The sequence below is a fragment of the Coregonus clupeaformis genome, chromosome 35 (assembly GCF_020615455.1).
Source record: "Coregonus clupeaformis isolate EN_2021a chromosome 35, ASM2061545v1, whole genome shotgun sequence".
NCBI classification, from domain to species: Eukaryota; Metazoa; Chordata; class Actinopteri; order Salmoniformes; family Salmonidae; genus Coregonus; species Coregonus clupeaformis.
In genome coordinates, this window is record NC_059226.1 from 25,300,800 (window position 1) to 25,371,110 (window position 70,311).

General features: G+C 43.7%; 6 protein-coding genes across 7 annotated transcripts in view; 2 read left to right on the forward strand and 4 right to left on the reverse strand.

Moving 5' to 3' along the window:
• The window catches only part of LOC121550386 (shiftless antiviral inhibitor of ribosomal frameshifting protein homolog), a 4,274-nt gene extending 620 nt beyond the window's left edge, over positions 1–3,654 (forward strand). The window contains exons 2-9 of the mRNA XM_041862615.2: positions 99–234; positions 902–951; positions 1,283–1,342; positions 1,658–1,699; positions 1,836–1,991; positions 2,114–2,217; positions 2,330–2,490; positions 2,664–3,654. Of these exons, the coding sequence (XP_041718549.1) occupies positions 99–234; positions 902–951; positions 1,283–1,342; positions 1,658–1,699; positions 1,836–1,991; positions 2,114–2,217; positions 2,330–2,490; positions 2,664–2,890 (936 nt within the window). The 3' untranslated portion in view covers positions 2,891–3,654. The remainder of the gene's footprint in view (positions 1–98; positions 235–901; positions 952–1,282; positions 1,343–1,657; positions 1,700–1,835; positions 1,992–2,113; positions 2,218–2,329; positions 2,491–2,663) is intronic.
• A 19,420-nt stretch (positions 3,655–23,074) lies between these two features.
• On the reverse strand, positions 23,075–32,310 carry LOC121550870 (histone acetyltransferase KAT7-like). Its single transcript, XM_041863266.2, has 14 exons — positions 32,167–32,310; positions 29,752–29,899; positions 28,871–29,032; positions 27,874–28,113; positions 27,613–27,695; positions 27,359–27,445; positions 27,085–27,183; positions 26,683–26,793; positions 26,019–26,204; positions 25,783–25,872; positions 25,536–25,676; positions 25,356–25,449; positions 24,975–25,228; positions 23,075–24,328 (listed from the first exon to the last, which is right to left on the reverse strand). Exons 1-14 carry the CDS (start codon positions 32,179–32,181, stop codon positions 24,230–24,232), a joined length of 1,809 nt encoding a protein of 602 aa, XP_041719200.1. The 5' UTR covers positions 32,182–32,310; the 3' UTR covers positions 23,075–24,229.
• Positions 32,311–33,857: 1,547 nt separating this feature from the next.
• On the reverse strand, positions 33,858–36,336 carry LOC121551141 (glucose-6-phosphatase catalytic subunit 1-like). The gene is made up of 5 exons (XM_041863694.1): positions 36,109–36,336; positions 35,776–35,885; positions 35,505–35,610; positions 35,275–35,390; positions 33,858–34,642 (listed from the first exon to the last, which is right to left on the reverse strand). Exons 1-5 carry the CDS (start codon positions 36,324–36,326, stop codon positions 34,125–34,127), a joined length of 1,068 nt encoding a protein of 355 aa, XP_041719628.1. The 5' UTR covers positions 36,327–36,336; the 3' UTR covers positions 33,858–34,124.
• Positions 36,337–48,004: 11,668 nt separating this feature from the next.
• On the reverse strand, positions 48,005–51,004 carry LOC121550305 (membrane primary amine oxidase). The gene is made up of 4 exons (XM_041862519.1): positions 49,381–51,004; positions 48,877–49,162; positions 48,633–48,765; positions 48,005–48,506 (listed from the first exon to the last, which is right to left on the reverse strand). The coding sequence occupies exons 1-4, from the start codon at positions 50,951–50,953 to the stop codon at positions 48,222–48,224; spliced, it is 2,277 nt and encodes a 758-aa protein (XP_041718453.1). The 5' UTR covers positions 50,954–51,004; the 3' UTR covers positions 48,005–48,221.
• Positions 51,005–59,626: 8,622 nt separating this feature from the next.
• Positions 59,627–64,445, reverse strand: LOC121550896 (proteasome activator complex subunit 3-like). Its single transcript, XM_041863315.2, has 11 exons — positions 64,282–64,445; positions 63,671–63,703; positions 63,426–63,488; positions 62,606–62,710; positions 62,082–62,136; positions 61,730–61,845; positions 61,521–61,589; positions 61,285–61,352; positions 60,927–60,981; positions 60,756–60,842; positions 59,627–60,630 (listed from the first exon to the last, which is right to left on the reverse strand). The coding sequence occupies exons 1-11, from the start codon at positions 64,324–64,326 to the stop codon at positions 60,550–60,552; spliced, it is 777 nt and encodes a 258-aa protein (XP_041719249.1). The 5' UTR covers positions 64,327–64,445; the 3' UTR covers positions 59,627–60,549.
• Positions 64,446–67,633: 3,188 nt separating this feature from the next.
• LOC121550873 (next to BRCA1 gene 1 protein-like) overlaps positions 67,634–70,311 on the forward strand; it is a 12,997-nt gene continuing 10,319 nt past the window's right edge. For both annotated transcript variants that reach the window (XR_005996994.1, XM_041863268.1), the window contains exons 1-5: positions 67,634–67,865; positions 69,525–69,587; positions 69,671–69,689; positions 69,784–69,806; positions 69,965–70,150. Coding sequence is in view for 1 of the 2 variants with exons in the window: in XM_041863268.1 (XP_041719202.1) it covers positions 67,764–67,865; positions 69,525–69,587; positions 69,671–69,689; positions 69,784–69,806; positions 69,965–70,150 (393 nt within the window). In the remaining variant the exon portion in view is untranslated. The remainder of the gene's footprint in view (positions 67,866–69,524; positions 69,588–69,670; positions 69,690–69,783; positions 69,807–69,964; positions 70,151–70,311) is intronic.

Here is a 70,311-nt window from a genome sequence, read left to right on the forward strand (position 1 = left end):
ATCTTCCCGTTGAATGTGCCTGATCTTCTATTATATTTGAGACCAGTCTGTTTATTTTAGATCCTTATTGTCATTTTCTTATTTGTCTGTTAACTCAGCTGGAGAAAAGTGTCAGGCGGTTCAGGGAGACATTCCATGGAAAGATAGCAGTGGAAAAGGCAACCTTACTGATGAGACGCTATGCCAACAACCATCACATGGTCACCTGGGCAGTTATACTGAAGAAAGGCAACGGTAAAGAAATGGTTTACAGTAAATGCAAACCCCAGTCATACCACTATAGGAAACCCTATGGAGTGGTTTCCAAGACACAGGGTCCTGTACTAAAAAGCTTGTTCAATGGGGATTCTCCATTAAACGTGCTTCTTAGTCCAGGAACAGAACTATGATTAATCTGTCCTGGAAACTATCCCTTAAAGGGGTAATCTGCAGTTGATACATCCATTTGTTGGATTTATACATTTATGATATGTACCCATTGATTCTTGAAGAATATAATTTATGAGCTTAGTTCAACTGTCGTACCCCATTAGAACCCAAAATATAAGCTTGTTTTACTCCATTGTTTGTAAACAAAGTAAATGTAAACAAACACTATATAGCCTCAAAACATGGTTAAAACTATCATTTTTATATAATGAATGGTCAGTCCTTGCATCCGTAGCTCTGTGTATAAATTTAAAAGTGGCTACATTTCTCCAGCCCCATCCCTCCATTTTTGACAGAAACGGGCAGGGAAGAGACTTTGTTATTGTTTCAACTGCTGATTGGCTCTTTAACCTCTATTCAGACATGGTCTCTGGTGGTTTAACAACCATACCTATTTTATTTGCGTTAAAGGGTTGGCCATGTTGACAATCTAATCTCTGATTCTTCCTCTTTCTCAACTCTTGCCATGTAGAGCTGGATGATGAGGACAGAAAATGCTTACAGACGGATCAGGCTGTCAAGGTTACATTAATAAATTCCATACTATTCTCTGTCGCTTTGTGTGTGTTTATTTGGCTTAGGGGTGTATCCAGGCGGGTCTGTATGTCTTTGAACGTGTTTTTTTGTGGTCATAAACATGATAGTTCAGTTGTACCCTTGACCCATCTCTCTCTCTCTCTCTCTCTCTCTCTCTCTCTCTCTCTCTCTCTCTCTCTCTCTCTCTCTCTCTCTCTCTCTCTCTCTCTCTCTCTCTCTCTCTCTCTCTCTCTCTCTCTCTCTCTCTCTCTCTCTCTCTCTCTCTCTCTCTCTCTCTCTCTCTCTCTCTCTCTCTCTCTCTCTCTCTCTCTCTCAGAACGTGGTGCAGAGACTCACAGCTGAGGAGAGGGAACGTCAGGTCCCTCCTGCACAACAGGTACAAAACAGTCACAGTCTTAGTTAGTCCCTTTTTCATTAGGTTAAAGAGTCAATGTTCATCAGAAGACACCTGGATTTCAGGCAAGTCTCTGTTGATTTTGAAGTTCCATATTCTATAACCATATTGGTAATGGGTAATAACTCATTGGGAATAGATTTGTGAGCTATTATAACAACACTGTTCAAGGGCTGAAAGAGGGAATAAAACTCCTATCATATTATCCTGGTCCTATATCCAATCTGATAATCAGGTTGGTAAATTGGTTGCCTTGACTATTTCTAATTCTATGATGTACATTTGTCATCCCTACAGCCCCGAGGTAGCAGACACCCTGAAGACGATAATGATATTAAGGTCAGTTATCCACAGGCTATTTACCGACTTAACTGGTGGGGAAAAGGATGAAGGTTAAGTGGATGGCGAACTGAACAGTGTGTGTGTGTGTGTGTGTGCATGCGTGCATCCCTGCGCATGTGTGTTGTGTCTTCAGGAGCTGGGAGAGCTTCTGCGGGTCCTGCCTCTCACTGAGAAGAACAAGCGAATGTTTGATAATGCCCAGCGCCACCTCACCCCCTCTGTCCTGCACCAGTTTGCCTGCCAGACCTGTGACAAGGACTGGTGGCGTCGGGTACCCCAGAGGAAAAGGGTAATACTCTTCCATACATACCCACCTGGTATCCTGTTACCTTGTTACTTTGTCTTATCATGTGTATTTCACATGGCCAGTTCATCTACTAACTAGGGTCTCCACTGGCTGTCATCTCCTAGGTATCTCGCTGTCACCTGTGCAAGAAAAAATATGACCCTGTCCCTTATGACAAAATGTGGGGTATTGGAGAGTTCTGCTGCACCAAATGCACACGCTCCTTCAGGTAAAAGCTGGAGCTGTCCTGTACATGTGTGATTATGAGAACTAATGAGAAATTCTCAATGTGATTTCATCTCTATGCACTTGTTATTACCTTGGTTTGATTTGTCCATCAGGGGCTTTGGGAGGATGGATTTGGGCTCCCCCTGCTACTCCTGCCGAACTCTGGTGACCCCAACAGAGATTCTTCCTCCACGCAAGGGAGTGGTAGGAATAGTAGGACCCAGGAAACCTATCCCACACAGCTGCCTCGCTGAGGACTGTTACAACAGACAAGGTTAAACTACACACACACACACACACACACACACACAGGATTGCTGTACAGCTCAATGTACTGTAGTTTGTAGTGTGCGTTACTACAAACAAGTACCACCAGATGGTGTCCTTTTACATGTCTGTCTGGCTGCTTGCTCCAGCCAACTAACTGGACTTGTGCTTCCATTCCAGAGCCCCATGTTCCTGGGACAGAGTGTGTCCACCCCCGCAGTCGCCAGAGGAACAGGAAGCCTCGTGTGGTGAACCCCAGCTCCATCCACATCAGCTCCGGCTCCACCGTCAACACCTGCCTGAGCCAAGGAAGCCTGGAGAACCTGTACGACCTCATCATGGATGACATCAGAGAGGAGAGTGAGGAAGACAACAGTAGTGGCGGCGGCAGCAGCAGCAGCAGCTAGAGCACCACTGATGTGACCAGTGCCCAACACAGTCGTGAGCAGCTTCCCTGCTTCCCCAATGGTGCTTCCAACGATCAGGATTTTCTTAGGTTCACGTTCAGTGTAAGGATGGCATCTCATAAGCCTACTGATATAGTATTGGTTTTACTTTCCTTTTATTTTAAAAACCATGAAAAGACAGCTCAATATTCACAACAGGCAGATGGTATAAGTGAGATGATATATAACTAGTTTCATGTTTTGCTTTTGGCTTTGTTTATGCTTACTGAAGTGTTGCTGCTGTTGCTGCTTTGTTAATGTCTGAATGACAAGGGGAGATTGACCGCACTGGCTACTGCCCAAAACTCTGACTTTACTTTTGGTTACCTATTCAGGAGTTAGCTTTCTAGTAATGTGTGTGTTCAAACACATTTGTCATATCAACTTGAACAAGAATATATTATAAAACACAAATAATGCATTTTGGTTTCCCCCCCCAAAAAAAACAAATAATGCATTATGAAATCTTACTATTATTAATTTTCAATACGACTCAGGTTCAAATCAAATTGTATTTGTCACATGCGCCGAATACAACAGGTGTAGACCTTACGTGAAATGCTTACTTACAAGCCCTTAACCAACAATGCAGAGTTAAACAAATTAAAAAAGTAAGAAAATATGTGCACAAAAAAACTACAGTTTATAAACGTAACACAATAAAATAACAATAACGAGCCTATATACAGGGGGTACCGGTACAGAGTCAATGTGCGGGGTACAGGTTAATTTAGGTAATATGTACATGTACAGTGAGGGAAAAAACGTATTTGCCCACTGACAAAGACATGATCAGTCTATAATTTTAATGGTAGGTTTATTTGAACAGTGAGAGACAGAATAACAACAACAAAATCCAGAAAAACGCATGTCAAAAATGTTATACAGTGGGGAAAAAAAGTATTTAGTCAGCCACCAATTGTGCAAGTTCTCCCACTTAAAAAGATGAGAGAGGCCTGTAATTTTCATCATAGGTACACGTCAACTATGACAGACAAAATGAGATTTTTTTCCCTCCAGAAAATCACATTGTAGGATTTTAATGAATTTATTTGCAAATTATGGTGGAAAATAAGTATTTGGTCACCTACAAACAAGCAAGATTTCTGGCTCTCACAGACCTGTAACTCCTTCTTTAAGAGGCTCCTCTGTCCTCCACTCGTTACCTGTATTAATGGCACCTGTTTGAACTTGTTATCAGTATAAAAGACACCTGTCCACAACCTCAAACAGTCACACTCCAAACTCCACTATGGCCAAGACCAAAGAGCTGTCAAAGGACACCAGAAACAAAATTGTAGACCTGCACCAGGCTGGGAAGACTGAATCTGCAATAGGTAAGCAGCTTGGTTTGAAGAAATCAACTGTGGGAGCAATTATTAGGAAATGGAAGACATACAAGACCACTGATAATCTCCCTCGATCTGGGGCTCCACGCAAGATCTCACCCCGTGCGGTCAAAATGATCACAAGAACGGTGAGCAAAACTCCCAGAACCACACGGGGGGGACCTAGTGAATGACCTGCAGAGAGCTGGGACCAAAGTAACAAAGCCTACCATCAGTAACACACTACGCCGCCAGGGACTCAAATCCTGCAGTGCCAGACGTGTCCCCCTGCTTAAGCCAGTACGTGTCCAGGCCCGTCTGAAGTTTGCTAGAGTGCATTTGGATGATCCAGAAGAGGATTGGGAGAATGTCATATGGTCAGATGAAACCAAAATAGAACTTTTTGGTAAAAACTCAACTCGTCGTGTTTGGAGGACAAAGAATGCTGAGTTGCATCCAAAGAACACCATACCTACTGTGAAGCATGGGGGGTCGAAACATCATGCTTTGGGGCTGTTTTTCTGCAAAGGGACCAGGACGACTGATCCGTGTAACGGAAAGAATGAATGGGGCCATGTATCGTGAGATTTTGAGTGAAAACCTCCTTCCATCAGCAAGGACATTGAAGATGAAACGTGGCTGGGTCTTTCAGCATGACAATGATCCCAAACACACCGCCCGGGCAACGAAGGAGTGGTTTCGTAAGAAGCATTTCAAGGTCCTGGAGTGGCCTAGCCAGTCTCCAGATCTCAACCCCATAGAAAATCTTTGGAGGGAGTTGAAAGTCCGTGTTGCCCAGCGACAGCCCCAAAACATCACTGCTCTAGAGGAGATCTGCATGGAGGAATGGGCCAAAATACCAGCAACAGTGTGTGAAAACCTTGTGAAGACTAACAGAAAATGATTGACCTGTGTCATTGCCAACAAAGGGTATATAACAAAGTATTGAGAAACTTTTGTTATTGACCAAATACTTATTTTCCATCATAATATGCAAATAAATTCATTAAAAATCCTACAATGTGATTTTCTAGATTTTTTTTTCTCATTTTGTCTGTCAGAGTTGACGTGTACCTATGATGAAAATTACAGGCCTCTCTCATCTTTTTAAGTGGGAGAACTTGCACAATTGGTGGCTGACTAAATACTTTTTTTCCCCACTGTAAATTCATTTGCATTTTAATGAGGGAAATAAGTATTTGACCCCTCTGCAAAACGTGACTTAGTACTTGGTGGCAAAACCCTTGTTGGCAATCACAGAGGTCAGACGTTTCTTGTAGTTGGCCACCAGGTTTGCACACATCTCAGGAGGGATTTTGTCCCACTCCTCTTTGCAGATCTTCTCCAATTCATTAAGGTTTCGAGGCTGACGTTTGGCAACTCGAACCTTCAGCTCCCTCCACAGATTTTCTATGGGATTAAGGTCTGGAGACTGGCTAGGTCACTCCAGGACCTTAATGTGCTTCTTCTTGAGCCACTCCTTTGTTGCCTTGGCCGTGTGTTTTGGGTAATGCTGGAATACCCATCCACGACCCATTTTCAATGCCCTGGCTGAGGGAAGGAGGTTCTCACCCAAGATTTGACGGTACATGGCCCCGTTCATCGTCCCTTTGATGCGGTGAAGTTGTCCTGTCCCCTTAGCAGAAAAACACCCCCAAAGCATAATGTTTCCACCTCCATGTTTGACGGTGGGGATGGTGTTCTTGGGGTCCTGGCAGCATTCCTCCTCCTCCAACACGGCGAGTTGAGTTGATGCCAAAGAGCTCAATTTTGGTCTCATCTGACCACAACACTTTCACCCTGTTCTCCGCTGAATCATTCAGATGTTCATTGGCAAACTTCAGGTGGGCCTGTATATGTGCTTTCTTGAGCAGGGGGACCTTGCGGGCGCTGCAGGATTTCAGACCTTCACGGCGTAGTGTGTTACCAATTGTTTTCTTGGTGACTATGGTCCCAGCTTTCTGATTGAGAGGGGGTCAAATACTTATTTCCCTCATTAAAATGCAACTCAATTTATAACATTTTGGACATGCGTTTTTCTGTATTTTTTTGTTGTTATTCTGTCTCACTGTTCAAATAAACCTACCATTAAAATTATAGACTGATCATTTCTTTGTCAGTGGGCAAACGTACAAAATCAGCAGGGGATCAAATACTTTTTCCCTCACTGTAGATAGGGGTAAAGTGACAATGCATAGATAATAAACAGCGAACAGCAGCAGCGTAAAAAAGGGGGTCATTGCAAATAGTCCAGGTAGCCATTTGATTAACTGTTCAGCAGTCTTATGGCTTGGGGATATAAACTGTTAAGGAGCCTTTTGGACCTAGACTTGGTGCTCCGGTACCGCTTGCCGTGCAGTAGCAGAGAGAACAGTCTATGACATGGGTGGCTGTCAATAATTTCGGACCCCACTGTACACACTCTTTGCCCCTGGGAAATCATATTTGTTTGCCAAATTGAAGCATAGGGAAAGCAGTTAGGAGCTTGGAAATGTCTCAGGGATTAACCTATTTACAAGGTTATCTTTCCCCTGAATATGCAGAAAATGTTTATTGCTGATTTATAAATGATCTATAAAATAATGTAGTTATATAGTTATTACTTTAATATAAAATGACACCACTGTATGCGTTACCCTGATATCTTCATATAATATACAGAAGGTCGGACTAAATGGCAAGATCCTGCTGAGTATTGAATACACAACTCATTCATTGACTCTGTACAGTGGCTTGCCATCCCATGTGTGATTTAACACTGCTTATCTTCTGATGTGACAGTTATAGTTTAGTGAAAAGGGGTTGACTTGATTATAAAGCCAGGGTACGTCAGTAGTTTACCACACAGTGGCTAGTGGTGTGGAGAGGAGATGAAGGCGGATGCCTCTCAGTGACTCGCTCTTTAAAAGACAATTTCCCCACAGAGTGTGGGTGTACCTCACAGCTCAGTCTGGCAGGTAGTGAGATCTAGCCCATATGTGACACACACACGTTGCAGTGGAGAGCGAGTGTGTGCCATACTGCAACACACCAACTAACAGACTGATGTTTGTTTTGAGTTTAACTGCTTTCCAATCAGTCGAGGACTTTAGAGGAAACATGCCTCAAAGACACATGTTGGTCTCTCAGGCAAATGATTGAGTCAATCCATCATTGAGGGAAATGCCCAGTCATATTAATGACGTGTTCATTGGAGTAAGCTCTCTTAATGGGCCTATAAAATATGTTGCCTTCTATTGTAATCTTGTGCAATAGACAGGTTAGTGACGCTGAAGCTACTTTTTGTGTAGGTATTGTATGTACACTGTCTCTTCATATTCCCCTAGGAACAAACAATCTTGATTTATAAAGGGGAAGAAAGATATGTGAAAAAGAAATTGCAATAATTGATCATTTTGATGTGGCATGTAAGGACACTAAGGATTCCTTAAGGATATTTGACATATTGCACTTTGTGTTCAATGTAGGAAATAAGAACTACTTATTTTAGTAGGTGTGCCAGCTCAGGATACATTTATATGTAACATATATGTGCATAAATATGATATAGCACCAGTACTATACCCTGATGAAGACAGCTTGGCTGTCAAAACGTTGGTTATAAAATTATTGCATCTGAGCTCCTAGAGTGTGCAGCTATCCTTTTCTTTTTCAAGTGTTCTACTCCGCTAGCCAGTACCTAAACAGGTGTGCGTTTCTTTCGCCTCCAGATAGCACCAGTATTACCCTTGTAGACAAGGAATTACAGAATATTTGGAGCCACATTACTGTAGAGATGGTTATGTGCAGTGATATGATGGTATTGTCGTTCCTTTTTGTCAAGAATTCATATGGACAGCAGCAGCCTAATTTATTCCCTGTCAGTTTGGAGAGCGGTGACAGTGTTTCTCATCAGGACACTCAGATCATCTGACGACCCTCCTTAGATCACCGCCTCAATCAGCCTTCGCCTGGTCTAACTCATCTCATCTCTCTGCATCCTCTGACCCTTCCCTCATCACTCCACACCTAAACATGGCCAGAGATGTCTGACTACTTTCAATCACCAGAAACTGTCAGAGAGAAATGTCTTACCTCACCTAAAGGTTCCTTTCATTAGATGTGTGCCTTCACAAAATGTTGGCATCTGTGAGAATTATGCGTGCTAAAAGCACAAACAAAGATGATTACCAATCAAATTGAAAGTTCTTGTCTACAATTCAATAAGATTGATATCTTACATTTGTTAACCTAAAATTAATCCCTTGATAGTTGATGGTGGACTGGTTAACTTTATTAATGCCAGTGTCCAGGAGAGTTATGTGAAAGCCATTGGTCCAGTTCTAAATTGGTTTAGGACCTATTTAACCAGTCAAGAGTTTTTTGTCACCCTTGGGGAACATAACTCAGAGAAAATACATATCACATGTGGCGTGCCACAAGATAAAATTTTGGTCCGGTACTGTTCAGTTTATATATGTTACCTCTTGGCAGCGTTATCAGAAATCACAGCATTGGTTTTCACTGCTACGCAGACGATACACAACTTTACATTTCTGTGTCACCAGAGGATTTTAGCTCCACGGATAAGTTATTAGACTGTATTAGTGATTTAAATACTTGGATAGCTCACAACATCCTCCAGCTAAATCAAGACAAGACTGAGGTACTTATTGTTGGAGCCAAAGCACAGAGAGAGAATCTGGCCGCACATTTTAATTCACGGGCAATAAAAATGAAACACCACTTTTGACCAATCCCAAAGACTAGGACCAAGAGGCATGGAGAGGCAGCCTTTAGTTATTACGCCCCCAGCCTCTGGAATAGCCTGCCATAGAAACTGTGGACATATTTAAAAGAGATCTTAAAACATATTTTTATCTTTGCTTTTCCTCGGGTTGCTTTTTACTTGTTCAGTTTGTGTCATTCTTTTGTTTTTGATCTTATGTTTGTTGAGTAGTAAATATTTCAGCTTTTATTTTCATAGTTTTTTATTTGTTTTTTCCTGTAAAGCACATTGCGTTGTATTCCATGTCTGAAATGTGCTGTATAAATAAAGCTTGATTTGATCTGATTTGATTGGTGGAACAGGAGAGATAACACGAGGGACTAATCATGCTCTCCCTCAGGAGGGTTTTAGTTGGCAGTGTGACATCCCAGACTGAAGGCAGAAGTGATGAGAAGGAACTGACATAAATTCTCATCCTAATTGGCTTGAAGTCAATCTAACCTATGCATTCCTCGATACCTGTAATAGAAATGACTGACATGTATCGGCCAGGAGGGATTACTTTTCAATGAGATCAAATTCTAGGAACACTTTTTTACTCATGAATACCCTTAGAGTTATAAGATGTAGCATATGTTAGGTAGGGTTACGTAACAATCCAAATTAGTAGGCTAATTTCCTAATTAATTACGATAACTAATGAAGAAGCTTTCAAGTTGTCGTCAGATGTTGAAAACTTGAAGACTGACATTCTTTATTGCTCTTTATTGCTATTTGTAGATGGGTTGCCTGACAACGTCACAAAAATGATGTGCGCGCATCGATGTGCAGAATGCCGTGTGTTTTTATGATTCTGAAAGGTCAGATAGCTGGGAGAAAACTACTAAACAACATGGCTGCTATGTCTCCATCTAATTTGGCTGATCTCTTGAGCTGTGCTAGATATGATAAACACAACACAGCTATGTTACCAAAATGTTGTTTCAGTTATACGGTATTACCATGTCTTACTAAATACCAAATACCAGCTGAAACAGGACTGTAAAACAAAAAATAAAGATGACTAAACATTTATTTCTGGTTTTTATCTTACAGAAAAATGTAATTATCTCCACAATGGCCATTGATACTGACCCTTATGACTTCAATGGTGTATTATTTTCAATTGGGTCTGATTTTCAATGCAGCTTGATTACAGACATTTGAGCTTCTATCATGTCATTCTGGTAGGTTCTATATAACCTCTCACCTGTATCAATCATTCTACTTCAATGATACAATAATTTTATTACATACACTTTTTTAGCATTTTAGCAATCAAATTTTAAAAGCTAATCCTGTCAAAGACGTTAAGTTAAGTTAACTTCCCAGCCAGCCTGATCTTCCTGGCACATATTCAAACCTCTAGACATGAGACAGGCAGCAACATGCCTGAGATTGACTGCCTACTCAATGAGACCTGCCATTTCACTGAAACTACCGGTGTGGCCTGGGTGGGATTGAGCTGGATAGAGTGGCAATCTCATTTTACAGATTCATCCCTAGAGTTGACCCCAATGTACCATAAGACAATGAGGAAATTAGGAACCCTTTGGACTGGCTGGGATACTGAATGCAGAGCACATGGCTATGTGCTGATTGGACTGCTCTTGTCACGCACATCCAATAGCACCTGTACTTCAGCCTGGAATTGGTACATCTATCATTAGAGGGATGATATAACTAACATCTGTTTAACATGTTATTTTGTTCATTCTTGTGGTGTATATCCAAGCCTGTATTTTAATGTATACTACCAGTCAAAAGTTTTAGAACACCTACTCATTCAAGGGTTTTTCTTTATTTTTACTATTTTCTACATTGTAGAATAATAGTGAAGACATCAAAACTATGACATAACACATATGGAATCATGTAGTAACGACAAAAGTGTTAATGAGATTGCGTCATCTGTGGATCTGTTGGGGCAGTATGCGAATTGGAGTGGGTCTAGGGTTTCCAGGATGATGGTGTTGATGTGAGCCATGACCAGCCTTTCAAAGTACTTCATGGCTACTGACGTGAGTGCTACGGGGCGGTAGTCATTTAGGCAGGTTACCTTCGCTTTCTTGGGCACAGGGACTATGGTGGTCTGCTTGAAACATGTAGGTATTACAGACTCGGTCAGGGAGAGGTTGAAAATGTTAGTGAAGACACTTGCCAGTTGGTCCACGGATGCTCTGAGTACACGTCCTGGTAATCCGTCTGGCCCCGCGGCCTTGTGAATGTTGACCTGTTTAAAGGTCTTGCTCACATCAGCTACGGAGAGTGGGATCAAACAGTCGTCCTGAACAGCTGATGCTCTCATGCATGCTTCAGTGTTGCTTGCCTCGAAGCGAGCATAAAAGGCATTTAGCCGGTGTAGTAGGATTCAATCTTAGTCCTATATTGACGCTTTGCCTGTTTGATGGCATAGCGGGATTTCTTATAAGCGTCCGGATTAGTGTCCCGCTCCTTGAAAGCGGCAGCTCTAGCCTTTAGCTCGGTGCGGATGTTGCCTGTAATCCATGGCTTCTGGTTGGGATATGTATGTACGGTCACTGTGGGGATGATTTTGTCGATGCACTTATTGAAGAAGCCGGTGACTGAGGTGGTATACTCCTCAATGCCATTGGATGAATCCCGGAACATATTCCAGTCTGTGCTAGAAAAACAGTCCTGTAGTGTAGCATCTGCGTCATCTGACCACTTCCGTATTGAGCGAGTCACTGGTACTTCGTGCTTTAGTTCTTGCTTGTAAGCAGGCATCAGGAGGATAGAGTTATGGTCAGATTTGCCAAATAGAGGGCGAGGGAGAGCTTTGTATGTGTCTCTGTGTGTGGAGTAAAGGTGGTCTAGAGTTTTTTTTCCTCTGGTTGCACATGTGACATGCTGGTAGAAATGAGGTAAAATACGGATTTAAGTTTGCCTGCATTAAAGTCCCCGGCCACTAGGAGCGCTGCTTCTGGATGAGCATTTTCTTGTTTGCTTATGGCCTTATACAGCTCGTTGAGTGCGGTCTTAGTGCCAGCATCGGTTTATGGTGGTAAATAGACGGCTATGAAAAATATAGATGAAAAATCTCTTGGTAGATAGTGTGGTCTACAGCTTATCATGAGGTACTCTACCTCAGGCGAGCAATACCTTGAGACTTCCTTAATATTAGACATCGCGCACCAGCTGTTATTGACAAATAGAGACACACCACCACCACTCGTCTTACCGGACGCAGCTGTTCTGTCCTGCCGGTGCACAGAAAAACCCAGCCAACTGTATATTATCCGTGTCGTCATTCAGCCACAACTCAGTGAAACATAAGATATTACAGTTTTTAATGTCCCGTTGGTAGGATAGTCTCGAACGGAGCTCATCCAGTTTATTCTCCAGTGATTGCACGTTGGCCAATACAACAGATGGTAGAAGCGGGTTACCCACTTGCCGACGAATTCTCACAAGGCACCCCAATCTCCGCCCCCTGTATCTCCGTCTTTTCTTCACGCGAATGACGGGGATTTTATCCTGGTCTCGGAGAAACAGTATATCCTTCATTAATGAAAAAATCTTTGTCCAGTTTGAGGTGAGTAATCTCTGTTCTGATATCCAGAAGCTCTTTTCGGTCATAAGAGAAGGTAGCAGCAACATTATGTACAAAATAAGTTACAAACAATGCGAAAAAACACACAAAATAGCACAGTTGTTTAGGAGCCCGTAAAACAGCAGCCATCAACTCCGGCGCCATTCGAAATACACTACAAGTTTTACATTTCCTGCATTGCAGGAAAGTTATCCTGCAACAGGGTGATCAAATTAAGATCCTACATCTGTAGCAATTTTATGAAGTTGGCTTTAGCTAGCCCAGATATGTTCCCAATCTCCCAACCTCATAACTAGCTACCAAGAAGACATTTCAGGCTATCAAGTTAGAGTAGCTTGTCTAACTATCTTAGCTGGCATGCCTGCTGGCAAGGTTGGTAGACTAGAAAAGCAAGCAATTAGTAAATGTACTGAATAAGACTAATTCCTTTCAATGTTTTACTCAGATTTTAGCAGAGATGCAGAGTAGCATATTTAGTTTCTTAAATAAAATAAAACACAAGTCAGTAGGATACAGACAGCTCAAGAGGTATGATTAGATATGCAGAAATAATTAATCATAATGCTTATGGCTCTAGATTGCAGAAAATAAAAGCTGTTTCAGGTGTTTGAAAAATGCAAAATTCTCCAAATTCCATACGGGGGCCTAGCTCCCTCTGGCCCACCCACCAGCGATCCTCACATACTTTGTGCACCCTCAGGTTTTTGGGCTGCATGACGCCCCTCTCTGACACAGAAATAGAAAGAGTGAAATTACCAAATAAGAACTGTTAAGATCTAAGAAACCTTTTTCAATACATACAGTGCCTTCGGAAAGTATTCAGACCCCTTGACTTTTTCCACATTTTGGTAGGTTACAGCCTTATTCTAAAATTGATTAAATTGTCCCACCCCCCCTCATCAATCTACACACAATACCCCATAATGACAAAGAAAATGTATTAATGCTCTACCAACTGTAGTTCAGTTGGTAGAGCATGGCGCTTGCAATGCCAGGGTTGTGGGTTCGTTTCCCACGGGGGGCCAGTATGAAAATGTATGCACTCACTAACTGTAAGTCGCTCTGGATAAGAGCGTCTGCTAAATGACAAAAAAAAATATATATATATATATATGACATTTACATTAGTATTCAGACCCTTTACTCAGTACTTTGTTGAAGCACCTTTGGCAGCGATTACAGCCTCAAGTCTTCTTGGGTATGACGCTACAAGCTTGGCACAGCTGTATTTGGGGAGTTTCTCCTATTCTTCTCTGCAGATCCTCTCAAGCTCTGTCAGGTTGGATGGGGAGTGTTGCCGCACAGCTATTTTCAGGTCTCTCCAGAGATGTTCGATCAGGTTCAAGTCCGGGCTCTGGCTAGGCCACTCAAGGACATTCTGAGACTTGTCCCGAAGCCCCTCCTGCGTTGTCTTGGCTGTGTGCTTAGGGTCGTTGTCCTGTTAGAAGGTGAACCTTCGCCCCAGTCTGAGGTCCTGAGCGCTCTGGAGCAGGTTTTCATCAAGGATCTCTCTGTACTTTGCTCAGTTCATATTTGCCTCGATCCTGATTAGTCTCCCAGTCCCTGCCGCTGAAAAACATCCCCACAGCATGATGCTGCCACCACCATGCTTCACCGTAGGGAAGGTGCCAGGTTTCCTCCAGAAGTGACGCTTGGCATTCAGGCGAAAGAGTTCAATCTTGTTTCTCATGGTCTGAGAGTCTTTAGGTGCCTTTTGGCAAACTCCAAGTGGGCTGTCATGTGCCTTTTACTGAGGAGTGGCTTCCGTCTGGCCACTCTACCATAAAGGCCTGATTGGTGGAGTGCTGCAAAGTTGTCATCCTGGAAGGTTCTCCCATCTCCACAGAGGAACTCTAGAGCACTGTCAGAGCTACCATCGGGATCTTGGTCACCTCCCTGACCAAGGCCCTTCTCCCCTGATTGCTCAGTTTGGCAGGGCGGCCAGCTCTAGGAAGAGTCTTGGTGGTTCCAAACTTCTTCCATTTAAGAATGATGGAGGCCACTGTGTTCTTGGGGACCTTCAATGCTGCAGAATTTTTTTGGTACCCTTCCCCAGATTTGTGCCTCGATACAAACCTGTCCAAATCATATCCAATCAATTGAATTTACCACAGGTGGACTCCGATCAAGCTATAGAAACATCTCAAGGATGGTCAATGGAAACAGGATGCACCTGAACTCAATTTCGAGTCACATAGCAAAGGGTCTGAATACTTATGTAAATAAGGTATTTCTGTTTTTTATTTTTAATACATTTGCAAAGATCTCTAAAAACCCGTTTTTGCTTTGTCATTATGGGGTATTGTGTGTAGATTGCTGATGTTTTTTTATTTTTTATTAATCCATTGTAGAATAAGGCTGTAATGTAACAAAATATGGAAAAAGTCAAGGCGTCTGAATACTTTCCGAAGAGGGTTTGATTTGTCCAACATTGGTTCCATTAGCCTTTTTTCATCAAGTCAACTGCAACTGCAATGTATATTTCTTCAATAAGTAATTGCTTTGGATGCAACGATGTGCTCTCTCTATAGGCTAACTCAATAGTCCTCGCCTCTGGGTGTTCTGCCCTTATTGGATGATCATTTATCCAGAGGTGAACAATACGAACACACCATGTAAAACAAATTAGTTGAAAAAACAACACATGCATCATGAGAAAAAGGTCAGATGGCGTTAGACAATCGTGAGTTTGCTCACCAGTTGCGCACAAAGCTATGTCACACACATTATCTATTCTCATCAAAATTCACATTTGATGCTATATAGAGAGTGGGGCGGAGCAAAACATTGGAATATAAATTGACCACAGCGCTATCGATTGACAGGCACACGAGAGAGACAACACTATAAAGTCCGTTACAACTTTGGCTTTGCTTAATAGATATCTGTTTGTTTCAAACAGAAGAAACACCTGCAGCCTATCATCTATTCCCTCAAATTTACCGATATGGACGTTTTAAAGTTTGTGGTTTTGATAGTTGCAGTGTTTGCGCAGGTATACGGTGCCCTGGGAACTCCAACCAGCGACGATGGAGATATTTGGTCGATTGAAAACTGGCAGGTAAAACGCACGTCCATCTTCTGAAGCGCATAGCTAGTTAGTTAGCAGCATGGACAGCGCAAATCGGTCTCTCTCAAATGGAATGTTGTAGCGTCGTGCTGCGTCCAAGCTATTATTTTTAGGTTTCACGTTTAGGACATCTGATATGGCAATGGTTGATAGAAGGCTTCTGTTTTTTATTCTCTTTGACAATTATTGTTACAGCGGGATCCGTTGGAGAGTGGCTTGGCCATCCGCGTGGCTGACCTCATCAAGAGGTCAAAATCGCAGCAGTTTCACGGACTCATGGGGCGAAGCTCAGGTAAATTCAACTTTCATATCTTTTGATTTGGTCATGTTTTTTTGGGTCATAGTAAAATGATTTTGTAGGCTATAATTTATAGAAATGATTAAAATTCGAATAAATTAAACACATTTCATTTCCCGATTTAGGAGACTCTCAACAGATGCGTCTGGGTCAGAAAAGTAGGTGTTTCAAATTTGAAAGCATTTTAAATTAAATTATTAATTGGCCTGCTTTGTGCTATAGCCTATATTCTGTACTTATATATACTTACATTGTGTGTGTTTCATCAGGAAATAAAGGAGAAATGTTTGTTGGACTCATGGGTCGAAGGTCCTCAAATGGAGGTAGAGTCAAGCACTTTACCAGATTATAAATATGTTAGCTATCATTCTTCAGAACAAATTCAATCTAATGTATTTATTCCATATTTGTTTTTCAAGAGTCGCAAGAGGAATGGAACAAGCCCCAGTATTACTAGAGATGAAGATATAACTTGATTGTTCAAAGTTACTGTAATAATAAATCTGGCAAATTATTAATCTAGGTCAAAGCAATCCAATACATGCAACAAAGCTTAATTGATGTAGCAAAAGTAAGGAATGTGTAAGGGTCAATAATTATTTGTCCCATGTGTTTAAAAACTGGGTCAGGGATTTGCTGCAACTAATTGACATTTTATGCCTTCCTTTACTGTACCATTCTGTACTGTCCTTTGCAATACAAACTGCTTGTCATGTTGAATCAAGTAATTTTTTTTTGCATAATATTAAATTGATTGTTGTGCATACAAACAGGTACATTTGTAATTGTTAAAGATAATTCACACAAATGTCCCATCACTGAAAGCATTACTGAACTTCAAGATTAATTAATATTGAAAAACTTAATTTGCTTTTCTGTGCTTCATATCAAATGCTGATCATTGAACCCCTACACATCTATGTGGCATAAAGGCTCAATGCTGTTTGAATTTCCTTAATAAAAACATTGTTCAATCAAGTGCACTTTTTCTAGTGTTGATTTGCTTTCAACTGTCTAGATCTACCAGATTGGTGCAGGTCATGGAGCGGAGATGAAGCCACTTTAGACTGACACATGCACCCGAGACAGAAACATATTGCAGTGTGTAGTGGCAACTGGTTGGGGAAACAGAGGATGCTGCCCCAGTAAGTTCAGAAAGAACACCTAGCACACAGGATCAATACATTTTGGGGTTTAGATTTATTGGAGAGGAAGCAAGTACAAAAGCAGGTGCACACAACTTATCTACATATTCATGCTGTACAGAGGTACTGCTGACTGCTGTGTAGCTACAGTGGTCTACTGCTCTTTTGTTAGCTTATTGAAGAACAAATGCTTGTTTGAAGGTGAGCATTATGACCCCACACACTGGTTTCAGGTAAACCGGGCTGTTCTGGAGTTGCTTTCTATAGCTGCCATGACTGGCACAGGAGGAAGCATCTCGACAACAGACCACAGCAACATGTTGGGAGGCAAAATGGATGGCAGAGGTAAAGGAGGAAAATTGTTGAGCTGCATGTTGAGCTGCTATAATACCTCCTTTGTGTGATGTTAGGCCAAGTTAGCATCTATGCATGCAAAAGATGCTGATATTGCACAGACTCTTGATAAACCATAAAAACGTTGCAACTAAATCAAAATCATACCCCAAAATGTAATGGACAGTGTGCAATCTAGTTTTAGAGAGACAAAATAAGGACATAAACAATCTGATGCATAGGTATATTTCAAGGCCTTTTACTTCTCAACATTCAAAAGCAGAAGGAATGAATAAAGCCTGACTGGCCCAAAACTATTTTAACATGCAATTTTAAATTGGCAATCCAACACTTCAACTCGTGAGTGCTTATAATCATAACTCCATAATATTGGAATATTACTTTCTTAGTTTGAAAACAAGAAAATATACAACCTGGATCCATTGAAATACAGTTGAAGTCGGGAAGTTTACATACACTTAGGTTGGAGTCATTAAAACCCGTTTTTCAACCACTCCACAAATTTCTTGTTAACAAACTATAGTTTTGGCAAGTCGGTTAGGACATCTACTTTGTGCATGACACAAGTAATTTTTCCAACAATTGTTTACAGACAGATTATTTAACTTATAATTCACTGTATCACAATTCCAGTGGGTCAGAAGTTTACATACACTAAGTTGACTGTGCCTTTAAACAGCTTGGAAAATTCCAGAAAATTATGTCATGGCTTTAGAAGCTTCTGATAGGCTAATTGACATCATTTGAGTCAATTGGAGGTGTACCTGTGGATGTATTTCAAGGCCTACCTTCAAACTCAGTGCCTCTTTCCTTGACATCGTGGAAAAATCTAAAGAAATCAGCCAAGACCTCAGGAACAAAATTGTAGACCTCCACAAGTCTGATTCATCCTTGGGAGCAATTTCCAAACGCCTGAAGGTACCACGTTCATCTGTACAAATAATAGTACGCAAGTATAAACACCATGGGACCACGTAGCCATCATACCGCTCAGGAAGGAGACGTGTTCTGTCTCCTAGAGATGAACGTACTTTTGTGCGAAAAATGCAAATCAATCCCAGAACAACAGCAAAAGGACTTTGTGAAGATGCTGGAGGAAACAGATACAAAAGTATCTATATCCACAGTAAAACGAGTCCTATATCGACATAACCTGAAAGGCCGCTCAGCAAGGAAGAAGCCACTGCTCCAAAACCGCCATATAAAAGCCAGACTACGGTTTGCAACTGCACATGGAGACAAAGATTGCAATTTTTTGAGAAATGTCCTCTGGTCTGATGAAACAAAAATAGAACTGTTTGGCCATAATGACCATCCTTATGTTTGGAGGAAAAAGGGGGACGCTTGCAAGCCGAAGAACACCATCCCAACTGTGAAGCAAGGGGGTGGCAGCATCATGCTGTGGGGGTGCTTTGCTGCAGGAGGGACTGGTGCACTTCACCAAATAGATGGCATAATGAGGAAGGAAAATTATGTGGATATATTGAAGCAACATCTCAAGACATCAGTCAGGAAGTTAAAGCTTGGTCGCAAATGGGTCTTCCAAATGGACAATGACCCCAAGCATACTTCCAAAGTTGTGGCAAAATGGCTTAAGGACAACAAAGTCAAGGTATTGGAGTGGCCATAACAAAGCCCTGACCTCAATCCTATAGAACATTTGTGGGAAGAACTGAAAAAGCGTGTGCGAGCAAGGAGGCCTAAAAAACCTGACTCAGTTACACCAGCTCTGTCAGGAGGAATGTGCCAAAATTCACCCAACTTATTGTGGGAAGCTTGTGGAAGGCTATCCGAAACATTTGACCCAAGTTAAACAATTTAAAGGCAATGCTACCAAATACAAATTGAGTGTATGTAAACTTCTGACCCACTGGGTAAAAGCTGAAATAAATAATTATCTCTACTATTATTCTGACATTTCACATTCTTAAAATAAAGTGTTGATCCTAACTAACCTTAGACAGGGAATTTTTACTTGGATTAAATGTCAGGAATTGTGAAAAACTGAGTTTAAATATATTTGGCTAAGGTGTATGTAAACTTCCGACTTCAACTGTACATCTTGAAATATGACTGTGGTGAAATATACAGTATATTTTGGCAGCCTTGAGGAAATACAGTGGGGAGAACAAGTATTTGATACACTGCCGATTTTGCAGGTTTTCCTACTTACAAAGCATGTAGAGGTCTGTAATTGTTATCATAGGTACACTTCAACTGTGAGAGACGGAATCTAAAACAAAAATCCAGAAAATCACATTGTATGATTTTTAAGTAATTCATTTGCATTTTATTGCATGACATAAGTATTTGATCACCTACCAACCAGTAAGAATTCCGGCTCTCACAGACCTGTTAGTTTTTCTTTAAGAAGCCCTCCTGTTCTCCACTCATTACCTGTATTAACTGCACCTGTTTGAACTCGTTACCTGTATAAAAGACACCTGTCCACACACTCAATCAAACAGACTCCAACCTCTCCACAATGGCCAAGACCAGAGAGCTGTGTAATGACATCAGGGATAAAATTGTAGACCTGCACAAGGCTGGGATGGGCTACAGGACAATAGGCAAGCAGCTTGGTGAGAAGGCAACAACTGTTGGCACAATTATTAGAAAATGGAAGAAGTTCAAGATGACGGTCAATCACCCTCGGTCTGGGGCTCCATGCAAGATCTCACCTCGTGGGGCATCAATGATCATGAGGAAGGTGAGGGATCAGCCCAGAACTACACGGCAGGACCTGGTCAATGACCTGAAGAGAGCTGGGACCACAGTCTCAAAGAAAACCATTAGTAACACACTACGCCGTCATGGATTAAAATCCTGCAGCGCACGCAAGGTCCCCCCTGCTCAAGCCAGCGCATGTCCAGGCCCGTCTGAAGTTTGCCAATGACCATCTGGATGATCCAGAGGAGGAATGGGAGAAGGTAATGTGGTCTGATGAGACAAAAATATAGCTTTTTGGTCTAAACTCCACTCGCCGTGTTTGGAGGAAGAAGAAGGATGAGTACAACCCCAAGAACATCATCCCAACCGTGAAGCATGGAGGTGGAAACATCATTCTTTGGGGATGCTTTTCTGCAAAGGGGACAGGAAGACTGCACCGTATTGAGGGGAGGATGGATGGGGCCATGTATCGCGAGATCTTGGCCAACAACCTCCTTCCCTCAGTAAGAGCATTGAAGATGGGTCGTGGCTGGGTCTTCCAGCATGACAACGACCCGAAACACACAGCCAGGGCAACTAAGGAGTGGCTCCGTAAGAAGCATCTCAAGGTCCTGGAGTGGCCTAGCCAGTCTCCAGACCTGAACCCAATAGAAAATCTTTGGATGGAGCTGAAAGTCCGTATTGCCCAGCGACAGCCCCGAAACCTGAAGGATCTGGAGAAGGTCTGTATGGAGGAGTTGGCCAAAATCCCTGCTGCAGTGTGTGCAAACCTGGTCAAGACCTACAGGAAACGTATGATCTCTGTAATTGCAAACAAAGGTTTCTGTACCAAATATTAAGTTCTGCTTTTCTGATGTATCAAATACTTATGTCATGCAATAAAATGCAAATGAATTACTTAAAAATCATACAATGTGATTTTCTGGATTTTTGTTTTAGATTCCGTCTTTCACAGTTGAAGTGTACCTATGATAAAAATTAAAGACCTCTACATGCTTTGTAAGTAGGAAAACCTGCAAAATCGGCAGTGTATCAAATACTTGTTCTCCCCACTGTACCTCCTCTCAGATTCGGAGCTTGTTTTGTTTCTCCCCTATGACATACAAATGCACAGATCAAATAGCTTATTTTTAAAATACACACGAAAAACAAGAACAATACAGAAACACAACTGAATAAAAACTCTACACAATAATTAACACTATTTGAGAATGACAGTGAAGTTTGTCAAACCTTTACAATGATAGTAAAGAGTTAACTTTTGACATATGGTCAGTAAAGGCCATTTTTTCTGCAACTATAAAGATGTGCACTTTACATATTTATTGCCCTATAGTGGCTATAAATTATTGAGATGAGGGCCATACGTTGCTGTGGAACTCAGTATCTGTATATACAGTGGGGGAAAAAAGTATTTAGTCAGCCACCAATTGTGCAAGTTCTCCCACTTAAAAAGATGAGAGAGGCCTGTAATTTTCATCATAGGTACACATCAACTATGACAGACGAATTGAGAATTTTTTTCTCCAGAAAATCACATTGTAGGATTTTTTATGAATTTATTTGCAAATTATGGTGGAAAATAAGTATTTGGTCACCTACAAACAAGCAAGATTTCTGGCTCTCACAGACCTGTAACTTCTTCTTTAAGAGGCTCCTCTGTCCTCCACTCGTTACCTGTATTAATGGCACCTGTTTGAACTTGTTATCAGTATAAAAGACACCTGTCCACAACCTCAAACAGTCACACTCCAAACTCCACTATGGCCAAGACCAAAGAGCTGTCAAAGGACACCAGAAACAAAATTGTAGACCTGCACCAGGCTGGGAAGACTGAATCTGCAATAGGTAAGCAGTTTGGTTTGAAGAAATCAACTGTGGGAGCAATTATTAGGAAATGGAAGACATACAAGACCACTGATAATCTCCCTCGATCTGGGGCTCCACGCAAGATCTCACCCCGTGGGGTCAAAATGATCACAAGAACGGTGAACAAAAATCCCAGAACCACACTGGGGGACCTAGTGAATGACCTGCAGAGAGCTGGGACCAAAGTAACAAAGCCTACCATCAGTAACACACTACGCCGCCAGGGACTCAAATCCTGCAGTGCCAGATGTGTCCCCCTGCTTAAGCCAGTACATGTCCAGGCCCGTCTGAAGTTTGCTAGAGTGCATTTGGATGATCCAGAAGAGGATTGGGAGAATGTCATATGGTCAGATGAAACCAAAATAGAAATTTTTGGTAAAAACTCAACTCGTCGTGTTTGGAGGACAAAGAATGCCGAGTTGCATCCAAAGAACACCATACATACTGTGAAGCATGGGGGTGGAAACATCATGCTTTGGGGCTGTTTTTCTGCAAAGGGACCAGGACGACTGATCCGTGTAAAGGAAAGAATGAATGGGGCCATGTATCGTGAGATTTTGAGTGAAAACCTCCTTCCATCAGCAAGGGCATTGAAGATGAAACGTGGCTGGGTCTTTCAGCATGACAATGATCCCAAACACACCGCCCGGGCAACGAAGGAGTGGCTTCGTAAGAAGCATTTCAAGGTCCTGGAGTGGCCTAGCCAGTCTCCAGATCTCAACCCCATAGAAAATGTTTGGAGGGAGTTGAAAGTCTGTGTTGCCCAGCGACAGCCCCAAAACATCACTGCTCTAGAGGAGATCTGCATGGAGGAATGGGCCAAAATACCAGCAACAGTGTGTGAAAACCTTGTGAAGACTTACAGAAAATGTTTGACCTGTGTCATTGCCAACAATGGGTATATAACAAAGTATTGAGAAACTTTTGTTATTGACCAAATACTTATTTTACACCATAATTTGCAAATAAATTCATTAAAAATCCTACAATGTGATTTTCTGGATTTTCTTTTCTCATTTTGTCTGTCATAGTTGATTACAGGCCTCTCTCATCTTTTTAAGTGGGATAACTTGCACAATTGGTGGCTGACTAAATACTTTTTCCCCCCACTGTATACAGCAGATGGAGGTGATTTCTGGATTCATCCAATGTATATGCACAATCAGTCTCTCGAGTAATAAAACTAGCAGTCAGTAACATTTGCAGCAATTCAAAATGGTGATGGTGAAAAACATCCATTATTTGATCCTTATACACATAAACTGACATACATTGGGTTGACCACAACGCAAAATAAAGTTGTGTCTTTTGCTTGGTGCTACATGCATTTGCTTGTTCCTCTGTAACATGTTAGAGAAAATCTATTCTAATGACACGTTAAAATCTAGTTCTAAATACGGCTAGGAAACCAGTCCTGCACATTTTCAAAACTTTCTTCAAATATACTTTGTCTTGCCAAACCTGTACCATAAAATCTTCTATTGATCATTTAAATATATTGACAGCGTGAATTGAACTTGACATCAAATTCGTACTTCGGCCTCAGACAGAGCCTGACTGTGAATTCCAGTTCCTCCTCCTTCTCTCCCAGTGTTCACTTATGCACTCTCCCTCATGGATTTAAAAGGAAAGGACTGGGGTAAGGAACTTCCTCCAGCCAACGTTTTCACCAGTCCGATGCTTTTAAATCCTTGAATGAGTGCACACTTTGGAGAGAAGGGGAAGAAAGGGAATTGGGAATCTTTACACTTTCAGGAAGTCAATTTAAAATAGCTTAAAAAAGGACATTAGCCAAAACAGCTTAAAACAGTGGTAAAACCAAACAGAAGTAGAAAAAAGAGGTGCAAAGATGAGAAGAAAAAAAACCCAGAAACAAAACCAAACACTAAAGACAATCAAGACACATGGATACATTGTTGTGCTACCACGACCCCTCCCCAGAATGACAGCTATATTTCCACACGTACTAACTAACTGGTTTACTAGGTTAACACGGTTCTACTGAGAAGTTTTCTGTGAGGAAAGCTAGGGTCTGGATTCAAGCAACCGACCATCAGTATTCTTCTTGATATTATGATCTACTACTTAAACCTGATTAGGACTCTCAATAATAATAATACTCAATAATTCTGCACTAACAGTGTACTGATCAAAAAGTTGTTTGAAGTAAACTATTCTGATAGTGAGCTTTGAACCCAGGTCCTTGGGTTGGAGAGGTATGGTGTAGGGGGAGGGGAGGGGTGTCCTATGTTCCTTTAGGTGGGGTCCACTTTAAGGCAGTGGGTTCAATAGTCTTGCTGCTGCCGCGTTTGGTCTCCTTGGCTTTCCAGTCGTCGATTAGGTCCTGGAGGAGATAGTAGCATGTTAGCCTCAGAAATCCAGGTTTGTCACGCTCTGTTCCAAAACCTGTGGAAGTTCTCCTCAGGAAGACAATCAAAAGGACAGACAACAGTGGTATAGATGGAAACTAGATGTGTTGCCACTTTTTAAACCAATGAAATATTTAGCATGTTTTTGATTTTTTTAAATTCATACACAACTAACACAGCATAGGCAAACTGTCTGACACGGTAGGAAAAAGAGACACAGATAAAGCAACAAAGAAAAAAAATTCTAAAACAAGGAAATGCCTCTCCTGAGGGGAAACGTCACTTGTACTCATATCGAGCGTCAACAGCCTGCACTCCCATTCAAATGCAAAATCCAATACCAAAGTTCTCCAGACTTCCAATAGTAAAGTCAACGAGACGAGATTTGGAAAGATGGCTCCGCGAGACTAGTAGCATGTTAGCACTGCTAGGCTCAATGATAGGTGGATGTCCAAGACAACATCGAGACTGAACTGACATCTAATGGAATAACCCAAACCCCAACTAATTCCACAGTTAGTTGGAGAAATGTCCTGGCCGTCATTGTAAATAAGAATGTGTTCTTAACAGACTTGGCTGGTTAAATAACATAAATACATGAAGAAATAGTAGGTGACATACCTGTCTCTTCAAGACCAGATGCTTCCCTTTCCAGTACTTGAGCATCTGGAGGGACTGCAGGGTGCTGACGATGTCCACTGGGTTGACGGCTGTCTCCTGGCTGATCTCCTTGATGGAGATCTCCGTCCCCTGGAACTGGTTGAGGTAGCGCAGCAGCACCTCCTTCCAGTAGGACCTGTAGCTGATCAGGCCCAGGTCTGAGAGGGGCCGCTCTGGAGAGCCCACCTTCTCCTCCACCTTAGACAGTAGGTAACCTGGGAGAGGGCAGACCACACACAGGGTTACACAGAGACCAGGGTTAGAGAGAAACCAGGACCAGACACAGGGTGACAGAGAGATCAGGTAGAGTTACAGAGACCACAAGGTAGTGGCTGTACTCACTGAAGTCAATCAGCATCTTTCCGTAGCCCTGCCTCATGTACTGTGGCATGGTGAGGATACAGGAGACATTGTAGTTCAGAAACGAGTTCTTCTCCTAAATGGGAGGACATAGATGTTTTGAGTTTGAGAAAAGCACTTAATAAATCAAATGTAACATTATAACTACAACTGACTGGTTACCTTTGAGAAATAGCCAACCAGATGGCAGCCGGTGTTGTCAGCCTCTGTCATGACGTAGAAGAGGAAGGGCTCCACGTCGTAGTATAGGGTCTTGTGGTCCAGGAAGAGCTTAGCCAGAAGGCATAGGTTTTGGCAGTAGATCTGTGGAAGATAGGGTCATTTAGCAGGGCTATGGTCAGAGTAGGGTAGTCATTACATTCACAAGGCAGGATAACTTCACATTCCCGGGACCACAGAAATCTCTCACCTTGTTCTTTTTACCATCCACCTCAAAGACTGAGATGTTTCCCTTTCGATAGATCTCATCCCCTGGTGGGTGTTTCCAGACACACTTGGCCTGTACAGCAGGAGGGAAAGCACCGATCATAATACAAAAACCTATTCAGAATTGAGATCCACTCTGAAACGTCTGACTACGGCCCATCCATAGAGAACAATCAAAAAACACAGGAGAAACTACTCGACATGCACCAACGTTCTCACCATGTGCCGGCGAAGGATGGTCTGACTCTTCATGTACTTGAGGCAGAACTCACACATGTAGAGGCGTCCCAAGCGGGCGTACTCCTCGGGGTAGGGCGAGTGATACCAGGTGTCCAGCTCGTAGCGGCCAAACACGATGGTCTTGATCATGTTGCTGCCCTCCGCCACCTGGCCCTGCAGCTTCTCCTGCACCAGGCGGAGGACAGGAAGAGGGGAAAGAAAAGAGAGGAGGAAGAGAGGTTTGACCAACGCAGCGAGGGAGAGAGGCAGGCAAGACGCCACGGGAGGAGAACCCATTACCCTCCGTGGAAGCGACCACGGAGAATGCGCTTTAATTTGGAAAAAGGTTAGAAATGTGTGTGGAAAGGATAAGAGAGAGCTTTGATTTGGAAGACTGAAAGGGGAGCCTCTTAAAGATATCAGCTAGAGTAAATCTAGCTCAAAGAGAGCGAAGAAGTAGTTCTCCATAAACTATCCGGTCTTGTAACTGACAATACCAGACAGTGTGAGTAGCCAGATTACCCAGAATGCTCCCCGTCTGGCAATGCCCACCGTAAACGGTGAGAGCTGGGCGTGGACTGGGCCCAGTCCAGACAGTCACTAGTACAGGCTCAGGAAAAGAAAGAGGAAAATGGGAGGAAGGGCGATGAGTTCTCTCTCTTACAAGATCCTCCGAAGCACGTGCCTGGGCTTTTCGAAAGAGCTCTAGGTCGTAATCACTTGTGATGTTCTCCAGGAGGGGCTCTCGGTTGTTGCCGTGGGACTGCCGGTGCTCCTGGGACATCAGAGAGGGAGAAGAAGCCTTTAACCTCAGAACAATCAGCACATCTCTTCAACCGGACACATTATTTACCTTCAACATATCTGTTGTCTGAACAGTTGTCAAACTGTGCTTGCAAGACACTTTTTAATTTTGCAAGTATTATATTTGTTTACCTTGTGTATGGGATAAGAGTGTATTACAACGTGTAGGCTACAAGGAAACGCTTTTTCTTCTGGCACTAATGGAAAAGGGTTGTTTTTCCTTTCCTAGAGTTTGGATTAGAGGTCAGATCACCACACTCACCATGTACTGGTCTTTCTGCTCTTTTAGCAGACCCGAGTTCCTCTTCTTCCTCATTTCTGTCACCTTCTCCTTGTACCTCATCTGTCTCTCCGTTGGGGCCTAATCCATTATGCAATATTATGATACTGCCTTTAAATCCTAAATTCATTGGCACCCTATTGCCTTTCTTGAAACATTTACTGCAAGGAAGGACAAATCCAAAGCAAAAACAGTAGCGTAGTGATATAATGAGATGGTTGATCAAATGAAAGTCCCGGGATCAGGATCATTGTACCTGGTGACGGGTATCGTGTCTGTTCTCGTCCTGCCGGTGGGACAACGTCCGCTCCTCCACCTGTTTGTCACGAGAGGAGGCCCTCGTCTGTGAAGAGAAATCCTGTTTGGTAAATCACAAAAGCTCTCATCCCTACAGAAGATATGCCTACAGTATGTAGTTTTAGTAAGTAGCAGGCAAGACAGATTTCAGACACGGTCCAAGAATCCCACACCTCAACACTAAAGCCAGCTGCCAAGGTCTTGTAGATTTACCTTGCATTCGTCTACGGAGAGGTTGTGGAAGAGAGGGCAGCCAGATATTGAGAAGTGCCTCTCATGTTTCCCTGTCAAATGGCCTGAAAAACAACAAAACAGAGAACGTCAAGTGAAACAAATGCGGAAGATAAACATTAACAGCATGTGTTTTGAAGGTGTAGCGTTCTGAGGCCCACATTGCACAAAAAGTCAACTATGTAAATAAATGTCATGCCTTCATTCACGGTGGAGCTGATGGATAAGAATGAGATCATTTACCCTGGGAGTTGCAGCCTGGTGTGGGGCACTTCATGTTGAAGTTGTAGCTCTCGTGGAAGCGGCGGCGCTTGGGCCTGTGGGAGAGGTCGCTGCCAGAGTCTTTGAGTGACAGCTCCTTGGCCAGGCTCTCGTCGTGAGAGGCGTTGGGGCTGGAGACGTCGATGTCCGACTCCGAGGAGGGGGCGTTCCCTGTTGGGGTGCGGGGCAGAGACTCGTCCTGGTCTGCTGCTCGCTTCAGGTCTGGAAGAGCCAATGAGGAGAAGAACACATGTAAAGGAATAGTTATACTCACAAGCCAGTCAGACACCTCACATGATGGGGCTTAGTTCATATTTCAAGTGCCTGGCTTGTATCTAGAATTATGAATGAGGACATTCCAGCTATCTCACCACTCTCTCACAGTACCATGTTTATACAATTTCAGGACACAAGATTCAATTTTGTTGTGATGCTGTTATACACACACACTATACTATATATTTTTTGTCAATGTTGGTGATACATTTGTTTTTCACAAAATTCCCTTCAGGTTTTTCCAAGGCAGGTTTTTCCAAAGGCAAAAAGTGAGGGGTATGAAACAGGACAGGAGGTAATGATGACTCATCATGACACCAGACACCCAATACATGATCACATACAACGACCCCACCGCACCAGCAACAGCAACCCAGAGGAATGAATAGGGACAGTAGCTACAAGCACAGGCTGCAATTTTCTGCAGAACTGTCTGAGTAACCAGCAGAAACATAACAAATGAGTGGAATAACATGTGGAGGACAACACAAGCCCAAATAATCTATGTTATGAGGACACAAGCCCAAAACAAACTTAAAGAGTAGAAAAGCACTGGATGAGCATCACTGCCCCTTCGAAAACATAAAATGATACAATGAACAGATATCATAAGTAACGCAGCGGGTGGCCAGCTCTGGGGTGTGGACAATGGAGCGGTGGGGGGGCTGTGAGAGAACGTGACCATGCTGCCTCTTCCTCCTACCCTCCACATGCTGCTCCGTGTCCGACCCTGAAGAGCGACTCTGGCGCAGAGGGTATTTCTTGGGGGTGACCGGCGGCCCTTGCTGCAGACTACGGCTACGGGTCACCCGCCGGGCAGAGAAGGTCACCACCTCTGCTGGGCTGATCTGGACAGGGCTGGAATCTAAAAAGACATTTTTTTTAACAGAAGTCTTCGGGGGTCTCTGGCCCTCAGCAGTAATGTAGTCTTTTGTCTCGTCAACGGATAAATCCCTTTCAAGCAGAGACACTTACACTCCCTAAACAAACGGGTTCATTTCCAAAACGACCAGTAGAGTACAGGCAACAAAAACAAACAAAACAAGCAGCCCAAGCAGTAGGCTACTTGTTGTGCATAGCAACTTAATAACAATATCAGCTCAGTTCTCAAATTGAGGACCAAGGGACATGGCAAGCTTTTCAAAAACAACATAGAATGCATCCAGTATTTTTCAATAACAAAAGGAGTGGAAACTATATCATCCTCTATTCAAACCATGACCGCCAGATTGAATAGGGATCAGGGGGATGACTGCTGTCTAAACCTATTCACAGTTTATGACCTTGATTGCTGATATACAATGGCTATTGTTACAGCAAGAGATGACAACCCATGAGCACATCTACGGGTATATCTACAGACAGACCAAGGAGAACCCCAGCATTACATACAGTATCTTCAATTTGAATCTTCTGACTTAGATTATTGTCACAACATTTGGTTCAATGACCTAGACTGAAAACTCATATAGGGCTGGAATCCAAGGGATTCATAGTTATTCCGCAGATTCTTGAAGCAGAAACATAACAATATAAATATTTCGGCCATCTCATGACAGTTCCATATCAAAACAGCATATTTACCTTGTGAACTTTGGCTGAGTCGCAGCGATGCGCGGGTGAGGCGCGTGTTCCTCCGTGTTCTCCCGTAAGTCTGGATTCTGTCTGTGTGCTCGTGGTCAGCAGAGAAGTCTGAATCCTCAGTGCCGTCCGAGCTGCTCCCAGCATTCCTCTTTCATAGAACAAAAGGGAAGATCGAGCGTCAGTTATGCACATCAGTAACATAAACATTATGATTCTTTGGTTTGGTTTCTGTTAGCTTGTATGAACAAAAATGCTAACATTAAATCCATTTATGATTATCTGAAGCATCACTTGTGTGCCCCAATCTTCCTATTACTTTCGTTTTCGTCTTCCAACAACATGCGGGAGGAACCAGCGCAATAGCCGCTCTAACTGCGACGTGAATAGGCTATATTCAGTAGCCTACAGTGCATTCGAAAAGTATTCAAACCTCTTTACTTTTTCCACATTGTTACATTGCAGCCTTATTCTAAAATGAATTAAATTGTTTTTTTCCCCCCCTCATCAATCTACACACAATACCCCATAATGACAAAGTCCTGAATCGAAAGCGTTATGTTTTGGGCAAATCCAACACAACACATCACTGAGTACCACTCTTCATATTTTCAAGCATGGTGTTGGCTGCATCATGTTATGGGTATGCTTGTCATCGGCAAGGACAAGGGAGTTTTTTAGGATAAAAATAAATGGAATAGAGCTAAGCACAGGCAAAATCCTAGAGGAAAACCTAGACACTGGGAGACAAATTCACCTTTCAGCAGGACAATAACCTAAAACACAAGGACAAATATACACTGGAGTTGCTCATCAATACGACATTGAATGTTCCTGAGTGGCCTAGTTACAGTTTTTACTTAAATCGCTTGAAAATGGCTGTCTAGCAATGCTCAACAACCAACTTGACAGAGCTTGAAGAATTAAAAAAAGAATAATGTTCAAATATTGTACAATCCAGGTGTGCAAAGTTCTTAGAGACTTACCCAGACAGACTCACAGCTGTAATTGCTGAAAAATGTGATTCTAACATGCATTGACTCAGGGGTGTGAATACTTATGTAAATTACATATTTCTGATTTCATTTTCAGTAAAATTTCTAAACTACATGTTTTCACTTTGTCATTATGGGGTATTGTGGGTAAATGGGTGGGAAAAAACATATTTAATCAATTTTGAATTCAGGACGTCACACAACAACATATGGAATAAATCAAGGCTCCCGAATGGCGCAGTGGTCTAAGGCTGTATCAAAACCGGCCGTGATTGGGAGTCCCATAGGGCGGCGCACAATTGGCCCAGCGTCGTCCGTGTTTGGCCGGTGAAGGCCGTCATTGTAAATAAGAATTTGTTCTTAACTGACTTGCCTAGTTAAATAAAGGTAAAAAAAAGTATGAATACTTTCTGAAGGAACTGTATGTTTTGAAGCAAACTGGACTGGAGTAGTAACTAGTAGTCTACACAGAAAAAATCCAAATCTACCAGCACAAGCACATAAGATACAAGAATCACCGAAAAGATTATTGTTTACAAGCGTCAATGGTTTACATCTTGACTTAGGTGGAGGAGGAGCATGTGTACAAGCAACACCTTCCGTAGTACGTTTCCCACAATGCACCATGTCAAAACATAAACCAACTGCCAGAATTGAAATGCACTGGGGAAATGTTCCAAAACAAACATGAACATGCAAAAACGTACAACAGACCATGCATATGTATATTAACAACATTACCATACTGTTACCTTAACAACTAGCGTAGCGAAAATAATACATTCGAGATTAAAATGGCTCAACAACATGAAGCCACTATGTGTCTTTAACCAATTGCAAGTGAGGAGAGGCGGGACATGAAGAAGTTAAACCAATTGATACTATGCTATTCCTGAATCAATCCAATTAAATCGTTGTTTAGAGGAAGACAATTATTTCCCTCACCACCAGCAGGATTCAAGTAGCTACAGCCAGAGAGGTTTGAACCTAGATAACACTTTTTGGTACACCCTGCGGGCCTGTTCCACCAAGCTTTTGGTTCTATCAGTGCTAGCTGGTGGTTCATCTGTTAACTAGATAACTACGTTAGCTAGCTAAAGCGATTGTGAAATGTTTAAATGCGCCCCATCACTATAGCCATGAATGCACACACGTATAGCTAGCTAGCACATTAGTTAGACCAGTATCGCATCAGCTTGCAATGGCATTTGTGCTATTCTAAATGTTACACACAATTGATTGTACTGTGCTTTAACGCAAACTAGGGCTCAATTAGCTCCTATTTGTCACGTTATAGTGACATTGCTAAATGATAGCAAATTAGCTAGTTAGCTAAACAATTTCACATTACATATAGCTAGCATGAGTCAGTCACCTGTATTTTACCACTAACGTTACGTATCTAAATAAACCAAGTTCTTACCTTTCTCCGAGGCATTTCACTTTAACGGCTTCAGTTTTAAGACGTTAGCTATCCCTTAGCAGTAAAAATAAACAGCGTTTTAAAATGAAAATGCTCACGAATGAAACTGGTTGACTGGAGATACCGCTCAACGTTTGTCTCACACTTCCGTGGTATGTTCAAGCAAGTCGACACGTTTCGGAATGTTTTGAAACGGTTCTACTGTTATTAAATTGGCCACTAGATGGCAGTGTTGTAACGTGTACATGATGGGCCCTTGTATAAAGGGCCCTTGTTATTCGGAATCGTTGGGACGTCCCTACCCCCCACATTGAAGTTTAAATGTAAGGTTAGGGTTTAGGGGTAGGGACGTCCCAAGGACATTTACATTTTAGTCATTTATCAAACGCTCTTATCCAGAGCGACTTACAGTTAGTGAGTGCATACATACAAAAATATTTAAAAATCATAAAGATAGTGTACAGGGAAATACACTGCCAATACATACACTGACTCATACAGTTTACATAAAAATAAACAGTGTATTTTTTTTTTTTTCTTCAATGGCTGTGCGAAGTTCCTGGATATTGGCGGGAACTGGAACACGCTGTCTTACACGTTGATCCAGAGCATCCCAAACATGCTCAATGGGTGACATGTCTGGTGAGTATTTGCCCACTGAAGTCGGTTACACGGCGGACTGCAGTACACGTGGTTTGCGGTTGTGAGGCCAGTTGGACATTCTTCCAAATTCTCTAAAACAACGTTGGAGGCAGCTTATGGTAGGGAAATTAACATTCAATTTTCTGGCAACAGCTCTGGTGGACATTCCTGCAGTCATTCAATTGCACGCTCCCTCAAAACTTGAGACAACTGTGGCATTGTGTTGTGTGACACCTGTGTAATGATCATGCTGTTTAATCAGATTCTTGATATGCCACACTTGTCAGGTGGATGGATTATCTTGGCAAAGGAGAAATGCTCACTAAAAGGGATGTAAACAAATTTTAGCACAACATTTGAGAGAAACTAGCTTTTTGTGCGTATGGAACATTTCTGCAATCTTTTATTTCAGATCATGAAACATGGGACCAACACTTTACATGTTGCGTTTATATTTTTGTTCAGTATATATGTAATTCTATGCTCATCCTCCTTCTCTCCCTACAACAATATTTCATGAAGACAAGAAACCGATTGGGAGTGCTTCTTGATTTTACAATCTAAAGACTGAATCCTCCACAGGCCTTTCTGGCTGAGAGCGATAACAACATTCACTGTGGTCTATCTACAGTAAGTGATTATTAATTATGCTATTTGATAGTCAAATAAAATGTGCCATTGGGTATTACAAATCACAGGGCATTTATAGGAAAAGGGGCTGTTTCACAGAACATGATTAATCTGGATTGTACACAATAAAAATAATTTTAAAATAATAATGTAAAAATAATTGTCTCTCATATTATATAAAAAAGAAAACCAAGTAATGAGATAATAACATCGTTATATTGCTGTCTAATTTCTCAGGGCAAGCCCTGTCCATGACCACTGCACTGTGTGATGTTGCCACCCCCTCCATTGAAAAACGACAGCTGATCCCCCTATGGACATTTTATTCCCCCCCCCCAACGGACAATTACCCTGCCCCCACCCAATGAACATTTATATGTATCATTGTCACAGTTGTAAACATGTATATATTATTATTATTGTTGTATTTTTTTATTGTTTCATTCACACCTGTAGCTCGGAGCTTAAGAATTTCACTGTACACTGCAACTACATCTGTGCATGTGACAAAAAAATTTGAAAAAATATCTAATCTAAAACATCCACCTCATTCAGCAACAAGGGCCAACCATGTCTACTGAGCGACCTTCAAGCCCTTTCAACTGGGGTGAAGCTTCCTGCTTCTCCTATGACAGTCCGTCTCTGGCTGTCCCTTCAGGGCATTTCTCACAGAATTACAATAAGTTCTAATTAGTAAAAAAATGGTGTTTCTTCCTGTTCTGTCCCGCTACCCAGGCCACGCAGTAGGGCACTATGCCCACAGTGGCCAGGGGCACAGTGGCACTCTTACAGAAAGACAGCAGGTAGAACAGAGCCCTGGTGTGGGCTGGTGGCCTGAATGAGTCCAGTAGGTGGAGCAGCAGCAGTGTGGTGCCCACACATGCCAGCCTGTAGGTGGCGCCACTTCCTGCTCTCCGGGCCTCGGTGTAGAGGGGCGAATGCAAGCCCAAGCCCAGGCCTAACAGAGTGCCGGTGTTGCGTAGGAGGCTTGCGAAGGGTGTGGTGTCTATGTGGACCCATTGGGGCCGCTGGCACCAGCGCTGGGCCTTTTCCAGGGTCCAGAGCAGGTCCACCCCCAGGCCCCTGAGGACCAGGTAGAGGCCCACGGTGAAGGAGAGCAGGGAGAGGGTGGTGTAGGTGTAGCGTCTCAGACTAGCCCTGTAGATCCACTGGGCCCGGTCAAAGGCCTCCGCCACCAGGATGCCTGAGAAAACGGACAGGCATGTCAAAGAGGACTCCTTTCCCAGCTTTCACTTGCATGTTCTCAATTGGGAAAACACCTAACAAAGGCGCCAGGCACCTACTACCATACCCCGTTCAAAGACACTTAAATATTTTGTCTTGCCATTCACCCTCTGAATGGAATTCACCTGGTCAGTCTACGTCATGGAAAGAGCAGGTGTACCTAATGTTTTGTACCCTCAGTGTATATCTGAAAGGTTTGTATTTGTATTTATTATGGATCCACATTAGCTGCTGCCAAGGCAGCAGATACTCTTCCTGGGGTCCAGTAAAATGTAGGCAGTTATACCATTTTTCAAACATCACAATACATTTCACAACAGATTTCACAACACATTAAGTGTGTGCCCTCAGGCCACTACTCTACTACCACATATCTACAACACAAAATCCATGTGTACGTGTGTGTATAGTGCGTATGTTATCATGTGTGTATGCATAAACTACATCTATGGCAGAAGTTACACCAAGCCTATCAGTGTTCAAAGCAGGGCCATTACCATATTGCTTATCCAGAACTGAAAGAAGGGCCTACAGGGTAGGGTGTAGGGTTTGATTTAGAATTCGGTATAAGAGTCTGGGCTCTCCACTGACCTGTGACGACCCCAGCGATAACCTGGTGAGGGAAGTGGGCAGCGATGAAAACCCTAGAGAGGCAGACACACACCTGCACACACCAGAAGACAGCCCACAGGGTCCCGCGGACACACCTGACACACACACACACAATGGGAAGGACACACAGTCACCTACTTAGAGAGTTGGATCATTCAATCTAGGTAATTGTGTCTAGCGGATAAACAACATAGAATTTGATCTCTTACCAGTTCTTGATGTGACCCCCATGTTCCTTGAGGAGAATGGCGAGGAGTGATGAGATCATAGCGTAGTAAACCCCTGCAGCACTCATGGCATGACCCGATGGACTTCCTGTGAGAGGAGAGCTGCTGTCAAGTACAGTATTGCTTGAAAAAAATGAATCGAACTGAATGGAATTTAATTCATTTGAATTGAATATACTGTATGGATTCTCCAGAAGGGAAAGGTGTTTTGCCACCAGCAGCAGACAAACAGCACAGACAAACAGGCACTCACCTGGACCAGTCTCACAGGTCATAGGGAACTGTTCAATTTGTGGCGCTGATGAGTTGCCATAGTAAGGAGTCTCTTGAACCCACCAATAGGGACGCTCGCCAAACAGGATCCTGTGTAGATACGAGAGAGTAATATATCATATATCACATATTGAATCCTCCTCTGTCTGGCAACATACGCACTGGAGGGATCATCTGTTGGATCGTTCTCATAGCATAGTTAAAACATTCGGAACCTGCAGTATTTTCATCCTGGAAATATACATATTATATTGTTATTCTTTATCTTAGCATCTGAGCACTGTGATTAGCATTAGTATTAGTAGTCACCTACCATTTGAAGATGAGGTTGAGCCAGTCTCCCACCACAGCCACCCAGACCAGCTTGACCCCCACTGATTCTCGCAGGTGGAAACACACAGGGAAGAAGACAAAGAAGGTGTTCCGCAGGTCGGCTGCCATGGAAACAAACAGGAACCAGCTCTGAGTGTCCCTGTAGTGAGTCTGGAGGTATCGTGTGGCGCTAACCCCATAGGCGTGGACAGTATCCATGGCTGCTCTCTAGTTCACTGTATCTGACAGTCACACTGACGTTAAGTACAGTCTTCAACGACCAGTCTATAGCTGCTGCTGTGTCTGATATCCTATGTCAGAAGAGCAGAGGTGTCTGCTGAGATGCCCACTGGCAGTACCATAGTTCTGTGTGTATTGTCTGATAAAGTCAAGAGCTAGTGGCTTGAGGTCTCTGTGCAGCCCTTGTAGTGTGTGCTGCTTGTCTGTCCAGTGCCCGCCTGTCACCGCTGCCATCCCTTTTATACCCTGTGTGAACACCTGGTCACTCCACCACGCATGATCTTTGGACTGGAGAGAGTGAGGAGTGAAAAGAACTGGACAAACATTACATCATGACTGACTGCACTGCAGCCGGCTGGTCAGAGCATCACCATGGGGACTACCTGTGGTGTGGTATTGCTGGAAGACCCCTCTACATGCATGCACGTGCTTACACACACCAGTGGCGGCTGGTGGGAGGAGCTATAGGAGGACGGGCTCATTGTAATGGCTGGAATGGAATAAATAGAACGGCATCAAACACATCAAACATATGGAAACCACATTTGACTCTGTTCCATTAATTCCATTCCATTACAATGAGTCCATCCTCCTATTGCTCTTCCCACCAGCCTCCACTGACACACACATATCCATGCACACATACTCCTCACCACCATCATGTGTCATGCATGTGCAGCGGCTGCTCCTCCAGCAATCCCTCACTGCCCTGTTGAAAGTTCAGAGTGAGTAGATTCCAGATGAAATCAATGTGAGGTGTTCTTTTTCCCTCTTATCAACTCCATCACCTGGTTGCCGTCTTATGGGGCTAGTGGAGTTGAACAATAACAAGAGTATGGGTTCAATATAAGCGCCAATGGATCGCTGATGGATTTTTCCTGTCAAGAGTTCAATATTCCTCAATGTCTCATTCTTCCATCATTCTTATTTAATTCAATGAAATTAAAATACATGTACACTGTCACGAGTGCTGTAGGTGGGTGTAGTGGTGGAATCAACCGCAGGACACCGAAGTATAGTCCAACAGACTTTAGTCAATCTCCAACAAGGAAAATACGACACGACTTGCCCGAAGGCGAATAATTACGCACGAAGGCGAACAAACAAAAGCGCACAAAACAGGTGCGTAAACACTCCAACGCAGTGGAGGAAAGCTCAACCGAGCGAAATAGCGAAATAAGCCCAACACACGACAGACCAAAATCAATAACACACAACACTAGACAAACACAACGAGAAACTTATAGGACACTAATTACGCTAAACGAGAACAGGTGTCACAACAAACAGACAAAAGCAAACGAACATGAAACATACAACGGTGGCAGCTAGTATTCCGGAGACAACGAACGCCGAAGCCTGCCCGAACAAGGAAGAGAGGCAGCCTCGGCCGAAACCGTGACAGTACCCCCCCCTTGACGCGCGGCTCCAGACGTGCGCCGACTCCGGACTCGGGGACGACCCGGAGGACGCGGAGCAGGGTGCGTCGGGTGCCCACGATGGAATTCCGTCAGGAGAGACGGGTCCAAAATGTCTCTCCTCGGCACCCAGCACCGCTCCTCCGGACCGTACCCCTCCCACTCCACTAGATATTGGAGACCCCCCATCCGACGTCTCGAATCCAAGATGGACCTCACGGAGTACGCCGGTGCCCCCTCGATGTCCAATGGGGGCGGAGGAGTCTCCCTGATCTCACTTTCTTGGAGTGGGCCAGCTACCACCGGCCTGAGAAGGGACACATGGAACGAGGGGTTAATACTTTTATATTCAACAGGTAGTTGTAATTTGTAACACACCTCGTTCAACCTTCCCAGGACTTTAAATGGCCCTACAAACCGCCGACCCAGTTTCCGACAGGGCAGGCGGAGGGGCAGGTTTCTGGTAGAGAGCCAGACTCGATCACCAGGTGCGTACACCGGTCCCTCACTGCGGTGGAGATCGGCGCTCGCCTTATGACGTCGGAGGGCCCGCTGCAGGTGGACGTGTGCAGCGTTCCAAGTCTCCTCCGAGCGCCGCGCCCACTCATCCACCGCAGGAGCCTCGATCTGGCTCTGCTGCCAAGGTGCCAGAACCGGCTGGTAACCTAACACACATTGGAAAGGGGTTAGGTTAGTGGAGGAATGGCGTAGGGAATTCTGGGCCATTTCGGCCCAGGGAACGTACCTTGCCCACTCCTCCGGCCGGTCCTGGCAGTATGTTCTAAGAAACCTACCCACATCCTGGTTCACACGTTCCACCTGCCCATTACTCTCCGGGTGGTAACCCGAGGTGAGGCTCACCGAGACCCCCAACCGCTCCATAAAAGCTCTCCAGACTCTGGAGGTAAATTGGGGACCTCGATCAGACACAATATCCTCGGGTACCCCGTAGTGCCGGAACACATGGGTGAATAGGGCTTCGGCAGTTTGCAGGGCGGTAGGAAGGCCCGGCATGGGGAGCAAACGACAGGCCTTAGAAAACCGGTCCACAACGACCAGTATAGTGGTATTCCCCTGTGAAGGAGGAAGGTCAGTAAGGAAATCCACCGAGAGGTGGGACCATGGTCGTTGTGGAACGGGCAGGGGTAGTAACTTACCCCTAGGCAGATGTCTAGGCGCCTTACACTGGGCGCACACCGAGCAGGAGGAAACATAAACCCTAACATCCCTTGCCAACGTGGGCCACCAGTACTTGGCACTAAGACAGTGCACTGTCCGGCCGATACCCGGGTGTCCAGAGGAGGGTGACGTGTGAGCCCAATAGATCAATCGATCCCGAACCTCGAGCGGAACGTACTTCCGACCCTCCGGGCATTGCGGAGGACTAGGGTCGGTGCGTAACGCCCGCTCGAGCTCAGCATCGACCTCCCACACTACCGGTGCCACCAGACACGACTCCGGCAGTATGGGAGTGGGCTCCACGGACCTCTCCTCCGTGTCATACCGCCGAGACAGCGCATCTGCCTTACGTTCTGTGACCCAGGGATGTACGTGATCTTAAACGTAAACCGGGTCAAAAACATATTCCATCTAGCCTGCCGAGGGTTTAGCCTCCTCGCTGCCCGGATGTACTCCAGGTTACGGTGGTCCGTCAAAATGAGGAAAGGGTGTTGAGCCCCCTCGAGCCAGTGCCTCCACACCTTTAGGGCCTGTACCACGGCTAACAGCTCCCTGTCCCCTACGTCATAGTTTCGCTCCGCCGGACTGAGCTTCTTGGAATAAAAAGCACAGGGGCGGAGTTTAGGTGGCGCGCCTGACCGTTGTGAAAGCACGGCTCCTATACCGGCCTCAGACGCGTCCACCTCTACCTGAAATGGTAAAGAGGGATCCGGATGCGCCAGCACTGGAGCCGAGGTAAACAGGTCCTTCAGCCTCCCAAACGCCCTGTCCGCCTCGGCAGACCACTGCAGACGCACCGGACCCCCCCTTCAAAAGAGACGTGATGGGAGCTGCCACCTGTCCAAAACCCCCGGATAAACCTCCGGTAGTAATTCGCAAACCCCAAAAACTGCTGCACCTCCTTCACAGTGGTTGGTGTTTGCCAATTACGCACGGCTGACACCCGGTCTACCTCCATCTTCACCCCTGACGCAGACAACTGATACCCCAAAAAGGAGACCGACTCCTGGAAAAACAGACACTTCTCTGCCTTAACATACAGGTCGTGCTCCACCAGCCTCCGCAACACTCTGCGCACCAGGGCCACATGCTCGACACGGGTAGGCGAGTACACGAGAATGTCATCTATGTACACCACGACCCCCTGCCCCTGCATGTCCCTGAAGATCTCATCCACGAATGATTGGAAAACTGACGGAGCGTTCATCAACCCGTATGGCATGACAAGATACTCGTAATGGCCCGAGGTGGTACTAAAGGCTGTCTTCCATTCATCGCCCTCCCTGATGCGCACCAAGTTGTGCGCGCTCCTGAGATCTAATTTTGTGAAGAAACGCGGCCCATGCAAGGACTCAGTCATGGTCGCAATCAGCGGGAGTGGATAACTGTACTTCACCGTGATCTGATTGAGACCACGGTAATCGATGCACGGGCGTAAACCACCATCCTTCTTCTTCACAAAAAAGAAACTCGAGGACGCAGGGGAAGTGGAAGGCCGTATGTATCCTTGTCTCAGAGATTCGTCTATGTAAGTCTCCATAGCTTTCTTCTCCTCCTGAGACAGAGGATACACATGGCTCCGTGGGAGCGCAGCTCCTGCCTGGAGGTCTATCGCACAATCTCCCTGCCTATGGGGTGGCAACCGCGTCGCCCTCGACTTACTAAACGCGATAGCCAAATCCCCATACTCAGGGGGGAACGTGCAATGCGGGCACCTGGTTTGGACTCTCCACCGAGGTAGCCCCCTACGGAAACGCCCAAACATCGACCCACACACTGAGCAGACCACTCCATCAGAGCCCTCTCCTGCCACGAAATAGATGGGTTATGGGTACTCAACCAGGGCATGCCCAGCACCACCGGATACGCAGGCGAGTCAATCAGAAATAGCTGAATCATCTCCTGATGACCCCCCTGCGCACACATCCTAAGTGGCGCAGTGACTTCCCTGATCAAGCCCGCACCCAACGGACGGCTATCTAGGGCATGAACGGGGAAAGGGACATCAACAGGAAGAAGGGGAATCCCTAAGGCTAAACAAAACTTCTTATCAACAAAATTCCCAGCCGCGCCTGAATCTACCAGCGCCTTATGCTGGGAATGAGGTGCTACCTGTGGAAAACGCACAGGTATACAGAAATGTGCAACAGAGAGCTCTGGGTGAGTGGGGCGCCTACTCACCTGGAAGGAATCCCCAGTGCGGGACCTGTCGTCCTCTCCCCTAGGAGGCCATCCCCAGCACCTAGCCGCGGTGTGTCCTCCCCGACCACAGTTGGTGCAGGAGATGGACCCCCTAGTAAGCCGACCCCTCCTCTCTCTAGCGCCAGCGCCCCCGAGCTCCATGGGGCACGGCTCGGAGGCGCTGGAGGGTGAAATGGACGGACCCCCCTCGGGACGTCCTCGGGTAGCTAGCAGGTTATCCAGCCTGATGGACATGTCGACCAACTGGTCGAACGAGAGGCTGGTGTCCCTACAGGCCAGCTCCCGACGGACGTCCTCTCGTAGACTACATCTGTAGTGATCGACGAGAGCCCGATCATTCCACCCTGCATCTGCCGCTAGAGTACAGAATTCGAGGGCGAACTCCTGTGCACTCCTCCTCCCCTGCCGGAGGAAGACCAGACGCTCCCCCGCCGCTTTCCCCTCCGGGGGATGGTCAAACACCGCCCTGAAGCGGCGGGAGAACTCGTCGTAAGTGATGGTGTCCGCGTCGATCTTCCTCCACTCCGCGTTGGCCCATTCCAACGCCTTCCCGGAAAGGCAGGAGATCAGGGCGGACACGCTCTCATGTCCCGAGGGCGCCGGGTGCACGGTGGCCAGGTACAGCTCCACCTGGAGAAGGAATCCCTGACACCCGGCCGCGGTCCCATCGTAGGCCCTCGGGAGCGAGAGTCGGACTCCTCGGGGTTCCGGTGCGGGAATGGGCTGACTGGCCGATGGTGCTGGCAGGGAGGGTGGCGGTGGAGGCGTCCCCCAGCCTCAGATGGTGGTGATCACCTCCTGCAGTGCGGTCCCCATCTGCAGGATCTGGTCCTGTTGTTCCCGGACCTTGTCCTCCAGCGTCGCCTGGGCTGCTGCGGCTCCTGCTGATTCCATTCTACGAGGTGTGTTATTCTGTCACGAGTGCTGTAGGTGGGTGTAGTGGTGGAATCAACCGCAGGACACCGAAGTATAGTCCAACAGACTTTAGTCAATCTCCAACAAGGAAAATACGACACGACTTGCCCGAAGGCGAATAATTACGCACGAAGGCGAACAAACAAAAGCGCACAAAACAGGTGCGTAAACACTCCAACGCAGTGGAGGAAAGCTCAACCGAGCGAAATAGCGAAATAAGCCCAACACACGACAGACCAAAATCAATAACACACAACACTAGACAAACACAACGAGAAACTTATAGGACACTAATTACGCTAAACGAGAACAGGTGTCACAACAAACAGACAAAAGCAAACGAACATGAAACATACAACGGTGGCAGCTAGTATTCCGGAGACAACGAACGCCGAAGCCTGCCCGAACAAGGAAGAGAGGCAGCCTCGGCCGAAACCGTGACATACACTAAGGGTTCCAAAAGGGTTCTTTGGCTGTCCCCATTGGAGAACCCTTTTTGGTTCCACGTAGAACACTTTTGGGTTCCATGTAGAACCCTCTGTGGAAAGGGTCCTACTTGGAACCCAAAAGGGTTCTACCTGGAACCAAAACGGTTCTACCTGGAACCAAAAAGGGTTAATCAAAGAGTTCTCATATGGGGACAGCCGAAGAACCCTTTTAGATTCTAGATAGCTTGTTTTTTTCTAAGTGTATGGTTAACCATGTTGAGACAGAGGAACTTTCCAGGACATACTATTCAGCATGTGTTGCTGAAGACCAAAGGAGGAGAGAAAAAGAGGAGAATGTGGAAAAACCCACAGTGGACTGGCACGCCGAGCTGTTGATGGAAAAGTGGGTAGCCTGGTTTAGTGGGGGTTGGCATGGAGGGGAGGAGGAGAGGGTCTGTGTGTTACTAAGAGGTCCCTGTTTACTTCTAGCTGAGTGTTCCCAGCCACCCCCCTCCAACCAGCACAAGTTTCCAAGGTGATATGTTATCTGGCCGTGGCCGGCTGACAGACATTAGGCCTGTTCCTTGCCTGCTGGTGCTGTTGTTTGCTCCACAAACCATCATCTTCCCCAGGGAGCTAAAAATAACACTAGCATGGTCGCACTGTGCAGCCCACCACACACGTACACACACATCCTACAATTGTAATTTCATGTCCGTTCCCCCAACTGCACTAATGGAGCGGATGGCTTTCCCTTGAGAAGCAAGGTCAGGGAGGGGGGACACAAGTGAACATGTGTGTGGGGTGTGGAGGGGAGGGGGGGACCCAGGTGAGAGATGCATGATCCAAGTGTGTTTTGTTGAACTCTTCCCTGCTGGTAGAATAGGATACATTTTTGCTATATTTAATCATGCAAACTTTGTAAATCCATTACAAACCTATTGATATTTTCTAGCCAGCTAAGGGACTGCTACTGGTGTGAGAGGGGAGAAAGTTGTTATTTACAACTCAAGGAGGACACTAACTGTGGCTGATCTCTGCTATGCAGCATGTCACTGTGAAGTTGTTTACTCAGTCAAGAGCCTCTTGTTTATGTCTACACAAATACTTGTGTGATTAACAAGGCAATTGTCTTAATTGTGTCACATTGATTACCAAAGTGCTATAACCAGGCTTAATAAACAGGGTTAAAACAGAGGTTAAACCGGGCACGCCATCACCCCATAATACCCTTGCCATAGACCACATCACCAACATCACCGCCCTGCACACCAAGGTACCATCTGTCCCAGTGCACTGTACTGATAAACTGGAGAAAAACACACAGTTGTCCAAATATTGAATGTTCAGCCGGTGGTTGTCTGCTTTGTATGGAGATCAGGCTTCTGAGCTGTGGCTGTTTGGGACTGTGAGTTATGATCAAACCAGGTCTATTAGTAAATGATTACAGACATCCCCAACACATTCATCACAAGTGTGATGATGCATTATGCACTAGAGACTAAACCTTCCGTTCATTACATTGTCTGGTGTTGCTGTTGTTCACCACGTTATAAAAGGAGGATAATGGTCTACTGGAGACGAGCTGGACCAATGTGGACGTTGACTTTTAGCACCAGGGATTCACAAGGCTCTTGCGTAAATAATGCATTGATGTCAATGGGAGATTTTGTGAAAGTTATCCTTGCAGATCACATGCTAGGATTCCTCCCTGATTTTCTGGACTCTGTCAGCATCCTCTTTCATTAGTTGGAGAGGCTTTCCTTTAAGGAAGTTCCAAAGGGTAGTCAAACACTGGGGTCTCACACCATATATAGGCCTATATTTAATTTAATTTATGGTTTATTTTAATAGGGACAGGTACAAGCACATTGACATATTGAATAAACAATCATCCGATGTGTTGCATTATAGATAGATTAGCATATTAAAATAGCATCACTGTGTTTACACAATAAAATGTAGCCATAAAGTTGAGGTCCTCTGGTCTGTTCAGCATTTATACATCTGTTATAGAAGTTGTTGTCGAAAGAGAAACTAGACTAATTAAGGACTACAGGCTCAAATGAAGTGTTGTACTATACTATTATGAACCTCAACTTATAGGCAACTTCCCCTCTATTGCCCTTGAGAATAGACAGATGAAGCCATAGCGTGTGACATGTGTATGTAAGTTGCTCTCGATGTCTCGCCAGGCAGTCTGCCAAGAGAAACCAAATGATAAACAGTCTTGTTATGACAGTAGGGTTATTTCTAGAAACTTCCAACATACATTCCCAAGTCAGTTCACACTCCTCACAGTATGCACTGAACCAAGAGACCCTGACATTAAGTATTTTTTGCTACACCTTCTTGTTGCCATAATGAAAAACATTTCTCACAGTTGAAGTTACCTAATAGTTATGCATTGGTCTTTCATTATGAAATGTAAATCATAAACTCAAGTGAACTCAGGTAAATAACTAAAGATGTGTGGTTTTATCTGGCCAGCACCTGATCTAATGTTTTATAGAAATATGTTATCTTTCTATGTAGGCTATAGGCTATCCTGTGTATATTATTCTGTTCAAGTCTTCTTACTGCTTAGTCTAAGTCTAGTAATCCTTGTGCGGACTTTTCAACACCAAGGGCCAATGGATCTTCTCAGAATGTGAAGGGTGACTTTTCAGAATTAAGGAAGTGCCTCTGGAGAGTCATTGGCATACATCTGAGATCAGTGTGTGAGGGTTCTTACCAGTAACTGGAGCAGTCTACAGGTCATGACTCATAACTGTTATATGGTTTGTGGAGCAGGATGGTCATAGGGTGAGAGTTTGAATCCAGTGGAAAATGGCCCTGACATAAACACAGATGCAGTTATCTCCTCTTTATTTAGGGGGGATGTAGTTTCTGGGTCAGGTGTCAAGTTAGGAAAATGAAGTTCCTTTGCTTTCTCCTGCTTTTTTTTTGTTTTTTACTCAACTTTCTTCTGTTTTAACCAAGCTAGCCTGCAGGCTGCAGCCATTAATTAGAAAGGAGGGCAAACCAAAGTTTCCTTAGTGTCTGATTGAAATCATGGGAACCCAGATGTGGTAATCTCTATAGGAAAGTATTCTCTAAAACCACTAACTCCAGTGTTGATTCAACGTATGCATTCCCCTCACAGTTGTAACACTAACATCTGGTCTGTAACTGAATGTCTACACAGTCTGAGTGTAATTTATTGAAAGAGGAAGGTCAAATTAAACAGACATTTTGCAACATAAGTGGGAGTAGACATTGTATGTATGTGTGTATGTGTGTGTGTGTGTGTGATGAGTAGCCTACACAGGTCTAAGTCACTTAGCAGCGGAGCAGAAATCCATCTTTCCTAAATGTGAACAAGGTTCTGCGTAAGAGGCCTCTTAGTTGCATGGACATTCCTTTAAATATTTATGATGGCCAGGGAGAGGAGGCCATTTTCAGGTCACCTTTTTTAAGGATTGGAGGCTGTGCCAAGATATGTTACAAAATCTGTGGGTTGTCTAATGGCGGAAAGTACAGACTCGCAATGCCTTAAAAATGCAGAAATCTTGTGCAGCAAACCCCCAAAAAATTCATGTTTACAGGAAATAAATTGCAGTGCTGTTTTAATTTGTTACCCTATTGTACTGTGAAACAAAATGCTAAGTTAATTCTTATTAAAAGGTCTGGATAAGAGCGTCTGCTAAATGACTAAAATGTAAATGTATTACAACAAGAACTTCAGTTCCCATGAAGTGAGTGGAGGGGTGGAGGTGAGGAGTTCATTCTCCCACTTTGATCTGGTTTCTATTTTCCATTTCCTATAGACACCATGGGGAGTAGAAAGACTCTTACGCTTTTCAAAGACTGTAAAAAACAGAAACAGCTGAGGTCCAGCCCATTTTAAACAAATATTTTCATTTTTATTTGAAAACTAGACAGATTCTTTCCTATGTGGAAGGTAAAAAAAAATATAAGCAAAACAATCAAACGATAGTTCCAGCTTCCTCCTCACACAGATAGTGGTCAGACAAATGTGAATTGAAAAGCCTCAGTGCAGTGATAAAGTATGCAAATTAGCACACACAGATATAAACCTACACTACCTTTCAAAAGTTTGGGGTCACTTAGAAATGTCCTTGTTTTCGAAAGAAAAGCAATTTTTTTGTCCATTAAAATAACATCAAATTGAAACAGGCACCTCACAGGTCCTCAACTGGCAGCTTCATTATATAGTACCCGCAAAACACAAGTCTCAACGTCAACAGTGAAGAGGTGACTCCGGAATGCTGACCTTCTAGGCAGAGTTGCAAAGAAAATGCCATATCTCAGACTGGCCAATAAAAAGAAAAGATTCAGATGGGCAGTCTGAGATATGGCTTTTTCTTTGCAACTCTGCCTAGAAGCTGCCAGTTGAGGACCTGTGAGGCGCCTGTTTCTCAAATTAGACACTCTAATGTATTTGTCCTCTTGCTCAGTTGTGCACCGGGGCCTCCCACTCCTCTTTCTATTCTGGTTAGAGACAGTTTGCGCTGTTCTGTGAAGGGAGTAGTACACAGCGTTGTACGAGATCTTCAGTTTCTTGGCAATTTCTCGCATAGAATAGCCTTCATTTCTCAGAACAAGAATAGACTGACGAGTTTCAGAAGAAAGTTATTTGTTTCTGGCCATTTTGAGCCTGTAATCTAACCCACAATTGCTGATGCTCCAGATACTCAACTAGTCTCAAGAAGGACAGTTTTATTGCTTCTTTAATCAGCACAACGGTTTTCAGCTGTGCTAACATAATTGCAAAAGGGTTTTCTAATGATCAAATAGCCTTTTAAGATGATAAACATTGGAACACAGGACTGATGGTTGCTTATAATGGGCCTCTGTACGCCTATGTAAATATTCCATTAAAAATCAGCCATTTCCAGCTACAACAGCCATTTAAAACATTAACAATGTCTACACTGTATTTCTTTTCAATTTGATGTTATTTTAATGGACCCATTTTTTTTATTTTATTTCGAAAACAAGGACATTTCTAAGTGACCCCAAACTTTTGACCGGTAGTGTATACTGTATTGAGTTTAATTTATACACTGAGTGTATAAAACATTAGGAACACCTGCTCTTTCCATGACATAGACTGACCAGGTGAATCTAGGTGAAAGCTATGATCCCTTATTGATGTGACTTGTTAAATCAACTTCAATCAGTGTAGCTGAAGGGGAGGAGACAGCTTAAATAATTATTTTTAAGTGTTGAGACAATTGAGACATGGTTTGTGTACATGTGGCATTCAGAGGGTGAATGGCAAGACAAAATATTTAAGTGCCTTTGAACAGGGTATGATAGTAGGTGCCAGGCACACTGGTTTTAGTGTGTCAAGAACGGCAACGCTGCTGGGTTTTTCACTCTCAACAGTTTCCCGTGTGTATCAAGAATGGTCCACCACCCAAAGGACATCCAGACAACTTGACACAACTGTGGGAAGCATTGGAGTCAATTTGAGCCAGCATCCCTATGGAACGCTTTTGACACCTTGTAGAGTCCATGCCCTGACAAATTGAGGCTGTTCTGAGGGCAAAGGAAGGTGTTCCAATATTAGGAAGGTGTTCCTTATGTTTTGTAAATGTAACTGATGCCACCCAAAGTTGTTAACTATTTCAAAGGTTGTCTTGGGCAAGATTCCCATTTTCATAAGTGTTTTAGTGTTTAGCGCAGAGCACACTCAGGATTGGGACTGGGGACTTGTTATTTTTTCACTCTTCAAACTTCATGGTCCCTTCAAACCCATTGTAGGTGAAGGGTTCAACGACTGGGCTGCATGCATCTTCAGCAAAGCAGGCCATCTTGTTATATTCACAGTTTCCCTCTGACCCTGGGCTGATGTACACCCCGTCTGGGGAGTGAATAGACGGGTCCTCATCAAAGTAGTTATGTGGTCTCAGGATCACTCCGCCTCCATTTCCAACGGTAACCGTGTTGGGGATGTCCTCAGCGTGAGGAATGTGGAGGAAGCCGGTGGTTACCCAGGCAACCAGGTCCTAGACAAAAAAGCACTAATTTGGTGACTACCAAACCTTCATTTATCAATGAACTGAAAATTTGCAAATCTCAAGAGAGGGGTAAAATATATGTAAAGACAACGGCACTTAAGACCAAAAACACACCTGGTTCTCAATGCTCTCGTCATCCTCAATGTACTTGCTGAAGTCCACTGCTGGTGTCCACATGTTGTTCTGACTGTACAGGCTACTGCTGGTCTGCTCTGAGTCTTTGTGCTTAGTAATGGCCACTTTATACCTGGCAAATAAAATAACAAATGTTGGTCAAACTGCTTTACCTTTGGTCTACCTGTAACCTGTGTTTTAGGAATTAGGGCCTTCCTTAGGAGGAGAGAGGAGGGAGACTCACCTAGCCCAAGACATGGACTTCTCCTCTGGCTCCGTCTCTGGAAGGCTGTCACCGGTGAAGCTGACCACCTGGAGGCGGTAGGAGCGTTGGTGGCCCCAGCGGTTGGTGCGGTTGCTGGCGATGTGAAGGTAGCGTGGCGTCTTGGTGTCGTAGCGGAGAGCAGCCTCCTTCTCAGTCTTTAGCTGGGCCTCCACCAGCTGAGGAACCATGGCATAGCGCTCCGGCATCCAGGGTAAAGACACGTTCATAAACTTCATGTCCTTGGTCTGGAATACATTCTCAACCCCTGTGGCACAGAAACCCAATTCAACATTATAATTATTGGATCATGTTATAATCATATAATTGAAATGAAAGATAACTAGCAGAGACACTTCCAGCACCAATGTGACCAAGTGGGGTTAAAACCAGGTCTTCAGTGGCCACAAGTCATTTAAACATTTATAACTGTGCTTGACCTTTCATCGGTTCATATTAGGCCAAATGCATTGTTCACACACTTACCCAACACGTCCAGGTCAACTTTGAAGTTGATGAAATGGGTGTGGATGTTCCCAATAGTATTTTCTGCCACCTGGTGTCCGTATTTGAGATTGCCATCAACATTGAAAGACGATGATATGTATCCAGTGGCATGCACTTTGGTCTCAACAGAGCCGCTCTGGTAAAAAATGAAGTCCCACAAGTAGTCATAGTTACCTATGGCCGTAATGGTCCTAAAAACTAAGGCACTGTTAACCATGCCTCCATAACTATTGCTGAAAAAGTCCGAGAAGTGTCTTCTGAGAGGACGGCCTGTATTGTGCTCAAAAAGGCAAATTGAATTCCTGAATCTATGAGGTGCACTGACGTCAATGTATCGGTAAGTGTCGATGTAGGTTGCCGCGTACGGACAATCCACGCCTCGAACGAGCTCGTGCGCAAAGCGCCCTATTCCGATACTAGAGTCCAAAAACTTAGTCAGAATCATGCCGGGTGTGATGGAACCATAAACTGACATTGCCTCTTGAACACTAAGCTCATAAGCTATCCTCTCCCCCTTGAAACGAATGTCAAAAACTCTCATACCGGTGAGGGAACTCAGACCAAACGCAAAACTCCATTCGAGATACATTACATGATTATTCTTGACACTGAAGCGTTTACCTTGCGCGTAAAACTGCTGAGGGCTTAAACCGGTGGTTTTACTTTTAGGTTTGAGTGATGCATAGTTCTGGACAGGTTTATATACAATTTTCGTCACAGTCCCGGCGTCATATTGTTTTATAAGATCCTCCACACTGTCGAAGTACTGTCCGTTATAAAGTAATCTCTTCACACTCCAAAGAGATGCGTTGGTGCTTTCGTGGTTGATTAAAACTTCCAAACCTACAGGGTGGATGTACATCCCACTCAAATCACGAAAGAAGGATATCCATGTCTGTCTTTCTCCCGATTTGACACCCCGGGGCATGCCTTCGAAAGCATTCAGGGTCTTCTCTTTACTGACATCAAAACTTTCTTTCACAATTTTACCAAGTTTTGTAAATACCTCTTCAGTAATAAACTTGAAAATAAGTGCATATTCACCAATGGTGACCGTACGCGCATTGATGGGCAACTCTTCTTTATACCTCTCAAACGTGACATCGCGGTGGTAAGTCGGGTTGGGGAGAGGTCCCACCACATATTCTTTAATGTGCCCAAGGGTGCCATGGAAAACTACCGCAGTCGCCTCTCTCACCGGCTTGGGTTTATTGTTATCTAGGTAGCCCAGTACATCCGCTTTCCTTGGCAGCAAAATATCAATTAAGAAGAGAAAATTCCCTGAAGGTTTTGTAAGCGCATTGACAGAAATATCCAAGTCTTTCTGATTACTCATATAGTCGCGGACTTGGAGATATTCATCCGCGGACAGATCAGCAAACACCGTGCTGCGTTCATTGTGTTTGCCCTTGAAAGCATGATGCGGCTTCGAGGAGCATTTGGGCAGCCTACCTGAGTAAAGGCATAAGAAGACAATATTCGCTATTACTGAGATCAGGCTAAAGAGTATCAATATCCATTTGACTAATGAATTCATTCTCTTAATGACCATCTAAACACCATGGGGTGTTCTGGATAGAGGAGGCGATTGCGAGGAGCATAAAATAAGATTAGGCGCGAAAGTGAATTTGGGATGAGCCACACCCGTCCGTCCCTCGTCCCACCCCCATGCAGCACCCTCAAGAAATTCAAAGTTTTCCCATACTTTGAATACAGTTATGCAATTGCCGGGATTTAATCAAATAGTTTTTTGATAAAGGCAAACATTCCTCGTGCGTAAAGTGTATTTTACGCACACATTGTATGCTCTCTGTGGCAAGGGTTGTGCGTTCCTGTCAAATAAATACCTGTTCAAGTGACTTGGTTATGTTGATATATTTTTTTTTTTACAGATATTTTATGTGTACATGTAGGCCTAGATTACAAATTAAATGTGTAACTATTTTAACAATTTTAATACAAAATGTGGTGTGCAAGAGCATGTCTTCTTGAAGTTGAAATACACTATAATGGTTATTTTAGTTGGGAATTTTCAAGCCTCTATAAACCACGCATCATGCGCAGACAAAACAAAAACATCCTGCTTTTGTTGTTTTTCACTTGCCTGGGTCTCACTGCGCTGTCGCAGTGAAAAAAACACCTTCATCTTGATTTGTCTGTTGTCGCCCGTCGTTTTTCCTGGCCCCTGGTGGGAATAGTTTTCCGTTTCGGAACGCAGCCAGCATTCTCTTCCCAACATTTGATGTAAGCGGATATCCAGAAGTCTTGGCAGCCTTTCGAATGTGTTCAGTTTGAAGTAGGCTTATAGAGTATAGCGCGCCTCACTTTTTCTTTCTGAGGTAAGCCGTAAAAGGAGATCTCTTATTCGAACCAACAAACACATCACAGCTATAATTCTTAGTTGCTACATCCATTTTTGGATATAGTCTATACCCATTGATTCTTTAAGAATAGGCTAAGTTATAAATGCCTCATGAGCTAGCTCAACTGTCGTAGACCTACCCCATCAGAACCCAAAATATAAGCTTGTTTTACACCAATGTTGGTAAACAATGTAGGCCTAAATCTAAACGAACAATGTATAGCCTCAAAACATGTTTAAAACTATATATGTTGATGCCATGGATGGTCAGTCCTTGTATCCATCTATGAGTTTATGAGTGGTTACATTTCTCCAGGCCCATCCCTCAGCTTTTTCCAAAACAGAGGCGGGGTGTCGGCTTTGTTCAGATTCAGAGATTCAGAGTGTTTAATAGTCACATGTACAGGATTGCAGGTGTGATTGCAGGGTACAGTAATCTTAGGCTCTGAGCTCCATCATGCAGGACTAAGTGAAATAAAAGAATGAAAATGGTAATAAAAAAACAATAGAAATATAGAGTGGCGCAGTGGTCTAAGGCACTGCATCGCAGTGCTAGCTGTGCCACTAGAGATCCTGGTTAGAATCCAGGCTCTGCTGTAGCCGGCCGCAACCGGGAGACCAATGGGGTGGTGCACAATTGGCCCAGCGTCGTCCAGGGTAGGGGAGGGAATGGCAGGCAGGGAGGTAGCTCAGTTGATAGAGCATGGCGTTTGCAACGCCAGGGTTGTGGGTTCGTTTCCCTCGGGGGGCTAGTATGAAAATAATAATGTATGCACTAACTGTAAGTCGCTCTGGATAAGAGCGTCAGCTAAATGACGTAAATGTAAAAACAACTGTAGGGTCCATAGGGGGAGTAGCGGGGGGATGGGGGAACAGGTAGCTCTGAGGGTAGAAACTATTGGCCAGTCTTCCAGTTTTTGCCATGATGCTCCTGTACTGTCTGCATCTGAGTGATTGAAGCAGGGAGAACAGGGCATGGCTTGGGTGGCTGGGGTCCCTGATGATCTTCTTGGCCTTCCTGCGACACATGGTGTTTTAGGTGTCCTGTAGGGAAGGCAGTGTGCACCCAATGGTGAATTTGGCTGCACTTATCACACTCTGAAGCGCCTTGCGGTCCGTGGTGCTGGAGTTGACGTAACAGGCTGTGATGCAGCCCGACAGTACACTCTCGATGGTGCTCCTGTATAACACTGTGAGGGCCCTTGGGGACAGGCCGAATTTCTTCAGCATCCCGAGGTTGAAGAGTTGCTGTCGTGACTTCTTCACCACAGTGTCTGTGTGATTAGATCATTTCAGCTTCTCTGAGATTTGTACGCAGAGGAATTTGAAGTTATTGACCGTCTCCACTGCGGCCCCGTTGATGAGGATGGAGGTGTGTCCAGCCTGGTTCCTCCTGAAGTCCACAATCAGCTCCTTTGTTTTACTAACGTTGAGGGAGAGGTTGTTTACCTGGCACCATGCCGTCAGAGTGCCTTCCTCCTCCCTGTAAGCTGTCTCGTCGTTGTTGGTACTCAGGCCTACTACTGTCATTTCGTCAGCGAACTTGATGATGGAGTTGGAACTGTGTGAGGCCATGCAGTCGTGTGTATACAGGGAATACAGGAGGGGACTGAGGACGCACCCTTGTGGGGCCCCTGTTGAGAATCAGTGTTGAGGAGGTAATGTTGCCTACCTTCACCATACCTGGGCCCAGGTCCCAGTTGCATAGGGAGGAGGTCAGACCCAGGGCCGTGAGCTTTGTAATCAGCTTATAGGGCACTATGATATTGAAGGCCGAGCTGTAGTCGATGAACAGCATCCTCACATATGCATTCCTTTTGTCCAGGTGGCTAAAGGCAGTGTGCAGTGCAATGGCGATTGCGTCGTCCGTGGATCTGTCATGGCAGTAGGCGAATTGGAGAGAGTCGTGTGTGTCGGGGAGGGAGGAGGTGATATGGTCTTTGACCAGCCTCTTTAAGCACTTCATGATGACAGAAGTGAGTGCTACTGGTTGGTAGTCATTCAGTTCAGTTACTTTCCCTTTCTTGGGCACGGGGATGATAGTGGACATCTTGAAGCAGGTGGGTATAGCGGCCTGACCTAGGGAGAGATTGAAAATGTCAGAGAACACAACAGCCCACACATGCTCTGAGGGCATGGCAAGGGATTCAGTCTGGGCCGGCAGCCTTGTGAGGGTTAACACGTTTGAATTACTTACATACCTCCTCAGTGGAGACTGAGTGTGTAGCCCACGTTGTCATCGGGGGCTCTCCTCGGCAGCTTAGGGTCATTGTGTTGAATCATGAGAAAAAAGTGTTTAGCTCGTCCAGTAGTGTGGCGTTGGTGACCGCGATGTGGATGGCTTTCTTTTTTAAAATGTTTCAATTATGGAATCTAGCTTTACATTTCAAGATTAAGTGGTATATTTGGATACATTTTATTCCCCATATTCTATTGATCCAATATGACAACACAATTCATAATTATAAAAAATATTGCCAAAATGCTAGGCTGCATGTGTGGGTATGAAGACCTGCTGCCAATCGTGATGATTTCAGATTTTTTGTGTGGCTCCCACCCCTATCAAAGTTGCCCATCCCTGACCTATACATTTTCCAGCCTTTGACCTTCCTGCCATTCGACTTAGATTTACAGAGATATGTTTCTATAATTCACTCATTTATTACTGGCCAGTGCAAGAACTGCACGGTCCACTCATTTTCCGTCCTCTCTCCCTTGTGACAACTTTCAGATGTTGAATTCCAGAGAAACACAACAATTTGCATCTCAGGTGAACTCCGATAAGTTGTAGCAAATTCAATGTCTGTTTTTTTGACCTAGTCAAAGCCCAGACCTCAATCAAATTGAGAATCTGTTGTATGACTTAAAGATTGCTGTACATCAGCGGAACCCATCCAACTTGAAGGAGCTGGAGCAGTTTTGCCTTGAAGAATGGGCAAAAATCCCAGTGGCTAGATGTGCCAAGCTTATGGAGACATACCTCAAGAGACTTGCAGCTGTAATTGCTGCAAAAGGTGGCTCTACAAAGTATTGACTTTGGAGGGGGGAATAGTTATGCACGCTCAAGTTTTTTTGTCTTATTTCTTGTTTGTTTCACAAGAAAATATATTTTGCATCTTCAAAGTGGTTGGCATGTTGTGTAAATCAAATGATACAAACTCCCCAAAAATCAATTTTAATTCCAGGTTGTAAGGCAACAAAATAGGAAAAATGCCAAGGGGGGTGAATACTTTCGCAAGCCACTGTAGATCACGTTGAGCATACTGGCCTATCTGCAGAACTATGTGGATATTTGATTTGTTAAATACACATTTATACATTTAGCTATATTATCTATATTATAATATGCTTAGCATTCTAAGCGGCGGGAGGATCCCCTCCTACAATTTCGCGCTTATTTTCTTAATTATAGGCTCGAAAGAAGCTCGTCCTCCTCTTACATCTGGCTGGCCACTTTATATTCCTCTGTGTTTTGTATTTTTCACCCATAATGCTCAATGACTTGACATTCCAAATTACCATTAAATAAAGCCAAGTGATTATTTCTACCAGGGTTCATTGGGTTGGCCAAAGAAACAGAACACTATTTTAATTTGCAAAATAAAAAATATCGTCATCCTGTCAATACTATGATGTTACTGAAGACAGTAGTTTTCAATGGGTGTGTTCGTAAATTCACTCTAGAGTGCCAGAGTGTGCTCAGAGTGCGCTCTGGGCGTTTGTAAATTCAGAGCATTGTCAGATTGTCTGTTCGTTTCGCTCTCCGAGCATTCAGAGCGCACACTGGATGCTCTGGCCGAGGAGTTGGGTTGATCTGAGCGTTCTGACCTCACAACGGCAGTCAAGCACCCAAGTTAACTGGCTAAAGTTCGCTAGCTTGCTAGCTACTTCCAGACACAAATGAGAACACCTCACTCTGATAATTTTACTCACCCTAGCAGAGCTGGTTAGGCTGTTTTCATGTTATCTAGAGCGTTGGTGACTGTAACTGTGCTGCTGGCAACAAATATATATATATTTTTTGCCAACGTTTACTGACACAGGTCATATTCAACGGGTGTTGCGTGTTCGTAAATTCATCAGTTGTTCTGCGCTCTGGCACGGAGTAGATAGCCAGAGTGAATTTACGAACGCACCCAAAATTCAAACTACAACATTCAGTTAGACTGATGTTGTAGTATAATATAGAATGCCTAGTATGCTCACAACTGCATTGTGGTATAGATATTGCCATCTCTTGTACATACGTATATAATGGCGTTTGATAAAAAAGTGTACTGACAAGTGTCTAAATGACTCCAGCTGCATCAGAAACCAGTAAAGTGTTGACTTCAACATCTGGATCAATTCATTGTGATATTCATGTAATGTATTTGGAAGTAACTAGCTTTAATCTCACTTCTAAAACAAATGATGCAGGGAGTTGGTGTATCATTTCAACTTTAATTTGTTGGCAAGTTAAACATGTTTCAGGTAGACTAGCTGGTTAAGAGCATTGGACCAGTAACCGAAAGGTTGCTGGTTCGAATCCCCGAGCCAACTAGGTGAAAGTCTGTCGATCTGAGCAAGGCACTTAATCCTAATTACTCCTGTCAGTCGCTCTGGATAAGAGTCTGCTAAATGTCTAAAACGTAAAACAGTAGATCAGTCTGTTAACGTAGTAAATAAGTAGACAAAGTGTATTTTCTCTGGAGAACAGTATGGCAATGTCTGACATACAGTGCATTCGGAAAGTATTCAGACCCCTTGACTTTATCCACATTTTGTTACGTTACAGCCTTATTCTAAAATGTATTACATTGATGGGGGGGGACAATCTACACACAATACCCCATAATGACAAAGCAAAAACAGGTTTTTAGAAATTTTTGCTAATTTCTTAAAAATAAAAAACAGAAATATCACATTTACATAAGTAGTCAGACCCTTTACTCAGTACTTTGTTGAAGCACCTTTGGCAGCATCAAGTCTTCTTGGGTATGATGCTACAAGCTTGGCACACCTGTATTTGGGGAGTTTCACCCATTCTTCTCTGCAGATCCGTCAGGTTGGATGGGGAGCGTTGCTGCACAGCTATTTGCAGGTCTCTCCAGAGATGTTCGATCGGGTTCAAGTCCGGGCTCTGGCTGGGCCACTCAAGGACATTCAGAGACTTATCCCGAATCCACTCCTGCATTCTTGGCTGTATGCATAGGGTCGTTGGAGGCGGCGTATGGTAGAGAAATTAACATTAAATTCTGGCAACAGCCCTGGTGGACGTTCCAGCCAAGGTGTCATGTAAAAAATCTTCCCAGAGTTAAATAGTTCCCAATCGTTCTAATTTCTCACAGCGTGAAAATGTTCCCAGTTAAATAATTGCCCGTCGCACACAGACTTTTATCATTTAAACCATATTATCAACCGGCTGGTAGAGCATGTTTTGACAGTTTATTTAGAAATAGATATGAAAAAATATTCACTTGAACCTGATTGGTCAACTCCCCTAGCCCTCCTGCTCAATTTACATAATTTGTATCCTTTTGGTTTTCTGCAGTTCAGTGGTGGCACTAAACTTTGCCCACTCAGTGGGCTGTAAGAAAACTCAATTAGTCACCAAAGATTTGGAATAAAAGGCAGGAACTCAGTTGGTGAGGGATTATTATTGCACCATTCCTGTTAGTAGAGACCATGAAGAGTAGGAATATGAAAATAAAGTTAAATGTAAAAAGGCTAAAAAGCACACATTTCATAAACATATGCTCTACCAGGAGGTTGATACACTATATGTGGACACCCCTTCAAATTAGTGGATTCGGTTATTTCAGCCACACCCGTTGCTGACAGGTGTATAAAATTGAGCATCCAGCCATGTAATCGCCATAGCCAAACATTGGCAGTAGAATGGCTTTCCTGAAGAGCTCAGTGACTTTAGGATGCCACCTTTCAGTTTGTAAAATTTCTGCCCTGCCAGAGCTGCCCCGGTCAACTGTAAGTGCTGTTATTGTGAAGTGGAAACGTCTAGGAGCAACAACGGCTCAGCCGCGAAGTGGTAGGCCACACAAGCTCACAGAACAGGACTGCCGAGTGCTGAAGCGCGTAAATGTTTTCTGTCCTCGGTTGAAACACTCACCACCGAGTTCCAAACTCTGGAAGCAACGTCAGCACAAAAACTGTTTGTCGGGAGCTTCTTGAAATGGATTTCCATGGCCGTGCAGCCGCACCAAGCCTAAGATCACCTTGCGCAATGCCAAGCGTCGACTGGAGTCTGGAGCAGTGGAAACGCGTTCTCTGGAGTGATGAATCACGCTTCACCATCTGGCAGTCCGACGGACTAATCTGGGTTTGGCGGATGCCAGGAGAACGCTACCTGCCCGAATGCATAGAGCCAACTGTAAAGTTGGGTGGAGGAGGAATTATGGTCTGGGGCTGTTTTTCATGGTTCGGGCTAGGCCCCTTAATTCCAATCAAGGGAAATCTAAACACTACAGCATACAATGACATTCTAGACGATTCTGTGCTTCCAACTTTGTGGCAAAAGTTGGGGGAAGGCCCTTTCCTGTTTCAGCATGACAATGCCCCTGTGCACAAAGCGAGGTCCATACAGAAATGGTTTGTTGAGATCAGTGTGGAAGAACTTGACTGGCCTGCACAGAGCCATGACCTCAACCCCATCGAACACCTTTGGGATTAATTGGAACGCCGACTGCGAGCCAGGCCTAATCGCCCAAGATCAGTGCCCGACCTCACTAATGCTCTGAATGGAAGCAAGTCCCTCAGCAATGTTCCAACATCTAGTGGAAAGCCTTCCCAGAAGAGTGGAGGCTGTTATAGCAGCAAAGGGGGCACCAACTCCATATTAATGCCCATGATTTTGGCATGAGATGATTATTTTTGACACTGACGCGTTTACCTTGAACGTAATATTGTTGGGAACCTAAACCGGTGGGTTTAAGTGACACATAGTTTTGGACAGGTTTGTAGACAATTTTCTTCATATTGTTGTTTAAGATCCAGCACACTATTGAAGTACCGGACATTATAAAGCAACTTCATCACAACTCTCTCAATGACATTCAATTCAGCATTGAAAAAAGGCACAAGTTTAAGTTTGTTCCACCTGAGTGAGTCTAACCACAAGTCAGAGACAACTAAGATGACACCAAATGCATTTGATAGGTCATTTTTGTCTTCTTCTAATGCCTCTTAAGGGGAAAGTAATCCAAAAGAAACTGAAATTAATCATACTACGTTACTGAGTTTGGGTAATCCCAACATTACGTTACTTAACTAACGGTTTACATTTAGAAAGTAACCTACACAACCCTGCCCGTGACCAACCAGCAGCCAATTTTAGATGATTTCCCATTATTTAGCCTGTTATACATTACCTCTTGGGTGCACTTCCCTATCTCTATACCACCAATACTCGAGTGCATAGTGTAGTGTCCTCAAACTCAACTCTGGACCACAAAGCCAATGCCACTGCTTCCCCTCCCCTAGAGAGCATTCGCGAACCAGATTGGGCAAATTTGCCATTTATCGCAACAGTTTGTGACAAAATTATCCGTAGAGCGGAAAATGCAATGGAAACACATTAACTTTTCAGTAAATGTAACGTAATCACGCAGCCTTTTATCCGCAAATAAAGTGTCTGATGGAAACACCTCTGGTGGGGAAATGCACATTTTTTAAATGCAGATTTGATAATATTTGCATGATCTGTCGCAAATTAGATAGAAACCTAGCTATTGACAAGTATTTTTCACCCTCATCTTGAGGTTAATTATTTTCACAGCAAGGCTTGAATTCAATTACACAAGCTCTTTGAGACACACCAACAGTTTCAGCATATACAATAGGTTAGAATCATGTCATTCAATAATATTTCTATTAAGTACAAATATTTATTCTTAAAACAAAATTAAAATTAAGGGAGAGGGAGAGATACAGTAAAGACACTTCTCTCATCACGTAGCATCTGGGATATGAGAACATTACAGAAAATCTGGCTTTTAACACAATTGAAACTCCAAGATCAGAGTGGGCATGGATGGCCAATACATAGTGCTGGAAAGAGATAGTCCTTCAATGTACTTGTGAGTAGTCCCTTAAGTAAAAAAAAAAAGTCTAACTGACAGGACTGCAAGCTACACTACGGCTAAAATGCAGACTGAGTATTCCCACACACACACCTTGACACAATCTCACACACAGCAAATTATAGTTGCCACCAAGCACTTCAGAATCCTAAAAATAATTCCTTAAAAACAAACTAAAGACAAAGTATACCTGTGAATCTCCCATGACGGTTTCTAGACAAAACATACACACTACAAGCACACAGACATGGACAACAAGGACACAAACAGTTTCATCTGACCTCCCACCAACCTTGTGGATGCCGGTCCTGTTTGAGTTCAGTTCAAGCCCGCTTGATTGGTCGACAATGAGAAAAATCCATCATCAAGGTACAATCTTCTCACAAGTCCTGGAAACATGAATGTTTCAGAACATGTTTAAGGAGGTTCTTTCGAAGTCCACCTTGAGGGAATGGATGATAATAGTCCAGAACAAAGCCCCTGTTACAGTCAATGGCTGCGCTCACACAGGCAACCCAATTCTGAGCTTTTTTCCACTAATTAATTGGTCTTTTGACCAATCACATCAGATCTTTTTCATATTTTGATCTGATTGGTCAAAATACCAATTAGTGGGAAAAAATATCAGAATTGGGCTGCATACCTAAATGCTGCCAATGTGGTTGTTAATAGGAGTTTGTGAGAGGAGGATATGGAGAAGGGGAATGTTCAGTAGAGGGCTTCGTTGTTGCTGCTTCGTGGCCTCTTGATCTTCTCTATGTTTTTCAGGATCATGTCGTGTAATGTCACCTGCAAGCGGATGGGGTTTGGTTATTACAGTAAACAAATATCTGCACCAGAACATGACAGGCTAACAACATAACGTTGATACAACTTGGTTGAACAGAGCCAGAACGGTGTGCATGTATGCTCACATATTGATTCCTCAGCTCTGACACAATGATCTTGAGGCTGATGTATTCCTTCTCGTCTATTTCAGTCACAGTGCGCTGGTAGTCCTCCTGCAGACAGACAGATGGTCAACATCGAGACAGCCTCAGGGAAGCAGATCGAATGTGGATTGGATGTAAACAGTAAACACTTACCACATGAGGGTACTTTGTAATTTTTGAGACTAGCTTCGCTCTGGTGATGTAATACCTGTCAATAACAACAAACGTTTGAGACAGTCCAAGGAACAGTTTCATAGATTTGAAGCTCTATGGTTACCTTGTTGCAATACTTGTTTCATATAGGGCGGCAGGTAGCTTAGTGGTTAAGAGCGTTATGCCAGTAACCTAAAGGTCGCTGGTTCTAATCCTCGAGCCGACTAGGTGAAAAATATGTCGATGTGCCCTTGAGCAAGGCACTTAACCCTAATTGCTCCTGTAAGTCGCTCTGGATAAGATCGTCTGCTACAATGTAAATGTAAATACACACAAGGTAGTGTATACTGTAGCATACCTTGAAATTTGGTCCAGGTAAGAGGCTGCCTCTCCTTCCACAGTCCTGAGCTCAGCAACAGTTTCCTCCTGTGGACAGAAACAACCACAAGACCAGCGTCATCTGACGGAACGTTAAAAGCGTGCAAGTACTGCCCCCTAGTGTTGGAGATTTGTTCATGTTTGGAAAAGTAGACAAGAAGCTATACATGTGAATGTGCATGTCTCTGCACTTATATTGATTGGAAAGTATAATACCTGGATGGATACGCCAAAGTTGTTACCATCCTCTATTCTGGGGATTAAGAGCTGGACCCACATTTTGACCTGAGAGTGAGAGACATACAGATGAGACAGTCATTTCTTAACAGTAGATCTCCACTAAGAAATTCAGAGAGAGAGAGCCCTCAAAAGGCAATCAAATAAATCCCTCAAAGAAAAATGGCTGTGTTTGTGTGTGTACATACTGTGTTGCATTTCTCTATGAGGGTTCTTATTTCTGGCTTGACTCTTTCGATCAGGTCCACCAGCTGGCCGTTGCTCTTTATCATCCCCCCTGGCATGACAAACACCTTGGGGCCATCTAGTGAGGTGGGATTGAGAGGTCAAACATCCAAGCAGCTTCTAGCTAATACAGAATACTGCAAATCAGTCAACTATTCCCTTCGATCAAGAAATGTATTGAAGATTAATGGTTCTGGCATATGTCGGCATTGACAGACATTGAGAGAAATCAACAAGCGTATTTTACAGCACAGCAATGCCATAAGACTTATTATGCAAGTATTAAATGGCATGACAACAGGCAGTAGGGTTTACCTTGACAGTTTTCATCATCTAGTCCATCTTCCATTTTCCGTTTTCTGGCATTTTGCTATAAACATTAACCTCGGGTTAACATAGGCATTACTTCTGTTACACGTCTCCCTTGTTCAAAGGGTTTCCAAATGTTTCTCCTTTCGAACAGTAATGGTCAAGTGCTTTGAGCACAGTGCCCTGCTTAAAGGGAGTGAGAGACTGCTGTTGTTGGCTATCCTCCATTTTGTTCAGGGTAGTTTATTTTCAGATGTGGAACATACCCTTGTGATCAGACTAACAAAGTTGTTAGGCAGCACCATATGAACAAACGCTAGCTAACTGTGGGTGCAGGCTTTTGTTCCAGCCAAGCAGTAACACACCTGATTCTACTTTTCAGTCTTCAATCAAGATCTTGATTTGTTAAATCAGGTGTGTTACCTGTAACCATGGTAATGTAATTGACAAAATCATGTTTGTCACTCTGGTATTGAATGTGTAGACTTTCATGATACTGATTTGATGCAAATGAGAATCCATTCACTTACCACATCCAGTCCATCATGACTATTGTTGAGGATGATTGGGTCTGGTACTTTGACATTTATCTCTGAGTGGATCTCTTTCAGGTCTGCGACATTCAAAATGGGCTCCTGGAAAGGATGCAGAAATCAGATCAAAGTTTATTTGTCACACACTTTGTAAACAACAGGTGTAGACTAACAGTGAAACGCTTACTTACGGGCCCTTCCCAACAACGCAGAGAGAAAAATAGCAATATGGACAAAAATCCATGTTGTGATAAACTGCCTGAATTGATGCAATAACGATAAGTTATAACAATGTGCACTACAGTTTTTTGTATTATCTACTACTGGTTTGATGGTTGTAGCCATCAACTGTCCCATTAAATGACAACAAACAAAAAAAAATATATATATATATATATATTTATTATTTCCGTAGTATAGGCTACTTATCGTAATGAACGATATCAGCAAAATTCCTGAGATAATTTTCTGTTTATCGTCCCAGCTCGTGTGGACCATGTTAATTAGTGATATGGACACCGAGGAACTTCAGGCTCTCCACCCGCTCCACTACAGCCCCGTCTATGTGGATGGAGGTGTACTCAGCCCTCCTTTCCTGTAGTCCATGATCAGATCCTTCCTCTTGCTGACGAGGGAGAGGTTGTTGTCCTAGCACCACACTGTCAGGACAACAAGGGTGGTGCCAGGACAATGCATCACAGCTGACAACACATCATGTCAGCTGTGACAGTACTTCAGGGGCTCTGCATTATCCTATATTCTATTTTAACAATGAAATGGACAACAATAGAATCCCTGTTATTAGAATATGAATTACCTTCAGAAAGCTGTCAAGTTCCAGCAACTTTTTAGGGAAAAAGTCTGCGACCAGGTTTTCAGCCTAGTAAAGGACAAACGTTTTTTTTAAACCAATGATCACGTGTGCACCAGCATCAGTATCTACATGATGCCTCCACTACACGATGATTCCAAACAGTTATTTGTGGTTGTTGTTTGTAAAATTTGTGAAATAAAAAGACTTTGACCATCAAAAGTCTAAAATAAGAAAATGTTGACACTCACCTCACCCGTGATCCGCTCTCTGAAAGTATCAACCTATGAGGAAATAACAATAATAACAACTATTTTTTTCCGAACACAATTTATACACCCGAAAGTAAAACCATGTTGAATATGACAGTCCAAGCACACCACGTGCCATTTGATGGAAGCCGCTGTCCACACCACCAGTTTTTTCCCCATACCGTAGTGTCTTTTCCTGTAGCTAGCAGGCTACCTATCTAGTTAAATTTGTACATTTGCTAATATTATTGCTCTCCCCAAGAACTGTTAGTGTTACCACAGATTAAATGGGAAATATGTAAATGAGTTACTAGTAACGTTACTAGCTAACTGCAGAAAAAGACAGCCTCGTGCATAAGTATTTGTGTGATGCGGGATACTATAGACAAACAAACAAATCGGTGCTGTCCAGTCCCAACAGAATAGATAAACACCACTTGACTGAGCTCAGATTTTTCTAATAGAACACTCATAAGTGATGTTGTGCTAATGGCTAATAACGTAGTTAGCTAAGTAATGAGCAAAATGTAGCTAGCCTCCCTAGCTAGCTAGGCCTGGCAAGCAATCTCAATTATTCAACTTCTACTTCCAAGAAATTGTGAAAACATTACCTTTGTTTTGAGGTCATTGTCTACCTTAATGCCTTTTGATGACATAATTTGAAATAACTCGAATTAATTGATATAAACAGAAACCAAACAACGGTATTACGTTGCTTTTGCCGCACACCGCTTCGAAATCAAGTTATGACGTTGACAACATGCGACTCGCAACAAAAAAAAACACGTGGACCGAAAAAAAAAAAAACCGTATGCTATGTTTCTCGTGGATTACTTCTTCTTCTTCAGTGGGGTTTATCGGCGGTTGGCATCCAACATTATGGTGCATTACCGCCACCTACCGTACTGGAATGTGGGCCAGAGACAGGGAGAAACTAAATCCTACCTGCCAACCCCGTTTCTCTTAAAAAAGATAACAAAATATTTGAAGCTATATCTAATGACGTTCTGCTCAATATACTCTTTAAACTAATTTCCTGTATCCCCTTCTCCCTCATACTAAATCTCATCCTCTCTCTTTCCCTCTGATACTGCCCACACTGTAGCAATACATGCTCCACAGTCTCTATTTCCTGACAATAATCACACTTTCCTGATGGATGCTTTCCTATCACGTTTAATGTCTTATTCAACTGGCTGTGTCCCACCCTTAATCTTGTAAAAATAGCCTCCTCTCTTCTGTCCCTTCCTGCCGTCCTCCCCTCCCCGACTTTCCTCTGTACCTGAAATAAATGCCTTCCCTTATTATTTATATTCCACTGCTCCTGCCATCTCTGCACCATCACTGTATATATCAGTCTTTTTGCCTCTGCCTTGCTCATTGTCACTTCAACATCAACATCCCCACTACTAAGTGCTTGTTTAGCCTGCTCATCTACTGCCTCGTTCCCCTCCACCCCCACATGGGCTGGAACCCAAGTAAATCTTATTTTTAATACCCATCTGTTTAATCCTGCCATGGGTTTGTAGCACCTCATAAAGCAGGTATTGTCTGCTACGTGAGCTAAAGGACTGGAGACTCATTAACACTGCACTTGAGTCAGAGCAAATAACTATTCTGTCTGGCTTAACTTCCTCCACCCACTGCAAGGCCAACAGTATGGCCATCAGCTTAGCCGTATATACAGCCAGATGATCTGTAATACGTTTCCTGACTTCCACCCCACACTCCTGCACTACAAATGCTGACCCAGTACGTCCTTGGATCTTTTGAACCATCTGTGTAAATGGCCACAAAATCCTGATACACAGTTTCCAGACGTCTCTTAAAGAAATCAGCTGGATCAACCCCCTCCCTATCTTTCTGTAGTCTTTCCAACACTTCTAGATCAACTACTGGAGGCGGGAGTAGCCATGGTGGATTTACAGGAATAACTACCGTTGGACTAAACTCCCTTCCATACAGTCCCATCTCCTTCGACTGGGTATTACCCACCCACCCAAAGCTCGTGTTCGGTCTTCGCTCATGTTCCCAGCATGCCTGTAAAATCCCTTTCGCAGGATGAGACACTCCATGTCCTTGTAGGTTGACCCAATAATTCATTGCCAGCTGCTGTCTCCTAATCTGCAACGGCATATCCCCCATCTCCACCTGTAATGCAGCCACTGGGGACGTCCGAAACGCCCCACTACATATTCTGAGTCCTTGCCCCATATGACATCTAGCCTTTCCAATGAGGTCCAGGCTGCAGAACCATATGCTATACTGCCAATCTATTACAGATCGGATCAATGCAACATACATGGTCCTCAATGAGGAACGCCCAGCCCCCCACTCCTTCCCTGTCAGACAGCGCATCACATTTAGCACCTTCTTACACTTTCCCACCACTCTCTCAATGTGTTCTGCCCAGATCAGTCTAGTATCAAAGTATACCCCAAGGAACCTGAAGGCCCCCACCCTCTCCAAGTTTCTCCCATATAACCTCAAGCATACCTCATCTCCCACCTTCCTCCTGGTAAAGATCACTGTTTGAGTTTTCTCTACAGAGAACCTGAATCCCCGCATTAATGCCCACCACTCTACCTCATCAATTGCTTCCTGTACCTTCCTGACTGTGTATGGCACATTTCTTCCCCTCTTCCATAAGGCACCATCATCTGCAAATAACGACCTCCCTATATCCGGCTGTACATTCTTCCTCCTACCCCTATAATATCAAGCTTGATTAACAACCCCTCCTTCCACATCATCTCATACGCCTTCTCCACATCAAAAAAGACAGCTACAACAGTTTCCTTGTTCACCTGAGCCTTCCTGACCTCTGCTTCTAAGCAGAGCACTGGATCCATAGTTCCCCTTCCCTTCCTGAACCCACTCTGATATGGCGTTACTAGCCCTCTGCTCTCCAGGAAGTAAGTTATCCTCTCTGTAATCATACGTTCCATAATCTTACATACATGTGATGTTAAAGCTATTGGCCGATAGCTTGTTGGCTTCGTTGGATCCTTCCCGGGCTTCCGGATTGGTACTACTACTGCCTCCTTCCAACTGCCTGGTAGTTTCCCCTCCTCCCACACTCTGTTGTACAACACCAATACCTTATCCAGTGCAACATAACATAGTACACCTAATCTTTCCCAGGTGAAGTTAACCCACCCTTACCTATTGCTCTTTTCACCTCTGCCCTGGTAAATAGTGCACTCAACGCATCATTTACATCCTCCCTCCTTTCCAGCACTACAGGATGCTCCTCTCTCGTGTTCTCTCTCCCCCTCTGCCCCTCCTCTGACAGATTTGCGGAGCTATGCACTTGGACAAATGCTTTGGCCATCATCTCTGCTTTCTCCTCATCCGTTACTGCCACGTCCTCCCCACTCGTCAACACTGGATAATCACACTCCCTTCTGATACCACTCGTCCTCTTAATCATCCCCCACACTTCTCCCACAGGTGTCGCCCTTTCAATGATGTCACAGAACCGATGCCAACATGACTTCTTTGCCTGACGGATAGTTCTCCTCACCATGGCCTGGGCCTGCTTATACTGAATCAGATGTTGTAAATTATGCGTCCTTTTCAGTACTCTAAATGCCCTGTTCCTAATCCTCACCATTGCCCCACTTTCCTCCGTCCACCATGGGACTGCTTTCCTCCTCCCTGAACTCTGAGGTATAGCCTCAGTAGCAGCCCCCACTAACGCTATTCTCACCCAGTTATTCATACTATCTACATCCCCTCTCATATCCACCCGAGCCATCACCTGCTCACTCAGCTCCTGAATTCTAGTGGATTATTTTAAAATACAATATTATATACTGATAAAAAAAATGATGTCCGTGTATTACATTAACTGTGTGTCAGTGTTTTTTTTGCGCAGCATTGATCGTAAAAAAAAAAAAAAAGTGATTCAAATATACGTTCCTGTCAGGTGATCATGTGGGTGTGTTTACATAGCTGACGATGTAAACAAGAAAAGACGCCCATCCGGATAAATCACATACCATAAAGGCAGACAATCTGTATTTATTTCGGTAACAGCGATACATTTTTGTTTTCCATGTTATGTTTTAATTCATAGAAACAAGGAGCAATGGACTTCTACATCAATTTGAAGGTGAATTTCAGGGGGAATGCGAAACATTTTCTCCTGTCAGGCTCCGAGACTAAGAGTTGGGAGTCAATGGAGGCCATGGTAAGCAAGGATAACGACGGTGGTGTTTTCATAGCAGCATTCACCTTGGCATACCTTTACCGTAGCCTGTTACTGAAAGCTATCAACGATCGATCGCCGACCGCTTATTTGCTAAATGTTGTATACCTCCTATACATTATTGATACCCTGTAGTTGAAAACATTGTTTATTATTAACATTGCTCTAGCTATGACAATCCAGTATTGTAAAATTAGGGCCTAACGTTAGCTAGTTACAGTAGCTAGCTAAACGTAAACGAACAGAAGAGCAGTATTATAACAACGTCCCAGTCGCAACAACATCCTATCGAGCAATGTTAAAATAAGAGGCGCTGCTATTAATAAAAGTGGATATATTACATTAGGCCTACATTTTGCTGAAATAAATTAGAAAATAATGTATTGCCTGCCCTGTAGAGGACATCCACGTAGATGAGTATACATGCGTCGTAACCATGTCAATGGTAACAACAACAGTAAAGAAGACCAGTGACATTCTTGATATGAGCACTTGAAGCCGTGGTTGTCAAAATACACTACAAATATAACCTTTCGTCTCATTTAGCCCCATTATCATCTATTGTTGAAATTATTCAGTTGCATAATTTTGGGATTAAGTCATATTTACCCCAGTGACACTTTATTGACAACAGTCAGGCTATTGCGATGGAGGGCTACAGTTAATGTTGCTGGTTCTTTGCGGTTCTCATTTCCTTTTCATAAATGTAATATCAGAACAGATGACTAGCCTATATGATAGCTTGGTTCATGTTAGTACTGTACTCTTTTTGAAGTCAGTATGTGGAGCTTATTGATTCAAGGGTATGAGTCTGGCTAATGACACTTGAGGCTTCCGTCTCTCACTCCAGGGTTTAACAGCCCTGCCCTATGATGCCCAAATAAACATTTGAGCCAAGCTGCCTCATCTGACAATGTCCCCTTATGCCAAGATGTGTCAATTTACAAAGCAAGCCATTAAAATATCTTGCAAGAGTGCAATGGGCTGCATTCTCTCTCTCTTCACCCAGTAAAATGGGAAATCTTAATTTCAGGGAGTGCTAGACTGAGTGGATGATGCCAGTTGTTGTTGTTTTTCCTATATGGAGAGCTTATGAGACTGTTTCCCTCTGAATTTCCTGGCAGCACTATGCTCAGACTCCATCGTCACTCCACTGTCCAGTCACCAAGTCATGGAGTTCATCCTCATTGAAATTGCCATTGTGTCTCCATGTTGCCATGGCATTGCATTCAAGGAAAATTGATACATTTTCCTTTCAGGCATCATGCTACATCATAGCCCTGATTGTTCATTCAATTAGCAAATATGGGATACTACGGCATAGCCTAAATATAACCTTGATAACATTATTGATTTTATTGGCTTTCCTTGAAAGGATCACTTTTATTTACATTTTGGTCATTTAGCAGACGCTCTTATCCAGAGCGACTTACAGTTAGTGAGTGCATACATTTTTATTTTTCATACTGGCCCCCGTGGGAATCGAACCCACATCCCTGGCGTTGCAAACGCCATGCTCTACCAACTGAGCTACACGGGCCCTATGTCATTTGGAGGCACCTGTCCTTTATGTGTCTGAGAAACAGCTTGCTAAATCATGTAATACGCTGGTGGTTTATAGATTGTGTCTTTTGTCTACAGGTGAAAAGGTCCTTTGGCCTGTGTAATCTACAAGTGACTTATTTTGATGAGGAGAATGAGGAGGTGAGTGAGAGCAAAGAGTTACGGCAATGTTAATACAATGCTATTACAATGTTGTTGCAATACATTTCCGTTTTGTGTTTCAGGTATCCATAAACAGCCAAAGTGAGTAGTAAAGAAAAAAAGTTGTACCAAACATAATATTAGTTCATTGTTCAATGTAACATGTGCAATTTATTATATTTTTCCTCTCTTCTAGTCGAGTATGAGGAGGCATTAAAGGTAGGTGGTAACTTAAATCTGACTCCTGTCCATATTTAGGCCTTATGATAACAAAAGGTTAAAGTGAAGTGTAACTGTTACCAAAATACGCCTTCAAGTAGCAAAGCAATACATTTGCAAAATTAAATTAACCATCATTCCTCTGTTGATTTCATCAGAGTGCATCCAGGCAAGGGAATCGGCTGCAAATGAATGTGTATGAGACCAGGGGTCAGCCCACGCGTGTGCCGGCCAAGGCCAGTGGAGGGGAGCCCAAGAGAGGGTTCCGTCCCCCACAGCACTGCCCAACCCTGGCTCAGGTGGTGAGCAGGAAGGTCCAGGCTGCTGTCCCTGAACAGGGCATGGTAAGGACAGAGCTATAGATATACAAACTACTGTATACTTGCTACTTAATAGTGCTGAGCAATTGACCAACATTTTGGTTATGTTTCGGTTTTTAAACAACAAATTGACCGACGTTGGTTCAATTATTTGAATTCCATTTTGTTCGGTTTTTTTCTGTGAG

Coding starts and splice junctions, on each gene's coding strand:
- LOC121550870 (XM_041863266.2), bottom strand. Junction 28,114..28,870: donor CACGGAGCAGCATGTGGAGG/GTAGGAGGAAGA, acceptor TGGCTCTTCCAG/ACCTGAAGCGAGCAGCAGAC. Junction 25,450..25,535: donor TGGTTGGCTATTTCTCAAAG/GTAACCAGTCAG, acceptor CCTCCCATTTAG/GAGAAGAACTCGTTTCTGAA.
- LOC121551141 (XM_041863694.1), bottom strand. CDS start 36,326: ATGGATACTGTCCACGCCTATGGGGTTAGCGCCACACGATACCTCCAG. Junction 35,886..36,108: donor CTCAACCTCATCTTCAAATG/GTAGGTGACTAC, acceptor GTATCTACACAG/GATCCTGTTTGGCGAGCGTC. Junction 35,611..35,775: donor GACCTGTGAGACTGGTCCAG/GTGAGTGCCTGT, acceptor CTCCTCTCACAG/GAAGTCCATCGGGTCATGCC.
- LOC121550305 (XM_041862519.1), bottom strand. CDS start 50,953: ATGGTCATTAAGAGAATGAATTCATTAGTCAAATGGATATTGATACTC. Junction 49,163..49,380: donor AGTTGACCTGGACGTGTTGG/GTAAGTGTGTGA, acceptor TCTGTGCCACAG/GGGTTGAGAATGTATTCCAG. Junction 48,507..48,632: donor ACGAGAGCATTGAGAACCAG/GTGTGTTTTTGG, acceptor TTTTTTGTCTAG/GACCTGGTTGCCTGGGTAAC.
- LOC121550896 (XM_041863315.2), bottom strand. CDS start 64,326: ATGTCATCAAAAGGCATTAAGGTAGACAATGACCTCAAAACAAAG. Junction 63,489..63,670: donor GAGAGCGGATCACGGGTGAG/GTGAGTGTCAAC, acceptor GTCCTTTACTAG/GCTGAAAACCTGGTCGCAGA. Junction 60,631..60,755: donor CAGAGCTGAGGAATCAATAT/GTGAGCATACAT, acceptor ATCCGCTTGCAG/GTGACATTACACGACATGAT.